This window comes from Hyperolius riggenbachi, chromosome 7, assembly GCF_040937935.1.
Source record: "Hyperolius riggenbachi isolate aHypRig1 chromosome 7, aHypRig1.pri, whole genome shotgun sequence".
Taxonomy (NCBI): Eukaryota; Metazoa; Chordata; class Amphibia; order Anura; family Hyperoliidae; genus Hyperolius; species Hyperolius riggenbachi.
Window position 1 is genome coordinate 222,230,162 of NC_090652.1, and position 62,840 is coordinate 222,293,001.

At 46.0% G+C, this 62,840-nt stretch overlaps 1 long non-coding RNA gene across 1 annotated transcript; it reads left to right on the forward strand.

Moving 5' to 3' along the window:
- Positions 1-22,065: 22,065 nt before the first annotated feature.
- Positions 22,066-41,934, forward strand: LOC137525774 (uncharacterized). Its single transcript, XR_011023008.1, has 4 exons — positions 22,066-22,382; positions 26,142-26,235; positions 39,727-39,950; positions 41,855-41,934. It is a non-coding gene; the product is annotated as an uncharacterized lncRNA (long non-coding RNA).
- Positions 41,935-62,840: the final 20,906 nt, after the last annotated feature.

A 62,840-nucleotide genomic window follows, 5' to 3' on the forward strand; every position in this document is an offset into this window, starting at 1 on the left:
CAAGTGGTTAAGCTTGCAGAAAGCAAGATAATGCTCAAAAAAATGTTGATAGTACATTTTTACCTACTTTTTGGTACTTTTTTAGTTAAAAAAGTGCTGTAAAGTTATTTAAAATCGAAGATGTAAAATTTTCTCCTAGGAGAAAATGCAGGTGAAAAAGAGAATTGCATATGCATATGGCTCCAGAAGAGAGACAACATAGAAAAAGAGAAAACAACTTACAGGCATTATCACAAACAATGACAGATATAAAATACTACACATGAAATGCACACAATGTCACCTGTAAAAAAAGGTAGTTCACATTGCATGTTTATATTATACTGGAAAAGGAAATGAAGGAGGGACAAAGAATGGGAGAAAGTTTAAAGGAGAAGAAACAAATACATGTTTTAACAATTCACATGCCCAACTCTTTTACAACATGAAAAATACTTGTTGAACACATCTGCCACATAAATGATATGTCAAACACAGCAAACAAATGCACACTTCAAAACAGCACCTGCCTTTTAAATGAGTCCACAGACAGTATAAAAATATATATTTACACATGTAAAATATTACACATTGCATGTGTACAATGTTATCTGTGAAAAAAAGATGGTTCATATTTGTATATTTATTACTCTGGAAAAGAGAGTAACAGATAGACAAAATGTGCAAGACAGTTGAATGGAGAAGGAACAATTACATGTTTTAACAACTCACATGCTTAACCACTTCCCGACCGCCATATATACAATTGGCGGCCGGGAAGTGTACCCCGCAAGGACCGCCGCATTGACATCCAGCATGGGTATGTGTAAAAATACACTCCAAAACACATTATATTACTTCTCTTGAGTACGGCGGTACCACATGTGTGGCACTTTTTTACACCCCAAGTGCACTAAGGAGCCCAAAGTCCAATGAGTACCTTTAGGCCTCGTTCAGACTATACGCGCTGCCGTGCGCATTTTGGCAGCGCGTATAGTGTGCGACACGCAAGAACGGTAGAAGGGCATAGACAGCCCTTCTACCGTTCCCATCATATGCGCTGCGTGGCAGCGCGATTGCGCTATCGCGTGCTGCACGCATTTTTGGGAATCGCAGCGCAGATCCCATTCATTGTAATGAATGGGATCTGCAGCGCAGCGCATAGGAGCGCAGATGGCGTGCGATCGGACGCGTTGCGTTCCAATCGCACAGCCATCTGCGCTAAATGATGTGAACGAGGCCTAAGGATTTCACAGGTCATTTTGCGACATTTGGTTTCAAGACTACGCCTCACGGTTTAGGGCCCCTAAAATGCCAGGGCAGTATAGGAACCCCACAAATGACCCCATTCTAGAAAGAAGACACCCAAAGGTATTCCGTTAGGAGTATGGTGAGTTCATAGAAGATTTTATTTTTTGTCACAAGTTAGCGGAAAATGACACTTTGTGAAAAAAAACAATTAAAATCAATTTCCGCTAACTTGTGACAAAAAAATAAAAACTTCTATGAACTCACCATACTCCTAACAGAATACCTTGGGGTGTCTTTTTTCTAAAATGGGGTCATTAGTGGGGTTCCTATACTGCCCTGGCATTTTAGGGGCCCTAAACCGTGAGGAGTAGTCTTGAAACAAAAATGACCTGTGAAATCCTAAAGGTACTCATTGGACTTTAGGCCCCTTAGCGCAGTTAGGGTGCAAAAAAGGGCCACACATGTGGTATTGCCGTACTCAGGAGAAGTAGTATAATGTGTTTTGGGGTGTATTTTTACACATACCCATGCTGAGTGGGAGAAATATCTCTGTAAATGGACAATTGTGTGTAACAAAAAAAAATCAAACAGTTGTCATTTACAGAGATATTTCTCCCACCCAGCATGGGTATGTGTAAAAATACACCCCAAAACACATTATACTACTTCTCCTGAGTACGGAAATACCACATGTGTGGCACTTTTTTGCAGCCTAACTGCGCTAAGGGGCCAAAAGTCCAATGAGCACCTTTAGGCTTTACAGGGGTGCTTACAATTTAGCACCCCCCAAAATGTCAGGACAGTAAACACACCCCACAAATGACCCCATTTTGGAAAGTAGACACTTCAAGGTATTCAGAGAGGGGCATGGTGAGTCCGTGGCAGATTTCATTTTTTTTTGTCGCAAGTTAGAAGAAATGGAAACTTTTTTTTTTTGTCACAGAGTGTCATTTTCCGCTTACTTGTGACAAAAAATAATATCTTCTATGAACTCACTATGCCTCTTAGTGAATACTTTGGGATGTCTTCTTTCCAAAATGGGGTCATTTGGGGGGTATTTATACTATCCTGGAATTCTAGCCCCTCATGAAACATGTCAGGTGGTCAGAAAAGTCAGAGATGCTGGAAAATGGGAAAATTCACTTTTTGCACCATAGTTTATAAACGCTATAACTTTTACCAAAACCAATAAATATAGGCTGAATGTTTTTTGTTTTTTTATCAAAAACATGTGTGTCCACATTTTTCATGCTGCATGTATACATAAATTTTACTTTATTTGAAAAATGTCAGCACAGAAAATTAAAAAAATCATTTTTTTGACAAAATTCATGTCTTTTTTGATGAATATAATAAAAAGTAAAAATCGCAGCAGCAATCAAATAGCACCAAAAGAAAGCTTTATTAGTGAAAAGAAAAGGAGCCAAAATTCATTTAGGTGGTAGGTTGTATGAGCGAGCAATAAACCGTGAAAGCTGCAGTGGTCTGAATGGAAAAAAGTGCATGGTCCTTAAGGGGGGTAAAGCCCACGGTCCTCAAGTGGTTAAAGGACTTACGAGGTGAAAAACGTAAAAAAAAAGTTAAATACCTATTGCTATTTAGCATCCTTAGGGGACGCCATCCGCGCCACCCGCTTCATTCTGCCGTGTCTTATGTGTAACTCCCAGACTCCCGTCTGGTCCCGACCCCATCCCCTGGGTAGTCCTCAGCTTACCCAATTAATATGGCCACCAGGTCCTGCTGCGCCTGCGCTGTTCTCATAGCCGCAAGTGCGGCTGCGCAGCTCTGAGTCCTCCTCCAGCTCTGACCTCGTCCCCGGCGGTCTTGCATGCTTTACGTACATAAGACTGCCGGGAACGAGGTCAAAACTTGAGGAGGACTCAAAGCTGCGCAGCCGCACTTGCGGCTATGAGAACAGCGCAGTTGTGGCAGGATCTGGTGGCAATATTAATTGGGGAAGCTGAGGACTACCCAGGGGATTGGGTTGGGACCCCACTGGAGACTGGGAGTTACACATAAGACACGGCAGAATGAAATGGGGGGGGGGGCAGATAGTGTCCCCTAAGGATGAGAAATAGCAGTGGGTATTTAACTTTTTTTACGTTTTTCGCTTCGTAAGTCCTTTAACTATTCTTCAACATGAAAAATATTTGTTGAGCCCCATCTGTAAAGGCTCAAACACACTATCAGCGCTTTTCTGAACACTTTTTGGCCTCCATACTTTTCTGAGAGCTTTTTAAAAAAACGCTCATATTGACTTACATTAAAATTGCGGTTAAATTTTACTGCGACCGCAATTTTACCATGAGTCCTAAGAGAACAGAAGAGAAACAACATAGCAAAGAAAAATCCATCTTACATGTATAAACACATATAATTACACTTATAAACTATTACACAGTGCATGCATACAATGTTATATGTAAATAAAGATGGTTCATATAGCAAAGATACCATACTAGAAAAAAGAATGAAAGGGAGATAAAGAGTGGAAGAAAGTTGATAGGAGGAGGAACAAATAAATGTTTTAACTGTTCACATGCCCAACTCTACTTTGACATAAAAAATACTGGTTGAACCCCATCTGAAAGAGAATAAAAGAGAGACAACACAGACATGGACAATCCATCTTATATATATACATATACAATGTCAGATATAAAATACTACATCCAGTGGCAGACGACAGACGTAGGCCTGTGCTGTCTGTGCAACCTCACAGGGGCTCCATGTCATGTAGGGCCCATTCAGCTCCATCAGTCAGGCCCAGATCATCCTCTAGGTTTGTGTATGTTGGCAGATTGTGTGCTTCTCAGGGGACAGTGAGTGACATGACTATGTACTCTGTAATGTGCTGCAGAAGATGTCAGTGCTATATAAATAAATAAATTATATTATGAAAGGACATTAGACCTTGAGTATCGTAGTGGTTAGAATGTGAGCTGCTCTGAGGACAGTAAGTGACATGACTATGCACTCTGTAATGTGCTGCAGAAGATGTCAGTGCTATATAAGTACATAATTATATAATGGAAGGACATTAGACCTTGAGTACGGTAGAAGTTAGAGTGTGAGCTGCTCTGAGGACAGTGAGTGACATGACCATGCACTCTGTAATGTGCTGCAGAAGATGTCAGTGCTATATAAATATATAATTACAGTATGGAAGGACATTAGACCTTGAGTATGGTAGAGGTTAGAGTGTGAGCTGCTCTGAGGACAGTGAGAGTGACATGACTATGCACTCTGTAATGTGCTGCAGAAGATGTCAGTGCTATATAAATAAATAAATTATATTATGGAAGGACATTAGACCTTGAGTATGGTAGTGGTTAGAGTGTAACCTCCTCTGAGGACAGTCAGTAACATGACTATGTACTCTGTAAAGTGCAGAAGAAGATGTCAGTGCTATTTACTGTAAATACATAATAATAATAATAATAATAATAAGATGGTAGGACATTAGACTACTCTGTAAAAGGACTGTGGAAGATAACAGTGCTAAATAATAATAAAAGGTTTTTGCCCATTTATATTTTTACAAGTTTTGATCTATGACCCTGCTGCATGGGGAGCAGTGATAATTGCTTGTGGCCTAGTCAAGTACAAGATATAATGAATAGGTGGAAAATATGTGGGACATAATACAGTGCTTAAAGATTGTAACTAAGTGTCAATAACATAAAAGTATGTGAACCTCTCTGAATCGACCCATGATCTGTTATGACCACGCCTGCGCACACGGGGCCCCCTACATTTATTGTCCACAGGGGCCCACTGTTGGCTTTGTCCGTCACTGACTAAACATGACAATCCTACAATGGGATCTGAAGAAAAAAGGATAAGGCTACTGCGGATGGATGGGGAGAGAGAGGTGCTTATTAACAGCCTGTAAGGGACCAGTCGGCTTTTTAAGTCACTAGTGTAATGTAAACTATATGGTAGAGATCTCACTGTTGCGATTGCCGAGGGATTTGTTGTAAATGCAAAGCCGATACAAGCAGCATTTTTTTATACGATTTTACAGCTATCATGATTGCAATGTATTTAAAACGTGAATCACAATTGCAAAAATGTACAGTAAAACATATACGATAATCGCCAAAAACGCCAGCGTTTTGCTATCCCCAATGTGAAGGGGGCTTAAGGTAGAGTGTAAGGCTAATGAGGATTCTGGGGGTAGATAGGGAGAAAAGTCAGGGTGGTTTCTATGCTTCAAGCCGGAAGGAGGAAGTGCACGGTAGTGAGTCTTGCATTGCGTCCAATAAGATGCGTGCAAGCCGTCTGGAACGCAGGAAAGCCAACGGACTTATGGTTAACTAACCCCCTCTCTCCCAGCCGCATAGCTGAGGCATTCAAGCCTCATGTAAATCATGAATTTGAGTCCTTAGAGACTCGTGAGCCCATGCCTGGTGAGAGGTATATGGAGGCTGCCATATGTATTTCCTTATAAGCAATACCAGTCGCCTGGTTATCCTGATGATCCTCTGCCTCTAATTCATTTAGCCAAAGACTATGAACAAGCATGCAGCAGATCAGGTGTTTCTGACATTATTGTCAGATCTGACAAGATTAGCTGCATGCTTGTTTCTGGTGTGATTCAGACACCGCAGCCATATAGATCAGCAGGGCTGCCAGGCAACTGGCATTGTTTAAAAGGAAATAAATATGGCAGCCTCCACTTACCTCTCACTACAGTTGTCCTTTAAGTTACCTGGGGCTTGTACCAGTTTCCTGCAGCTGCCCTGTGCCCGTGCTGGGACAGGCCGATGCTCCGGTCCCCCACAGCACCCTCCTTTCGTTCCAATGCACTGTTCTAGTCCACAGGCCTCCTAATCGTGCTCCCATGGACGAGAGCGCTCTGCACATGTGCAATACGAAAAACTATGTAATGCACATGCAGAATGCTCCCGTCGTGGGGAGCATTATCGCGGACATGCCACGGCCGCGAATGTGCAGTGGCCCGTCGACTCTGCAGTCCACTGGCCAGAAGAGGATTTCCCTATACCTTCCATTGAGGCAAATCACCCCAAAAATGGTACAGGCATTGCTTTGGTGAGTAGATCGAAATCGAACTGCACATATGTGTACACTCTCATAAGGAATCATTGCACAAGCGCTTTTAGGGCGATTTTAGTGTGAACAAGCCTTGAAAGCGGTATTGTCACCATAAAAATCCAATTTCAACAGCAACTGGCCTGAGTGTATTAAGTAATAAAGATGCTAATCCTGCATTCAAAACTTGCAAAACTTTTTCTGCTGTTATGGTTTGGAGTTATCACATACTTAAGGAGCACTGGCCCTAGTGCCAAACAGTGCCAAAGAGTTGAATGCTGGGAGTTCTTTTTATCTATAATATATTCCTCCTCTTCCATTTATTTCCCTGCCTAGCTGCTTATCAGAAACACCCTCTGATTACTTGTATTTACAAGCAAGGCTGAGGTGACTCAGTGATTGGATGTGTAAATAAAAAAAGACAGTGCAGTTGTTAGTATACACCTCAGTGGGAGTGTCTGAAGACTCTAGGAAGAGGGCAGCTAATGAATACACAATAAGCAAGAGAAGGGAGGGGCAGAAATAGGAGTCAGGTAGGATATGATGTCAGCATTAGCTTGGCAAGATGGCCACTGCCTAGAATAGGATTTTCTGCTTTTCCTTTATAAAATTCACAGGAATCATTACGTGGATAGCACAATACATCTGTTATGTAAGTAGAAATAGTATTTATCTACTTCCCACTGCAGTCACCTGCACCCTTGACACCCTAAAACAATGCCCCTGTCCCCTGCAGCGGCTAAGTTTCATCACCGAGCCACTGCGCCTGCATGGCCCTAGACACACGCATTCTCGCTCACGTCGCCAACCCTGATTTCTCTTACTGTGCATGCGCAGGACAGCAATTTAAGAGAGAGCGAAGGATGCGCACAGCCAGGGCCGGGCAGGTGCAGTAGCTTGGCGACTGGCCTGTCACCGAAAACGAAACTTAGCTGCAGCAGGGGACTGGAGCATTGCTCCAGCATGGTGAGGGCACAGGGCGGCTGCAGGGGGCTGGCAGAAGCCCCAGGTAAGTGAAACTATTTTGAGATAAGATCCCCTTCAAAGCGGAACTGAAAGCTGAAAAAAAAATCACTTTAACCACTTAAGGACCGAGGTGATAGAGATCTACGCCCTGTTTTGATGGGCTCCTGGCTGGCAGGGCGTAGATCTCTATCACCGGCGCCGCCGCTCCCCGCCGCGATCGCGCGCACCGAACCGGCTGCACTTAGCTGTCTTATGACAGCTAAGGCTTCCGGGTATCGGCAGGAGCCGTCACTGATTGGCTCCCTGCCGTGTGATCGCTGTGAGCCAATCACAGCGATCACCCTCCGAAAGGCAACATAGTTGCCGTTCCGCCTTCCTCTCCGCCTCCCTCTCCCTGTCACTGTGGATCTTGTGTGACAGGGAGAGACGCACAGCCTGCAGCCGTGACAGGCTGTGCGATTTTAGTGTAAAAAAATCCAGATCTGCCCCCCATGTATCCCTTGATCCCCTCCCAACCACCTATATATAGATATATATAGATCTCTCCCTCTCTCTCTCTCTATATATATATATATATATATATATATATATATATATATATATATATATATATATATATATATATATATATATATATATATATATATATATATATATATATATATATATATATATATATAGATCTATATATATAGATCTATATATATATATATATATAGATCTATATATATATATATATATATATATATATATCTATATATATATATATATATATATATAGATCTATATATATATATATATATATATATATAGATCTATATATATATATATATAGATCTATATATATATATATATAGATCTATATATATATATATATAGATCTATATATATATATATAGATCTATATATATATATAGATCTATATATATATATATATAGATCTATATATATATATATATATATAGATCTATATATATATAGATCTATATAGATCTATATATATATATATATATATATATATAGATCTATATATATTTTACTGGATTGTGATTTTAACCACTTGCCGACCTGCCCTACCTAGGGGCGGCGGCAAAGTGGAGCCCGCAACGACCGCAATACGCCGATCGGCGGCGGCTCGTTGCGGACTAGCTGGCCGGGGATCGCACGCTGGATGTGCCCACCCGCGACGTCAACCCTCCAGCCAATTAGCAGCGGCGGCGGGTTGTTAACCCCCGATCTGCCGCATGTAAAGCGGATAATACGCTTTGTAATGTATACAAAGCGTATTATACAGGCTGCCTCCTGCCCTGGTGGTCCCAGTGATTGAGGGACCACCAGGGCAGGTTGCAGCCCTCCTAGTAAGTACCCAAGCACACTGATCCTGCCCCCTGATCACCCACTGCACCCATCAGACCCCCCCTGCCCACCCCTCAGACACCTGTTTGCACCCAATCACCCCCCTAATCACCCATTAATCACTCCCTGTCACTATCTCAACACTATTTTTTAGATTAGGTCCTAAACTGCCCCCTGGGGGCTCCTGAACACCCCCCCCCCCACACCCTCAGATCCTCCCTAGACCCTCCCCCCTGTGTACTGTATACATCTATTCTTCCCTATAATCACCCACTGATCACCTGTCAATCACCCATCAATCACCCCCTGTCACCACCTGTCACTGCCACCCATCAGATCAGACCCTAACCTGCCTTTTGTGGGCACCTGATCACCCACCCACACCCTCAGATTGCGTGCAGACCCACCCTCAAATCACCTCCGAAAGTGCATTGTTTACATCTGTTCTCCCCTCTAATCATCCACTGATCACCCATCAATCACCCCGTCACCAACTGTCACTGCTACCCATCAGATCAGACACTAATCTGCCCCTTGCGGGCACCCAATCACCCGCCCACACCCTCAATTAGCCCCCCAGACCCCCTCTGATCAACTCGCCAGTGCATTGCTTGCATATATTCTCCTCTGTAATCACCTACTGATCACCTATCAACCACCCCGTCACCCCCTGTCACTGCTACCCATCAGATCAGGCCCAACCCTCACCCGCCCCACCGCAGTGACAGAAATTTTTTTTCTGATCACTGCTGGTACGACTTAATTGCCATGTCCAGGTCACGATTTGAGAACATTCCTGCACTTCAGTGCCAATACAACCTGTCATCTAAGAAGCCACCCTGCTTATGACCGGTTCCACAAAATTCGGCCCCTCATAGACCACCTGTCATCAAAATTTGCAGATGCTTATACCCCTGAACAGTCATTTTGACTCATTAGGTTTCCAGACTACTCCTCGTGGTTTTGGGCCCCTAAAATGCCAGGGCAGTATAGGAACCCCACAAGTGACCCCATTTTAGAAAGAAGACACACCAAGGTATTCCGTTAGGTGTATGACGAGTTCATAGAAGATTTTATTTTTTGTCAAAAGTTAGCGGAAATTGATTTGTATTTTTTTTTTTCACAAAGTGTCATTTTCCACTAACTTGTGACAAAATATAAAATCTTCTATGAACTCACCATACACCTAACGGAATACCTTGGGGTGTCTTCTTTCTAAAATGGGGTCACTTGTGGGGTTTCTATACTGCCCTGGCATTTTAGGGGCCCTAAACCGTAAGGAGTAGTCTAGAAACCAAATGCCTCAAAATGACCTGTGAATAGGACGTTGGGCCCCTTAGCGCACCTAGGCTGCAAAAAACTGTCACACATGTGATATCGCCGTACTCAGGAGAAGTAGTATAATGTGTTTTGGGGTGTATTTTTACACATACCCATGCTGGGTGGGAGAAATATCTCTGTAAAGGGACAATTGTGTGTAAAAAAAATCAAAACATTTTAATTTACAGAGATATTTCTCCCACCCAGCATGGGTATGTGTAAAAATACACCCCAAAACACATTATACTACTTCTCCTGAGTACGGCGATACCACATGTGTGACACTTTTTTGCAACCTAGGTGCGCTAAGAGGCCCAACGTCCTATGAGTACCTTTAGAATTTCACAGGTCATTTTGAGGCATTTGGTTTCTAGACTACTCCTCACGGTTTAGGGCCCCTAAAATGCCAGGGCATTATAGGAACCCCACAAGTGACCCCATTTTAGAAAGAAGACACCCCAAGGTATTCAATTAGGTGTATGGGGAATTCATAGAAGATTCTATTTTTGGTCACAAGTTAGTGGAAAATGACACTTTGTGAAAAAAACAATAAAAAATCAATTTCCGCTAACTTGTGAAAAAAAAATGAAATCTTCTATGAACTCCCCATACTACTAACGGAATACCTTGGGGTGTCTTCTTTCTAAAATGGGGTCACTTGTAGGGTTCCTATACTGTCCTGGCATTTTAGGGGCCCTAAACCGTGAGGAGTAGTCTAGAAAATAAATGCCTTAAAATGACCTGTGAAAATCCTAAAGGTACTCATAGGACTTTGGGCCCCTTAGCGCAGTTAGGGTGCAAAAAAGTGTCACACATGTGGTATCGCCGTACTCAGGAGAAGTAGTATAATGTGTTTTGGGGTGTATTTTTACACATACCCATGCTGGGTGGGAGAAATATCTCTGTAAATGGACAATTGTGTGTAAAAAAATCAAAAGAAATCTCATTTACAGAGATATTTCTCCCACCCATCATAGGTATGTGTAAAAATACACCCCAAAACACATTATACTATTTCTCCTGAGTAAGGCGATACCACATGTGTGACATTTCTTTTGCAGCCTAGGTGCGCTAAGGGGCCCAAAGTCCTATGAGCACCTTTAGGCTTTACAGGGGTGCTTACAATTTAGCACCCCCCAAAATGCCAGGACAGTAAACACACCCCACAAATGACCCCATTTCGGAAACTAGACACTTCAAGGTATTCAGAGAGGGGCATGGTGAGTCCGTGGCAGATTTCATTTTTTTTTGTCACCAGTTAGCAGAAATGGAAACTTTTTTCAATTTATTTTTTTTGTCACAAAGTGTCATTTTCCGCTAACTTGTGACAAAAGATAAAATCTTCTATGAACTCACCATGCCTCTTAGTATATACTTTGGGGTGTCTTCTTTCCAAAATGGGGTCATTTGGGGGGTGTTTATACTATCCTGGAATTCTAGCACCTCATGAAACCTGACAGGTGCTCAGAAATGAGAGAGATGCTTCAAAATGGGAAAATTCAATTTTTGCACCATAGTTTGTAAACGCTATAACTTTTACCCAAACCAATAAATATACACTGAATGGGTTTTTTTTAATCAAAAACATGTTTGTCCACATTTTTCGCGCTGCATGTATACAGAAATTTTACTTTATTTGAAAAATGTCAGCACAGAAAGTTAAAAAAACATTTTTTTGCCAAAATTCATGTCTTTTTTGATGAATATAATAAAAAGTAAAAATCGCTGCAGCAATCAAATAGCACCAAAAGAAAGCTGTATTAGTGACAAGAAAAGGAGGTAAAATTCATTTAGATGGTAGCTTGTATGACTGAGCAATAAACCATTAAAGCTGCAGTGGTCTGAATGGAAAAAAGGCTCTGGTCCTTAAGGGGTGAAAAGACTGCGGTCCTTAAGTGGTTAAAGAACAAGCGACACCCACGCTAACCTAGAAATAAAAAATACATACAGTACAGACCAAAAGTTTGGACACACCTTCTCATTCAAAGAGTTTTCTTTATTTCCATGACTATGAACATTGTAGATTCACACTGAAGGCATCCAAATTATGAATTAACACATGTGGAGGTATAGTACATAAGCAAAAAGTGTGAAACAACTGAAAAAAATATGTCATATTCTAGGTTCTTCACAGTAGCCACCTTTTGCTTTGATTACTGCTTTGCACACTCTTGGCATTCTCTTGATGAGCTTCAAGAGGTAGTCACCTGAAATCAGGGCCGGATTTACAGCTCAGGAGCCTATAGGCACAGAAGTTCTAGCGCCCTAAGCTCCGCCCCTCTGCTAAGGCCACACACCCCAAGTCACACCTCTTTTCTTAGGAAATAAAACCTATGCAAGATAATGCAGATATTACCTTAGACAAGCAGAGCACCAAGACAAGACCAGCACCAAACATATCCCCATATTACCTACCATTGTCATGTCTATGTAGTGTAGGTATCATTGTCTAGAGTCAATTTAGGGATAGCCAATTCACTTTTCTGTATGTATTTGGCATGTAGGAGGAAACCCACGTAGACACAGGGAGAACATACAAACTCCATGCAGATAGTGCTCTGGCTGGGATTCGAACCGGGGACCCAGCACTGAAAGGCGAAAGTTCTAGAGGGTGGCGCATGAAAGACTGGCCAAGCTGCCTGTCTTGAACATGGATATACAGGCAAATGCTGGCTGGCCTGTCCTCCTCATGTGCCTCTTGCTCTATCCCTGCTGTGTCCTCTGCGGCTTTACTGAAGCCTGTGTCACCTGCATTTATGTATGAAAATGTTACCCATACAGCAGCAAATACAGGCAACACATGCTTTAATAAAACTGGGCACACATAGCAGGGACTGATCAAGAGGTGCACAAGGACTGGTTAGCACCTATCTGTAAACCTGCACATGTGACAGGTAAAAGGCCAGGCTTTCGTGCGCCACCCTGTATATAGCTAGCTCTTGGCCTAGAGAATACAGAGTACACTCACAAAGAAAGGCACTTGTAAAAAGAAAAAAAAAAAAGGTGTGCGGGATGAACCCAATGGTACGGTGGCCTAGAGATTAATGTAATGTCTCGATCAGGGCAATGACCAGTAAAAACGTCGCTGATAAAATAGCGAGCAGTGGGGTTGCCAGCTATAAAAAGTGTGGCTACAAATGGTAAACCTGGCACCCGTTATATTGGGCGACGGCTGGTGCCATTTTTATCAGTCCTAACCGTGGCAATTTACATTAATCTGTACGGCACCCTTTTTACCAGATCTGACACCCCCCCCCCCTCCACAAAGCATAACTCCAGTGCCCCTCCCAAAACAACCCCTGCAAAAACCATTCCATACCCCCACCACCACCACATAAAGCATGTTTAAAAAAACACGCTGCAGATGCAACACACACACACACTTCAGATTAAATACACACAGTACACACACACACACTGCAGATGCAAAAAACACACACACACTGCAGATGCTAAACACACACACACTGCAGATGCTAAACACACACACACTGCAGATGCTAAACACACACACACACACTGCAGATGCTAAACACACACACACACACTGCAGATGCTAAACACACACACACACACTGCAGATGCTAAACACACACACACACACACTGCAGATGCTAAACACACACACACACTGCAGATGCTAAACACACACACACACTGCAGATGCTAAACACACACACACACACTGCAGATGCTAAACACACACACACACTGCAGATGCTAAACACACACACACACACTGCAGATGCTAAACACACACACACACACACTGCAGATGCTAAACACACACACACACACACTGCAGATGCTAAACACACACACACACACACTGCAGATGCTAAACACACACACACACACACTGCAGATGCTAAACACACACACACACACTGCAGATGCTAAACACACACACACACACACACTGCAGATGCTAAACACACACACACACACTGCAGATGCTAAACACACACACACACACTGCAGATGCTAAACACACACACACACACTGCAGATGCTAAACACACACACACTGCAGATGCTAAACACACACACACTGCAGATGCTAAACACACACACACACTGCAGATGCTAAACACACACACACTGCAGATGCAATTCACACACACACTGCAGATGCAATTCACACACACACTGCAGATGCAATTCACACACACACACACACCAGATGCAATACACACACACACACACACACACTGCAGATGCTAAACACACACACACTGCAGATGCTAAACACACACACACTGCAGATGCAATTCACACACACACACACACACACACACCAGATGCAATTCACACACACACACACACACACCAGATGCAATACACACACACACACACACACACACACACACACACACACACACACACACACACACACACACACACACTGCAGATGCAATTCACACACACACACTGCAGATGCAATTCACACACACACTGCAGATGCAATTCACACACACACTGCAGATGCAATTCACACACTGCAGATGCAATTCACACACACACACACCAGATGCAATTCACACACACACACACACACACACACACACACACACACACACACACACACCAGATGCAATACACACACACACACACTGCAGATGCAAAACACACACTACAGAGGCAAAACACACACAGAGTACACACCCACACAGTTACACACACATGATGCAGATGCAATGTATACACACAGAGTATACAGCCACACAGTTACACACACAGGCTGCAGATGCAATGCATACACACAGTACACACCCACACAGTTACACACACAGGCTGCAGATGCAATGTATACACACACACACAGAGTACACACCCACACAGTTACACACACAGGCTGCAGATGCAATGCATACACACAGTACACACCCACACAGTTACACACACAGGCTGCAGATGCAATGCATACACACAGAGTACACACCCACACAGTTACACACACAGGCTGCAGATGCAATGCATACACACAGAGTACACACCCACACAGTTACACACACAGGCTGCAGATGCAATGCATACACAATACACATACACACAGTTACACACACACAGGCTGCAGATGCAATGCATACACAATACACATACACACAGTTACACACACAGGCTGCAGATGCAATGCATACACAGTACACACCCACACAGTTACACACACAGGCTGCAGATGCAATGCATACACACAGAGTACACACCCACACAGTTACACACACAGGCTGCAGATGCAATGCATACACACAGAGTACACACCCACACAGTTACACACACAGGCTGCAGATGCAATGCATACACACAGAGTACACACCCACACAGTTACACACACAGGCTGCAGATGCAATGCATACACACAGAGTACACACCCACACAGTTACACACACAGGCTGCAGATGCAATGCATACACACAGAGTACACACCCGCACAGTTACACACACAGGCTGCAGATGCAATGCATACACACAGAGTACACACCCGCACAGTTACACATACAGGCTGCAGATGCAATGCATACACACAGAGTACACACCCGCACAGTTACACACACAGGCTGCAGATGCAATGCATACACACAGAGTACACACCCGCACAGTTACACACACAGGCTGCAGATGCAATGCATACACACAGAGTACACACCCACACAGTTACACACACAGGCTGCAGATGCAATGCATACACACAGAGTACACACCCACACAGTTACACACACAGGCTGCAGATGCAATGCATACACACAGAGTACACACCCACACAGTTACACACACAGGCTGCAGATGCAATGCATACACAATACACACACACACAGTTACACACACACAGGCTGCAGATGCAATGCATACACAATATACATACACACAGTTACACACACAGGCTGCAGATGCAATGCATACACAATACACATACACAGTTACACACACAGGCTGCAGATGCAATGCATACACAGTACACACCCACACAGTTACACACACAGGCTGCAGATGCAATGCATACACACAGAGTACACACCCACACAGTTACACACACAGGCTGCAGATGCAATGCATACACACAGAGTACACACCCACACAGTTACACACACAGGCTGCAGATGCAATGCATACACACAGAGTACACACCCACACAGTTACACACACAGGCTGCAGATGCAATGCATACACACAGAGTACACACCCGCACAGTTACACACACAGGCTGCAGATGCAATGCATACACACAGAGTACACACCCGCACAGTTACACACACAGGCTGCAGATGCAATGCATACACACAGAGTACACACCCGCACAGTTACACACACAGGCTGCAGATGCAATGCATACACACAGAGTACACACCCGCACAGTTACACACACAGGCTGCAGATGCAATGCATACACACAGAGTACACACCCGCACAGTTACACACACAGGCTGCAGATGCAATGCATACACACAGAGTACACACCCGCACAGTTACACACACAGGCTGCAGATGCAATGCATACACACAGAGTACACACCCGCACAGTTACACACACAGGCTGCAGATGCAATGCATACACACAGAGTACACACCCGCACAGTTACACACACAGGCTGCAGATGCAATGCATACACACAGAGTACACACCCGCACAGTTACACACACAGGCTGCAGATGCAATGCATACACACAGAGTACACACCCGCACAGTTACACACACAGGCTGCAGATGCAATGCATACACACAGAGTACACACCCGCACAGTTACACACACAGGCTGCAGATGCAATGCATACACAATACACATACACACAGTTACACACACACAGGCTGCAGATGCAATGCATACACAATATACATACACACAGTTACACACACAGGCTGCAGATGCAATGCATACACAATACACATACACAGTTACACACACAGGCTGCAGATGCAATGCATACACAATATACATACACACAGTTACACACACAGGCTGCAGATGCAATGCATACACAATACACATACACAGTTACACACACAGGCTGCAGATGCAATGCATACACACAGAGTACACACCCACACAGTTACACACACAGGCTGCAGATGCAATGCATACACACAGAGTACACACCCACACAGTTACACACACAGGCTGCAGATGCAATGCATACACACAGAGTACACACCCACACAGTTACACACACAGGCTGCAGATGCAATGCATACACACAGAGTACACACCCACACAGTTACACACACAGGCTGCAGATGCAATGCATACACACAGAGTACACACCCACACAGTTACACACACATGGCTGCAGATGCAATGCATACACACAGAGTACACACCCACACAGTTACACACACAGGCTGCAGATGCAATGCAAACAGAGTACAGACCCACACAGGCTGCAGATGCAATGTATCACACACACACACACACACACACACACACACACACACACACACACACTCTGTGTGTACTCTGTGTGTATGCATTGCATCTGCAGCCTGTGTGTGTAACTGTGCGGGTGTGTACTCTGTGTGTATGCATTGCATCTGCAGCCTGTGTGTGTAACTGTGCGGGTGTGTACTCTGTGTGTATGCATTGCATCTGCAGCCTGTGTGTGTAACTGTGCGGGTGTGTACTCTGTGTGTATGCATTGCATCTGCAGCCTGTGTGTGTAACTGTGCGGGTGTGTACTCTGTGTGTATGCATTGCATCTGCAGCCTGTGTGTGTAACTGTGCGGGTGTGTACTCTGTGTGTATGCATTGCATCTGCAGCCTGTGTGTGTAACTGTGCGGGTGTGTACTCTGTGTGTATGCATTGCATCTGCAGCCTGTGTGTGTAACTGTGCGGGTGTGTACTCTGTGTGTATGTGTGCATCTGCACACACACACACACACACACACACACACACACACACACACACACACACACACACACACACACACACTAAGGGGGAAATAAGTTACCACAGCCTGTGTTGTTACATGTAGGATTATATCACTCTCTCAGGTGGGGACCTGTACCACAAGTCTCTGCACATTTGTTTTTTTAATCACAATGCTTGCTTGCATGGAGCAAGCGAGTTTGCAAGAGGAAAGCACCACAACATAAAAAGACCTAGAGAAGAGAGATACACGGTGGGACCCCTTAGAGAGCTAAACAGAGCCTGGAATGTCACACCCGCACGACGTAAAGTTATAAATTACTATCTCCCAGCTGCACAGGTCATTACATTCCCCCGGAAGCACAGGGGTTACTGATGTGATACAGACTCACTCCTCCGATCACATTTGTAGCTGCCACTGCCTGCCAGTGGCTGGGCAGAAGAACTGAGCTGTCTCAACTAACCTCACAGCGCTCTCTTCAGCTTCAGCTCTCTGGCGTGGACGGGGTTGTGGGGGCGGGCCTTGCTTATTTTTCATTGGTTGAAGGGAGGCGCTGGCAATAAAAAAAAGTTATTCATTGGAGAGAGGGACAGACGAGGGAGGTGTCTGATGCTTCCTCTGCTGCGGCCACCCAGGGACAAGTCTGCCTGTAATCGCTATGAGCAGACGGAGCGCAGGCTACTAAGAACTGTCACGGACAGAGCAAACTGTGACTGGCAATCCTGACCTGTGGGGGGCGCCTCTCCCGCATAACGGCGCCTGTAGGCACGTGCCTAGAGTGCCTTATGGGAAATCCGGCCCTGCCTGAAATGGTATTCCAACAGTCTTAAAGGAGTTCCCAGAGATGCTTAGCACTTGTTGGCCCTTTTGCCTTCACTCTGCAGTCCAGCTCACCCCAAACCATCTCGATTGGGTTCAGGTCTGGTGACTGTGGGGGCCAGGTCATTTGGCGCAGCATCGAATCACTCTCCTTCCTGGTCAAATAGCCCTTACACATCCTGGAGGTGTGTGTGGGGTCATTGTCCTGTTGAAAAATATATGATGGTTCAACTAAACGCAAACCGGATGGAATAGCATCTTGCTGCAAGATGCTGTGGTAGCCATGCTAGTTCAGTATGCCATCAGTTTTAAATAAATCCCCAACATTGTCACCAGCAAAGCACCCCCACACCATCACACCACCTCCCCCATGCTTCACGGTGGGAACCAGGCATGTAGAGACCATCCGTCCACCTTTTCTGCGTCGCACAAACACACGGTGGTTGGAACCATAAATCTCAAATTTGGACTCATTAGACCAAACCACAGATTTCCACTGGCCTAATGTCCATTCCTTGTGTTCTTTAGCCCAAACAAGTCTCTTCTGCTTGTTGCCTGTCCTTAGCAGTGGTTTCCTAGCAGATATTCTACCACGAAGGCCTGATTCACGCAGTCTCCTCTTAACAGTTGTTCTTGAGATGTGTCTGCTGCTAGAACTCTGTGTGGCATTGCCCTGGTCTCTAATCTGAGCTGCTGTTAACCTGTGATTTCTAAGGCTGGTGACTCGGATAAACGTATCCTCCGCAGCAGAGGTGACTCTTGGTCTTCCTTTCCTGGGGCGGTCAGCCAGTTTCTTGGTAGCGTTTGATGGTCTTTGAGACTGCACTTGGGGACACTTTCAAAGTTTTCCCAATTTTTCGTACTGACTGACCTTAATTTCTTAAAGTAATGATGGCCACTCGTTTTTCTTTACTTAGCTGCTTTTTCTTGCCACAATACAAATTCTAAGGGCCCGTTCACATTTGTAATGGCAAAATTTGCGGTAGTGAGTTTCCCGCGATTAACGCAGAAAAATCACTCGACACTGCGGCAGATTTGGAGCAATCGCGATCAGCGCTAATCTCGATCACTAATCGCGGAACGCTCGTCGCCGTCAAACAGCTGCATGCAGCGCTAACCACAACCGCGGCAGTGAGAACACTGCCACTCGCTACATTGTGTAGCATTTTTGCAAAACCGCTAGCGGTTTGCCGTGAGCGGGAGCCCCGCGATTCCCACTCAGGTGAGAACGGGCCCTAACAGTCTATTCAGTAGGACTATCAGCTGTGTATCCACCTGACTTCTCCACAACGCAACTGATGGTCCCAATCCCATTTATAAGGCAAGAAATCCCACTTATTAAACCTGACGGGCCACACCTGTGAAGTGAAAACCATTTCAGGTGACTAACTCTTGAAGCTCATCAAGAGAATGCCAAGAGTGTGCAAAGCAGTAATCAAAGCAAAAGGTGGCTACTTTGAAGAACCTAGAATATGACATATTTTGGTTATGTACTACACTTCCACATGTGTTAATTCATAGTTTGGATGTCTTCAGTGTGAATCTACAATGTTCATAGTCATGAAAATAAAGAAAACTCTTTGAATGAGAAGGTTTGTCCAAACTTTTGGTCTGTACTGTATGTGTTTTTTTTTTCTAGGTTAGCATGGGTGTCGCTTGTTCTTTAAAGTGATTTTGGTACTTATCCGTTAGCCGGGCGCATCCGGCAGGTGGCGCTGTTGTAGCGAATTTCATTCATGCTTAGTTAACGTAGTGCTGTGTGAATGGAAGCGCCGCAGGTGGCGCTAATTGCATTGATACGGCACATAACAATAACAGTGTTAATGGGAACTAATATGTATTTCAAGTGGCCGGAACTGTTACTTAATGCAATTAAAATGAAGGCGGCAGCAATTTAACAGATGAAGCCGCCGCCTTCGTCTGTTCTTCGTCTTCTTCTCCCACTTTGCCCTCCTCTGGCTTCTATACAATGCTGGCAGCCTGCGGGGACATGCGTCTCCCCCCAGAGTCGTTCGTCGCGGAAGGGAATCCTGTTTGTTTTCTTGCGACGAACGACTCTGGGGGGACACGCCAGCTGCCAGCATTGTATAGAAGCCAGAGGAGGGCAAAGGGGGAGAAGAAGACGAAGAACAGACGAAGGCGGCGGCTTCATCTGTTACATTGCCGCCGCCTTCATTTTAATTGCATTAAGTAACAGTTCCGGCCACTTGAAATACATATTAGTTCCCATTAACACCGTTATTGTTATGTGCCGTATCAATGTAATTAGCGCCACCTGCGGCGCTTCCATTCACACAGCACTACGTTAACTAAGCATGAATGAAATTCGCTACAACAGCGCCACCTGCCGGATGCGCCCGGCTAACGGATAAGTACCGTGATTTTTTTTCCAGCTTTCAGTTCCGCTTTGAAGGGGATCTTATCTCAAAATAGTGTCACTTACCTGGGGCTTCTACCAGCCCCCTGCAGCCGCCCTGTGCTCTCAACATGCTGGAGCAATGCTCCAGTCCCCTGCTGCAGCTAAGTTTCGTTTTCGGTGACAGGCCAGTTGCCAAGCTACTGCACCTGCCCGGCCCTGGCTGCGCGCATCCTTCGCTCTCGCTTAAATTGCTGTCCTGTGCATGCACAGTAAGAGAAATCAAGGTTGGCGACGTGAGCGAGAATGCGTGTGTCTAGGGCCGTGCAGGCGCAGTGGCTCGGTGATGAAACTTAGCCGCTGCAGGGGACAGGAGCATTGTTTTAGGATGTCAAGAGTGCAGGTGACTGCAGTGGGCTGGTATAAGTCCCAGGTTACTGAAAATCCTTCTTCCTTTTTTTTTCTCCTTCATTTGAGTTAAAGGGCAACCAAAGCGAGAGGGATATGGAGGCTGACATATTTGTTTCCTTTTAAAAATGCACATTGCCTGGCTTCTCTCTGATCCTCTGCCTCTAATACTTTTAGCCATAGACCCTGAACAAGCATGCAGCAGATCAGGTGTTTCTGACATTATTGTCAGATCTGGCAAGATTAGCTGCATGCTTCTTTCTGGTGTGATTCAGACACTTCAGCAGCCAAATAGATCAGCAGGGCTGCCAGGCAATGTGTATTGTTTAAAATGAAATAAATATGGCAGCCTGCATATTCTTCTCACTTCAGTTCCCATTTAAGGTTCCCTTTAACTAACTTCTCCAGGTTCGCAAGCCTGCTGCACACACGCATAATTACTGAGAAGGCGGAGCTTAACGACCCTTGGGGAGGGGTTTATCTCGGCCAAAAGGGGGTCCTGGAATGCTTTTCAATTTGGAGGTGGGGCTTGGCAGCAGCACAGAGGGGAACATTTTGGGCAATGTCCAGCTGCTCAGGATAGTCTGGCCCTGGAAAAGACCCTGATAACGTATTATTGCTACCAAAAGGAATTTACATCCGTGTTTTTTTTTTTTTTTTTAAGTAATTCATCAGCCCAGGATGAGCGTCAAAACTTCATTAACTGATTTCTGCTCTTAGAAATCTATTTCTATGGCATCTATATTACATTCACGGTGTAATTTCTATTACCGGCCGCTAGGGGGAGCTCCGGGATCTAGCCGTCCTCACCATCAGGACAGCCGCGCTCTATGACTGCTTGTTCCTGGAGTTGCTGCCGGAGAATGTCGGCTCTGAGAGCTCTTGGCTATCGGGGATACGGAGAGAGAGGTCGCACGTCTGTCTCCGCCGCTGTCGCCGCTGTGTCTGCGAGCCGAGGAGGATGCGTGCCAGGATGACGTCATAGCAGCTATTGTGACGTAGGTGTGCAGGTGGGCCTCACGTGTACCGCTGAGGATGGCACCTGCAGTGACATCACCACTGCCCATCTATCTGCTATTGCTGTGACATGCTAGTGGATGGGGGCTGTATATACTGCTGCATGCCATGCTAGTGGATGGGAGCTGTATATACTGCTGTATGCCATGCTAGTGGATGGGGGCTGTATATACTGCTGTATGCCATGCTAGTGGATGGGGGCTGTATATACTGCTGCATGCCATGCTAGTGGATGGGGGCTGTATATACTGCTGCATGCCATGCTAGTGGATGGGGGCTGTATATACTGCTGCATGCCATGCTAGTGGATGGGGGCTGTATATACTGCTGCATGCCATGCTAGTGGATGGGGGCTGTATATACTGCTGTATGCCATGCTAGTGGATGGGGGCTGTATATACTGCTGTATGCCATGCTAGTGGATGGGGGCTGTATATAGTGCTGTATGCCATGCTAGTGGATGGGGGCTGTATATACTGCTGTATGCCATGTTAGTGGATGGGGGCTGTATATACTGCTGTATGCCATGCTAGTGGATAGGGGCTGTATATACTGCTGTATGCCATGCTAGTGGATGAGGGCTGTATATACTGCTGTATGCCATGCTAGTGGATGAGGGCTGTATATACTGCTGTATGCCATGCTAGTGGATGGGGGCTGTATATACTGCTGTATGCCATGCTAGTGGATGGGGGCTGTATATACTGCTGTATGCCATGCTAGTGGATGGGGGCTGTATATACTGCTGTATGCCATGCTAGTGGATGGGGGCTGTATATACTGCTGTATGCCATGCTAGTGGATGGGGGCTGTATATAGTGCTGTATGCCATGCTAGTGGATGGGGGCTGTATATACTGCTGTATGCCATGCTAGTGGATGGGGGCTGTATATAGTGCTGTATGCCATGCTAGTGGATGGGGGCTGTATATAGTGCTGTATGCCATGCTAGTGGATGGGGGCTGTATATACTGTCGTATGCCATGCTAGTGGATGGGGGCTGTATATAGTGCTGTATGCCATGCTAGTGGATGGGGGCTGTATATACTGCTGTATGCCATGCTAGTGGATGGGGGCTGTATATACTGCTGTATGCCATGCTAGTGGATGGGGGCTGTATATACTGCTGTATGCCATGCTAGTGGATGGGGGCTGTATATACTGCTGTATGCCATGCTAGTGGATGGGGGCTGTATATACTGCTGTATGCCATGCTAGTGGATGGGGGCTGTATATACTGCTGTATGCCATGCTAGTGGATGGGGGCTGTATATACTGCTGTATGCCATGCTAGTGGATGGGGGCTGTATATACTGCTGTATGCCATGCTAGTGGATGGGGGCTGTATATACTGCTGTATGCCATGCTAGTGGATGGGGGCTGTATATACTGCTGTATGCCATGCTAGTGGATGGGGGCTGTATATACTGCTGTATGCCATGCTAGTGGATGGGGGCTGTATATACTGCTGTATGCCATGCTAGTGGATGGGGGCTGTATATACTGCTGTACGTGCAGCATTCAGTTATGTATTTAGTGGCGTGCACATGCCTATTCACACTACAATTTTGATTGGCCAATTTTTATTACACTGCCATGTGGTATGTGACTCTGAGCTTAATTGCATAATCATTTAGCATTCAAAGTCTGTGGGCCCTCATGTTACGTGGGGATGGTTAAAGTGGCTTGTGATTTGCCAGTCAATTTTGAATGTGTGTGTATGCACCCTTACAGTGGCCACTAACTGTCCAATTTGTAGCGAAAAATCAATCGAGCGATCAGAAATTCTGATTGGGTTGATCAGAAACTCTGATCAGGTTGGTTGTAAATAATCTCTATTGATAGGCACAAACGATTATAAAAGGCGTCCGATTGGATTTTTGTCAAATCAAAATTTGGCTTTTCTTGTTGGTTGTGATAGGAAGCAAAGATTGGTTTGTTGATGGTGTAGTGAACGATTTTTCTTCCGATCAGAATTTTCTGATTGCTCTAACGATTTATCACTAGAAATTGGATCGTTAGTGGTCATCTTTCGTTACTTTTCCCCTCCCTCTACTTTATTGTGATATACACAGGGCCCAACTGTTTAGAGTACTCTGGCCCACCCCTTAGGGCCCGTTTCCACTATCGCGAATCCATATGCGTTGTCCGCATGAGGATTCGCATACCCAATACAAGTGGATGGACCTGTTTCCACTTGTCAGTTTTCCTGAATGTGTTTGTGTGCGGGGAAAATCTGCACAGCAGAGCCATCAGAATTAGCTCCCCGCACACCGCTATGCGAATCGCATACAATGTATTTAATAGGGAAATCGCATGCGGTTTTGGAATGCGGTTTTTCCCGCGATTTCACATAGGAAATTTACACAGGCAGTGACATGGGTAAAATTGCATACATACTACCCTATGCAAAATCGCAGGAAAAAACGCATGCAAAATTGCACCCGCATGCGATTTCATCCTCGGTGACTTTCCGGCTATTCCGCACCGCACAAGTGGAAAGGGGCCCTTAGAATGTGGCTGCTTCTCCCTTCTCTATTGCTGCCTAGTAGGCAGCTCCACACCCATTTCTAGGCATTACCGCCCCCTTTTCGGAAGCATTGATTATCATTAGAGTAAAGCTGCTGCAGCCATCATCTTGTTAGCCAAAGCAAGGCATTGAAACACTGGTCTGCCCCTCAGTATGTCACTGCTGCTGCCCTCTTGAATGCTGCTAGTGCTGTAATTATGTCCCTGTGTCTGCACACTGGCCCCAATGTCCAAGCCCTTTGCCCTTCAGCTTACTTCCTTGGTATGTCCTAGAAAATTGTTAGCGTCTCCTTAACCATATTGCGTCATCACCCTAGCGCCACGTTACTCGTGCAATAGAACTTGCTGTGTCTGAAACAGCTGATAATCATGCGCATTTGCCGTATAATGTTGCGCTGCCATGCCAGCAAACCACATTGGAAGCTGCATAAAGCACTGCACCATTCCTTGTTTGGAGTGCAGCAATCTATGTACAGAGTGCTCTATTGCTTGCTGTGGCACTGAAGTAAAGGTGCAGTCCGTACAGAGAATGGGGCAGCGCGTACGCAGAAAGGTGCAGTCCATCCGCAGAATTCTGCACTCCGTACAGAGAATGGTGCAGTCATTTAGACGGCTTCTAGTGTGGTTTCCAGGCAGGGCAGCGCAAAATTTAGGGCAAATGCTCATGTCCCCGAAATCAGCTGATAATCGGCTGTTTCATAGACTGAAAGTTCTTTTGCGAATGTGCATGAGCAACATGGAGCCAGCGTGATGTCACAATATGTTATCAAAAAAACAGGGTGACAGTGCCAATCATTTTCTTTTGTTTCCGTTGTTGATCATGGGAGCTGCCGGATCGATCGAGGCACGTGGCAACTGTAAGGTGGTTGAGCGCACCAGTTGTTATACTCACTGTGATGCAATATGGTTATGTTATGACATTTAGGAGAAGCCAACTATCTAGGGCATACCGACACACCAGCAGCCTGAGTCGGCAAAGCTTCTGCAGCCCCCACCTCATCCACTGCAACTTAGGGTGCATACACACATGCAATTTTGCAATTTTAACACCTCCATGTAGTAGGAGGGTCAACAGATTGTGGATTGTATGAACAGGTTGTGCAGGTAAGCTCTTATGCTACACGGAAGTAGTAAAATTGGCCAATCAAAATTGCATGTGTGTGCCAGGCTTTAGCATGGACATTAACTGCTTTTTGAGCTCACCTCCACCTATCATTTGCCCAGGTCTGGATGAAGAAAGAAGAGCCTGTGGTGACCAGTCCCAGCGCAGTGGTGACCTTCGACACCTTGACCATGGCGCTTGGTGAGGGATCGCTTGGTAAGTATAGTGCACTGCTTTCTGCCCACTGCCGCTACTCATTGGATGTTTGTTTGTTTTTGTTTCTTTTCAGGCACTGTGGGCCTGATTTGCAAAACTTGGCGATCATTGTTATTGGGAGAACAAATCCTCTGTACTCATTTTATTCATATTGTAAATATTGCTGCAAATGCTCGGGCCTCCATCTTTGCTGCATTGATGGGATTGTGACCTAAATTCCCTATGCAGAGGGAAGTCTATACATCCTGCAGAGGTTTCTCATGTCCTACTCCAGCTCTCCTCCGTTGCCCAGGACTCTCTTGAAGTCCAGGTCTGCGCTCCCCTCTGAGCAGTAGCACCTTGTTTAGGGGACCCAGCAGAAAACCTCATAGGGAAATTCTGCTAACGTGATTGGGTGGATGGCACCCATCACGCGGCTCGATTGATAAGGAGGAAACGAACCGTCTATGCCCAGCGTTAGTGTACAAGAGTATAAATGCCACTTGGTCACAGCATCTGCTGCTGTTTGCTTTCTACCTCACTCCAGGAATGCAAAGTACTCAGCTGTATAACATCATGACACAAGGCTTGATGATATATGAGCCAAACTTCCAGGGCCCGTTTCCACTATTGCGGTGCGGAAATGCCGGAAAATCACAGCTGACGAAATCGCATGCGTGTGCGATTCCGCATGCGTATTTTGCCGCAATTCCGCATAGGTTAGGGTACATGCGATTTTAACCATGTCACTGTCTGTGTAAATAAACATTGCTTCCTATGCGGAATCGCGGGGAAAAATGCATGCCAAAAACGCATTCGATTCCTCCCTACGTCCTCCAGGACGGCCCTCCTGAGACTGTGTAAGTCTCCCCTCCCAAATCGGAAACACCTGACAAGAATCAAAAGCAATTAGTATAAATTCCACCCCCTCACAACCTCCTCCAGTTTTTTGTTTGTTTCCCAGACTTTCCACGGAAGCACCTATGGAGTTGTTCCTGGTGGTAGGGGAGCCTGATGGCACCTACTTGGATTGACCAGGCTTAGGAAGAAGTTTTTCTGGAGGGAGAGCGGTTTGGGTCTGTGCTGGGCGCGACCTGACGTGTGGAGTGAAGGCAGCCATACCTGGATCCACTAGTGGGGTGGTAGAAGCCGGAGGGTTTGTGCCATTTCCCACCGCTCTGCGCCTCGCTAAAGCGGCTGGGTGGACGCAGAATTCCTCGTCCGCATCTGGGATGCGAGGGCTGGAGGCGGAAGTGACGCGTATTGCGTCAGGCGGAAGTTTGGCCGCGTGAGTTGAAGAGGGGCGGTCTTCGGCGGCGCCTGTCGGCATTTCACTTCCGTCTTCCCGGAGGCTGTCACGCGGAAGGCAAGCTCCATCATCCGCGTTGTACACGCAGCAGTCCACCCAGCACGCGTACACACTGCACGGAGGCAGTGGATCTCTGCAGGGGCCATGCAGCAGCCATCAGAGCCCGCTCCAGAGACACAGCAAACACCTTCGGCTGTCACTGGGGAGACAGCACAGCAGCCGGTAAGGTGTTAGAGCTATATTAACTTGTTGTAAAGTTTATATGCATACTCAGTAGCTAAGGATCCCTGGTGGGTTGTTCCTTTCTATTTATTTTCAGAAACCACAGAAGTATCCTGGCAAGACCAATAAGTGTACTAAATGTGGTGGCAGGCTACCTGAGGGGTCTTCTAAGACTTTGTGTCCAGAATGTTACAATAAATCAAAGTCTCATGCACCTAGGCCCGAGAGCACTACTGTTGCTTTATTAGATTTAATGAAATCTATGAAACAGGAGCTAGCAACTACCTTTTCAGCGTTTAGAGCAGCTCTACCTCCTTGTCCACTGCAGATGGTCCCCTTGCCGCATTCATCTCCAGCCTTGCCACCGGTGCCCATGGCTCAGCCGGCTCAGCCTGTAGTAATTACTTCTCAGGCTCAGATTCCGCAGACGGGTACTTCTCCCATTGACCAGCCGGCACCTTCTCCGGTATTGCCGGGTATCCCCCAGGGGGAATGGGGGGCTTCTCATGGGGGGGATGAATCCTCACCTTTATCCCCGGGGGATGTCTCTGAGGAATCTGATGAGGGTGAACTACCGGAGTCAGATGCTTCAGAGAATCAGGGGGAGGCGAGGGTACCAAGATACCTGTTCAACGCAGAGGATACTTCAGAACTGCTGAAAGCAGTTTATGATTCTGAGCAGATTGAAGAGCCTAGATCAGCTTCTACTCCTCAGGATGATATTTATAGAGGTTTAGAGGATCGGGGAGGCCGAGTGTTCCCTGTCCACAGGGCTATCAAGAGTGTTATTGCCGCCCAGTGGAAAGATCCGGAGGGGAGGCTGTTTGTCCCAAGATCGTTCAAACGCCGATTCCCTTTCAATATAGAGGAGCATGATGCATTGTTCAAATGCCCTAGATTGGACGCTCCTCTCTCTCAATGCTCTAAGGATACAGATCTGTCCTTTGAGGATATGGGGGCCTTAAAAGATCCTATGGATAGAAAGGCAGAAGCCCTTCTCAAGAGAGCATGGGATTCAACATCCTTTTCTTTTAAACCAGCCATTTCCTCAGTTTGTGTAGCCCGCAATCTTGATAAGTGGATTCGGGGGCTTCAGAGTCGTCTAGAGGAGGGTACTCCTCATGCAAGGATCTTAGAAAGCTTACCTGTAATAATTAAGTCCATTGCTTTCTTGGCAGATGCGGCTACTGAGTCTCTCAGGGCCGCTGCTAAGACGGCGGCACTGATCAATTCGGCTCGGCGAGCCGTTTGGCTAAATACATGGGAAGGAGATGTTACTTCCAAGCAGAAGCTTTGTGGGATGTCATTCCAGGGTAACCTTTTGTTTGGAAAGGATTTAGACTCGGTATTGGAGAGATCATCCAATAAATCCAGGAAGTTTCCTGAAAAGAAAAAGAAAGGGAAACAGCCCTTTCAGAATAAAAAGCCCTTTTTCAGGCAGGAGCAGCAGGGTAGAGGGCAGAAACAGAATAAGAGGTGGTCCTACAATGCAGGCAGAGGTAGACCTTTCCTCTTCAATAGATCTCAGCCAGCCTCTGCTGCTGCGAAGCCCTCTAAATGACGGGCAGATTCCGGTGGGAGGAAGACTTCGCTACTTTGCGCCAGCTTGGCGAGAAGTGACGAAGAACGAATTTATCCTGAACTTAATCCAACAGGGATACAAGATAGAGTTCAGATCTCCTCCTCCCTCCCGCTTTACGGTCACATCATTCCCCAGAGATCAGATCAAGGCGGGGGCTTTAATGGACTCGGTTTCCTCGCTTCTTCAGAAGAAAGTTATTTGTCCGGTTCCAGTGTCGGAACAGGGAAGGGGCTTTTACTCAAGAGTGTTTCTGATTCAGAAGCACTCGGGAGGGTTTCGAATGATCTTGAATTTGAAACCTTTGAACCCTTACATTGTGGAGAAGAAGTTCAGGATGGAGAGCATTGCCTCCGTTCGCAACCTCATGTCTCCGGGGGCTTTTCTAGCATCGGTGGATCTGGAGGATGCTTACCTCCACATTCCAATCCACCCTCTTTTTCAGAAGTATTTAAGGTTTGCAGTTCAGGCAGGGGAGTCGATATGCCATTTTCAATATCAGGCTCTGCCGTTCGGAATCTCGTCGGCCCCGAGAATCTTTACGAAGGTTGTGGCGGAGGTAATATCTTTTCTGCATCTCCACAATGTAAGGGTTCTCCCCTACTTAGACGACTTTCTGTTTATGGCCGAGACTCGAGAAGCCTTGCAAGGTGTGCTAGGTTTTTCTCTTCAACTTTTGAACAGATTAGGATGGATCGTGAGCTCGGAGAAGTCTCACTTGATCCCGGTTCAGAGTCTGATTTTTTTAGGTCTCAGGTGGGACACGACGATCAGACGTGTCTTCCTGCCAGACCAGAAGATAGACAGATTAGTGTCAGAGGTGCAGGGGATCAGAGAGGATCCTCTGGTATCCCTGCGGAAGTTGGTATCATGCTTGGGGCTGATGTCTTCAGCCATTCCGGCGGTAGAGTGGGCACAGGCCCATTCTCGGAGTCTCCAGAATTGGGTATTGGCGACTTGGGACAGAGATCACCGTTCTCTGGATACGAGAGTATTAGTACCGGAGGAAGTGGTGGTAGCCCTTCACTGGTGGTGTCAGCGATCCAACCTGAATCAGGGCCGCAAGTGGGTTCAGGAAATTCCGTTAAGATTATACACGGACGCCAGTGCCTGGGGCTGGGGGGCCCACTGCCTGGGCCACCAGGTCCAGGGGACATGGGACCAGCAGATCTCTCGGAGATCTTCGAATTACAGGGAGCTCAGGGCGATTCTGCTGGCCTTACAGGCCCTTCTCCCGATAATCTCAAACTCAGAGGTACTGGTATTCTCGGACAATTTCGTCTCAGTTTGTTATGTCAGGAAGCAGGGGGGCACGAGGGTACCAGACCTCCAGCATCTGACATCTCTCATCATGGCATGGTCAGAGGCCAATCTGAAATCCCTGTCAGCAGTCCACATTCGGGGAGTTCACAACAGATGAGCAGACTCTCTAAGCAGACAGCTAGTAGAGGAGTCGGAGTGGGAACTCAATCCAGAAACTTTTCTGGAGATTACAAAACGCTGGGGGGTTCCAGTTCTCGATTTGTTCGCAAATCCAGAGAACGCAAAGGTGGAGGATTTTTGTACCCTGGATCCTTCTGCTTCAATGAGCAGATTGGACGCCCTGTCGATTCCTTGGCCAGAGGGGTTGCTCTACGCATTCCCTCCATTCAAGTTAATACCGAGGGTCCTCAGGAAAATTCAAACAGAAGAAGCAGAGGTGATACTAATAGCCCCTTGGTGGCCAAGGAGGGCTTGGTTCCCGCTACTGCAGTCCCTAGTGTTTCAGGGACCTTGGCATCTTCAGAACAGAGCGGATCTGCTAGTACAGGGCGGCAATCTCCATCCGAATCCAGAATTTTTGAATCTAACTGCTTGGATCCTGAGGAGCAGATGTTGACAGTGCAGGGGTTTTCTAAGGAGGTGGTTAAGACATTAGCCTGTAGAAAGCCAGCCACTAGGAAAAAATATAATAAAGTTTGGTACACATTCTCGGCCTGGAAACAGAAGAATGTATCCAGGTCAGACAACATTTCTTCTGTTCTAGAATTTTTACAGCAGGGAGTAAAGTTAGGCTTGACCGTCAGTACTCTTAGAGCTCAGGTGTCAGCTCTTTCTGATTTTTTGTCTAAACGGCTATCTGCCGACGTTTATGTTAAAAATTTTCTGAGGTCAGTTGAACGGTCACAGCCAGTTCCCCAGAAGCTTGTTCCTCCTTGGGACCTGTCGTTGGTATTGGATTTCCTAACATCAGACAAATTTGAACCTTTGGATTCGGTCCCTTTGAAGTTTCTTACACTCAGTTGTTTTTTTAGTGGCCATTACCTCAGCTCGCAGGATAGGGGATATACAGGCTTTATCAATAAAGGACCCTTACATGATAATTCATGCTGATAAGATTGTTTTCAGACTAGATCCCTCTTATTTACCCAAGGTATCCACATCCTTTCATAGAACCCAGGATATTGTACTGCCTTCCTTTTTGACTAGTCCACAGAATGATAAGGAAAGGAGGTTGAGCACTCTGGACGTCAGGAGAGCGGTTCTGACTTATTTAGAAAGAACCAGAGAGTGGAGAGTTTCCACTAATCTTTTTATAGCTTTTGGGGGTACTAAGAGGGGGTCTCATGTATCCAAAATGACAGTGTCTAGGTGGATTAGACAGCTAATATCCCTTGCCTATTCAGAGGCGCAGTTACAGGTGCCTGACCACATTACAGCACACTCTACCAGATCCCTTTCAGCATCTTGGGCGGAGAGGTCGGGAGCTTCTCTAGAGCAGATATGTCGAGCCGCGACATGGTCCAGCCACTCGACCTTCATCAAGCATTATAGAGTGGAGCTCCTTTCTAGTCAGGACCAAGCTTTTGGACGCAAGGTTCTTCAGGCCGTTATCCCACCCTAAGGTAAATTTCTCGCTAGATCTCAGGAGGGCCGTCCTGGAGGACGTAGGGAGGAAGTGCCGGCTGCTTACCTGGTAGCAGTGTTCCGGCGAGTCCTCCAGGACGGCCGTCTAGGTTCCCGGCCCTATTATATATATATTATTTAAGTATGATAGTGGTTCGTGGATTCTTTTCTCTTCTTTAAACTGGAGGAGGTTGTGAGGGGGTGGAATTTATACTAATTGCTTTTGATTCTTGTCAGGTGTTTCCGATTTGGGAGGGGAGACTTACACAGTCTCAGGAGGGCCGTCCTGGAGGACTCGCCGGAACACTGCTACCAGGTAAGCAGCCGGCACTTTCCCTATTAAATGCATTGCATGCGATTCGCATAGCGGGGTGCGAATTCTGACGGATCTGCCGTGCAGATTTTCGTGGCACACAAAAACGCTCAGCAATACGGAAAAGTGGAAACAGGCCCATCCACTTGTATTGGCTATGCGAATCCGCATGCGGACAATGTTTGCAGATTTACTCATGACCTCAGAAGTAATCTGTTTCTCCCGCGTTTGCCTCTGTATTGTTGCGCCCCATCCAACGCGGTGACACTTGCGGGAGTCACTTTATCCTGTGCCCAGTTTGCGGCTCCACAGCATTCTTGGCGAGTGTGTATGTATGCTACTCAAGCCAGGGATGACACACCGCCTCAGTGCCCCTGTGTGGTCTCCGTCCTGCAGTTTTAAGGCCTCGCTGCACAATTCAACACACAAGTGATTTTCTCTAACCCCCTCCCCCTTCCTTTTTCCCCAGAGCTCTCTGTTGGTGGGGTCTGATCGCTCCCACAGTGTTTGTTTTTCTTATTGTATTTATTTTGTAATTTCCCTCCTCCCCCGCCAGCCAATCACTGTGATCGCCGATCACCTCTGATCCCCTGGAGGGGACAGCAGTGTCACACAGCTGTCCCCAGTACAGAGCTGCTGTAGATTGCAGCGCTGTACAAGGTAATTAGATGGCGCCATCTAACAGTCTCCAAGCTGCGATCGTCACTGGGAGACTGAAGGCGGAGCGCCACCTACTAAGCAGGAGATGTGTACACGATCTCCTGCAATGCGAGACCCAAGGACCTTATGCCAATCGGCGTTAGGCGGTCCTGGGGCTGCCACCACGCCACGCGGCACACGCACACACATACATACACACCCACACACACACCCACCTACACACCTGTGGAGTCGGAGTCATTTTGGGTGCCTGGAGTCGGGAAAAAATACTCCGACTCCTAATGAATTTAAACTGTAATTAAAATAGAAAATATGATTATTTTCTATTTCTCAGATAATAGTCATCATAAATAATTTATACATACAGTGATAGCTGTGAATAATCCACAAAAATGAAATAAACCAATCAAAATTAGTTACTTGTGCTGCTTCAATAAAGCAGTCCCCGTATTTTTAAAGTCAGATATACACATCTTATTGTGACTGTATATATGATGTGTACACAGGAATCTTTTATATATACGAAATAACATCTATGTTGTAAGTATAAAGCCTGATGTGTAGCCGTGTCACTAATAGAGATGGTCAATGAGATGGAAATAATTCTGTGTTGATCCTGATTTATGCAAATGTACTCTTTGCTCATGAAATTAAATAATTTGATATGTTGTTAAAATTTGGTTTGGTGACTACGAATTAAATGGTACCTGAGAAGGATGAAAAGAAGTTTTATACGTACCTGGGGCTTCTTTCCGCTTCCTTCAGGCTAATCAGTCCCTCGCTGTCCACCTCCACCACCTGAATCTTCTGCTATGAGTCCTGGTAATTCAGCCAGTCAGGGCAGTCCAGCCGCATGCCGCTTCCACAGCCAGGAGCATTCTGTACCTGCACAGGTGTAGTATGCTCGCGGCGGAGACAGGCTGGCTCAAGTACCTGGACTCATAGCAGAAGATCCAGGTGGCGGAGGAGGACAGCGAGGGACTGATTAGCCTGAAGGGGGCTGGAGGAAGCCCCAGGTACAGTGGGTTGCAAAAGTATTCGGCCCCCTTGAGGTTTTCCACATTTTGTCACATTACTGCCACAAACATGCATCAATTTTATAGGAATTCCACGTCAAAGACCAATGCGAAGTGGTGTACACGTGAGAAGTGGAACGAAAATCATACATGATTCCAAACATTTTTTTACAAATAAATAACTGCAAAGTGGGGGTGTGCATAATTATTCGCCCCCCTGAGTCAATACTTTGTAGAACCACCTTTTGCTGCAATTACAGCTGCCAGTCTTTTAGGATTATGTCTCTCTCAGCTTTGCACATCCAGAGACTGAAATCCTTGCCCATTCTTCTTAGCAAAACAGCTCCAACTCAGTCAGATTAGATGGACAGCGTTTGTGAACACCAGTTTTCAGATCTTGCCACAGATTCTCGATTGGATTTAGATCTGGACTTTGACTGGGCCATTCTAACGCATAGATATGTTTTGTTTTAAACCATTCCATTGTTGCCCTGGCTTTATGTTTAGGGTCATTGCCCTGCTGGAAGGTGAACCTCCACCACAGTCTCATGTCTTTTGCAGTCTCCAAGAGGTTTTCTTCCAAGTTTGCCCTGTATTTGGCTCCATCCATCTTCCCATCAACTCTGCCCAGCTTCTCTGTCCCTGCTGAAGAGATGCTCGGGGGGAGCATGATGCTGCCACCACCATATTTGACAGTGGGGATGGTGTGTTCAGAATGATGCTCAGTGTTAGTTTTCCGCCACACATAGCGTTTTGCATTTTGGCCAAAAAGTTCCATTTTGGTCTCATCTGACCAGAGCACCTTCTTCTACATGGTTGCTGTGTCCCCCACATGGCTTGTGGCAAACTGCAAACGGGACTTCTTATGCTTTCTGTTAACAATGCCTTTCTTCTTCCCACTCTTCCATAAAGGCCAACTTTGTACAGTGCATGACTAATAGTTGTCCTATGGACAGAGTCGACCACCTGAGCTGTAGATCTCTGCAGCTCGTGCAGAGTCACCATGGGACTCTTGACTGCATTTCTGATCAGCGCTCTCCTTGTTCGGCCTGTGAGTTTAGGTGGATGGCTTTGTCTTGGTAGGTTTACAGTTGTGCCATACTCCTTCCATTTCTGAATGATCGCTTGAACAGTGCTCTGTGGGATGTTCAAGGCTTTGGAAATCTTTTTGTAGCCTAAGCCTGCTTTAAATTTCTCAATAACTTGAACCCTGACCTGTCTTGTGCGTTCTTTGGACTTCACTGTGTTGTTGCTCCCAATATTCTCTTAGACAACCTCTGAGGCCCTCACAGAGCAGCTGTATTTGTACTGACATTAGATTACACACACACAGGTGCACTCTATTTAGTCATTAGCACTCATCAGGAAATGTCTATAGGCAACTGACTGCACTCAGATCAAAGGGGGCCGAATAATTATGCACACACCACTTTGCAGTTATTTATTTGTAAAAAATGTTTGGAATCATGTATAATTTTCGTTCCACTTCTCATGTGTACACCACTTTGTGTTGGTCTTTCATGTGGAATTCCAATAAAATGGATTCATGTTTGTGGCAGTAATATGACAAAATGTGGAAAACTTCAAGGGGGCCGAATACTTTTGCAACCCACTGTATGTATAAAACTTTAATTTCATCTGTCTCAGGTTTATTTTGTTACACAGTAGTACTATACTCTACATATGCACTCTCCACATAGCTGCAGGGAATCCACTGAGAATGTTGTGCACATTGAACACAGAGGTGTTATCTATCACCCATAAACGAGGTTCACATTGTGCATGAAGCATGTGTAATAGAGGAAGAATCTCCTTATTCCCCTGCAGAGTTTCTGCACATCACTCTTACATGTACCCACAGTTACATTGCCTAGGGCCTGATAGATGTTCTTTGTTCCGGCCTGTACCTTTTACAAGTACTCTTACCAAGGACTAGTTTTAGTCTATGACTAAAGGGAATAAATATGGCAGTCTCCATATCCTTCTCACTTCAGTTGTCTTATTTTAAAATTCCTAAGCGTTGGCAGTTAAGAGATGAATTTCATGTTCCATACTTTCAATCAATAAGATTGTAATATGCAAATTAGAGGAGTCGGAGTCGAGGAGTCGGTGGATTTTTGTACCGACTCCACAGCCCTGCATAGCAGGCACAACGGCCTGGTGCACACCAAAAACCGCTAGCAGATCTGCAAAATGCTAGCAGATTTTGAAACGCTTTTTCTTCTTTTTCTGTAGCATTTCAGCTAGCATTTTGCGGTTTTGTGAAGCGTTTTTGGTGTAGTAGATTTCATGTATTGTTACAGTAAAGCTGTTACTGAACAGCTACTGTAACAGAAAACGCCTGGCAAACTGCTCTGAAGTGCCGTTTTTCAGAGCGGTTTGCGTTTTTCCTATACTTAACATTGAGGCAGAAACGCATCCGCAATCCAAAATCTGCAGCAGCCCGGGAGTATGCGTTTCTGCAAAACGCCTCCCGCTCTGGTGTGCACCAGCCCATTGAAATACATTACCCTAGCGGATCCGCACCTGCAAGCGGATCGCAAACCGCAGCAGAACCGCTCTGGTGTGCACTAGGCCTACATCCTTTTTTTTTTTTTTTTTCCCTGTTCCGGTATGACCTAAGCAGCCATTGTTTGTTTACTATGCATATCACTGTTTAACATCTTCTACAGAGGCATAGTGTTTGCATATGTAACATATATGACGCTGAAGCCTTGTGCTTGTATGCACTTGTATTTCCATTGTGCATTTTGCAGTGATTTTCAGGCCTCACAACCAGGCATTTTGATATCTGAAAACACTATAGATATGTTTGTGGAATGGGTGAGTTTGGACACTGTTTCATGCCCATAACTAGGTTCACAGTGGGACGCTGCATTCCCTGTATAACAAGAACACAATGCAATGGAAGGAAAAAGCACAGCACATTATGTGTGCATTGCGTCACATACAGCGAAGCACACAATCAATGGAAAGTATGCTTCACTGTACCTGGTAACACGCGCACTTAGCGGTAATGCATGCATTACTAATTGCAACCCATTATAACGCATTATACTTGTAACACTTCCGCTGCACTGTGCACTGTGAGCATCCCATAGATGGTGCATTGCAGTGCGGTAAGCAGACCATACTGGTCCTCTCTGTTATTAGTTCTCCTTCATTTTAATATTTAAAACGAAGTAATCTATCCATTTACATGATATATAACATATAGGGCTTGATTCACTAAACCGTGCTAACTCAGCCCGGCCATGCTATGCGTTAGCACGGTTTAGTGAATCAAGCCCATAGAGTATATTAAACATATTTTCAGTAGAAAAATACCTATACTTAGATCTGTATATGAGTCCTAAAAGAGGAAGAAAGGGGGACAGACGGATTTAGTTCCCGAAGAGGGACTGTCCATCAGGGCCGGTTCTCTCATGAAGCAAGGTGAAACAATTGCATGAGGCGCAGAGATTGCAGAGGCAGCATTTTTGTACTGTGTGTACCTTCCTGAGGAGGAATGGAGTGGCTGAGGGTGACCAGTTTGTATGTCACAGACTCCTAGCCAACCAGTGTGCTATTGTGTTGAGCTGCAGCATGTCATGTGAGAACATTATATGAAGCGGAGTAAATTGTCTGGCGCTGTGCGATCATTCCAAATCTGGGTGGAGGCACATCCTCACAAGTTTGCCTCGGGCAGCAAAAAGTCTAGAACCGGCCCGGTGTCCCTCCTGAAAAAGGGACCGTTGGGAGGTATGACATAATCAGCCTACTACATGTTATGAATGTGCATGAGGGGTGCTTTCACTGCCTGTGATATTTGGGTTTGAGTGAAGTGCTTCTACCAGGGGTTCAATTAAAAGGTCAAAGATGTGGGGGAAAGTTGGCGCTAAATACTAAATAAATCTCACTTGGTTAAAGATGATCAATTGGGATTATTTAGTATTTAAAAGTGTACAGAAAAAGGGTAGTAATAGGTAAGCCAGACATCAAAGTTTTTATATCACACCAAGTTCAGGCCCAGATTTACCTCACAGAAGCCTTATAGGCACAGATGTCCTGGCACCTTAGACTGCTCCTCATGTACCTCAAACCCCTGCAAGTGTGCTGGCTGGCCCACCTGTCACTTCTCCCTTACTTCCCTTGCCCATCATACTTAGCTACAGGTGCCCCTTGGAATTAGGTAGCCATAAGTACCCTAAATATTAAGTAGCTAGAGATGCCCCCAAGCATTAGGTAGCTAAAGGAACCTCAGAATTAAGTAGATAGAGGTGCCCCTGACCAAACGGAGCTCATCAGAGGAATGCCGAGAATAGGGTGAGTAAGCTCATTTATACTTATCAGGATTCTGCATAGGGAAGGAGGGAGGCACTCATGGAGGGGAGTGGGCCACCTTTCCATCGATAGATACTTGTAGGCACGTGCCTACAGTGTCTTATGGTAAATCTGGCTCTGACCAAGACAATACAAAACAAGGCATATACAGACCGACATTAACCATCTTGCAGACCTCGGTACTTAAAGGAAACCTGTACTGACTAAAATTATTTAAAATAAACACATGAGGTAACTTCAAATGAACATTACATAGTTACCTTGCCATCAGTACCTCTCAGAAGCTCACCATTTACTTCTGACAATGATCCCTTCCAGTTCTGACAACATTTTGTCAGAACTGAAATATATCAGTTGCTGTCAGTTATAGTTGAGAGGACAACTGATGTGTCCATGTTTCCCCATGGCTCAAGTGGGCGATGTTACAGTTTAACTGTGTGCTGACCAGAAAGCTGTTATGGAGTAATAGCCATTTTCAAAATGGAGGACAGAGAATTTCATTGATCACAGTGGACAAACAGGATGCAGGAAAGGAGAAAGAGATTGATAAGTAGACTACACGGGAGGTAAGTATGACTTGAGCATGTTTATTTTGACTTTTAATTTTCAGTTCAGGTTTTCTTTAAAGCATAAGGTATACGGCCTTAGCCCCCAGATTCGGCCAGGCCTCTTAGAGACACTGAAGCGGAAAAAAATTATGATATAATGAATTGGTTGTGTCGTATGGATAATTACTAAGCAAAGAAAATATTCTCATATTTGTATTTTCAGTTATATAGTGTTTTTATAACATTGCATCATTCTCTAATATTTGCAGTTAATACACTACTCAGCATTCTAAATGATTTTACAGAGCAGCCCAGCAAACTTTTGACCTGCCCTCTGGCAGAGAAAAAGAAAATAGAGTGGCTGACACTTAAGATAACATTCAGAAGAGGAGCTCTCTGCGACTTTGAAAGTCATGGAGCTCAGTGGCTTTTTTGTATAGATAACTGAAGTTTCTTAACTCTTTCTGTACTGGAAATGATATTAGACTCATATCTTTGTTCCTAATGTTTTATTTCTTAGCTGTACTACACATACAAATCATTATAAAAAAAAATCCGCTTCAGTGTCTCTTTAAGTGTATAGCTATACAGTTACGTCAGATAAACTGATTGAAAGTCCTTACATAGTGCACTTACCTGGGTTTGTTGTCCACTAGGGATATCGCGGCCCTAAACTGCCTTCTGACTCACACCAGCAGTGGACGTGGCTGAAATAGGTGACTTTGGAATGGCATGTGACATTGGTGGGGAGCGTGGCTACGAGATCGTATTCCCAAAGCCCTTGTCGGAGAGGGTCCGTTTGAGACAACCGTAGGGTTGAGGAAGAAACAAGAAGCCTCTGCACCATCCATGGACCATCCAGAGGCTTTCCTCTGCCTAGGTATGTTATATATTTATATCTCTCCTGGGCTACACTTTAAGCAAGGAAAAAATAGGCCGGGTTTCCTTTACATAATATTAGTCTTTGGGCCATAAAAGTATAGTTAAGACTTCCAATCTCTTAACTGGTCCTTTGGAGTCCTGCTGTGGGAGATCTTCTCACTAGGATATATGCCCTGCCCATGCAAAACCAACGAGAAGTGCTGGAATTTGTAACGAGTGGTGGATGTGCATCCCCCCCAAAAGATTACCCAGGACCAGTGTAAGTGTTTTGCGAGTTGAGGTCCTGTAAGAGCCTGACTGATGTGATCCTAAATGGTGTAACACAGTGCTCCTACTTTTGTTTTGTTAGTGACCTGAATGGAACCCAACAATGTCAAAACTGTCTGGAAGAGGTTCAGTGCTTCATTGTTATCAGCAGACCAGCACGAGGAAATAGACTGTAAAAGGGGCAATAGCTGTTTCTAAATACTGTCCTGAACTCTTGGTGTCTTTTTTTTTTTTTTTTTTTTTTTAAAGAGAACCCGAGGTTTGGTTCTAAGAACACTAATTGCACACAGAGGCTTGGTCTGCATATACTGCCCAGCCTCTGTTATACTGATTCCCCCACAGGCGCTCCTGCGCTCTGCTTGCCCCCCATAAATCATACGCCGAGCGGTTGACACGCAGCATGTCCCAGCCGGCTGTTTACCAATGCATCTGTCACTCTCGCCGCTCCCCTGCTTCCTCCATAGCTTTGGAGGGAAGGGACCGGCGCTATGGAGGAGGCGAGGGAGCGGCGAGAGCGACAGATGCAAAGGTAAACAGCCGGCTGCGTGTCGAAAGCTCGGCGTATGATTTATGGGCGGCAAGCAGAGCACAGAGGGGGCCCAGGGGGGAGCAGTATAGCAACTGAGGCTGGGCAGTATATGCAGACCCAGCCTCTGCGTGCAATTAGCGTTCTTAGAACCCAACTCGGGTTCTCTTTAATAAACCTGAAGTCACATAAAAAAACGCAAATTTGATACTTCAGTAGGGAGAAGGCTGTAGATGGTACTAAGGTTTTCCTGATCTTCCAAAGGCCCTCTGCTCCAGCCTTTCGCCTGTTCTTTCCTCCATGTACGTAGGTGCCTGTAGGCGTGTACATAGGCACAGGCTCACAGTACTTCCGGCGCCTATACAGTATCACGGATCCACTTATGCACAGCTTTTATCTTTGTGCATACGCAGGTTTGTGCTGCTGCACAGGCATGGCCGTCCATGTGCCCACATAATGTGGCCCCGCTCGTACACTGAGGGGAGTGTGGCCATGCAGAGTAAGAGGTAGCTGGCAGCAAAGGGGTCATAAACATCAGGATCCAGGCGCTTCCCCCTACTGAGGTAAGTATGAGACTTTTTTTTTAAGCTTTAGGTTTACTTTACATAAAAAATATTTGTATGTTCTCCTCTGTAGCATGATTAGCTACTTACCTTTACTTTGTCTCTGTCAGATCCCATTCCTCAGATATTGCCACTTCCTGTTTGTGTCCTCTAAAGGTGCCCATTAACGGTACAATATTTTCATTAGATGTGATCATTCAATTTGCTGGGATCGTAAGTAATCGGAAGGTAATTATTGATTGTTCCCATAAACTGGTTTATTAGGGAGCTTTCTTTCTTCAGATACGTTTGTAAAAATCAAACATTCAGATCGACAAAATTCTGTATACCAATTAATCATAGAATTGTCTTATGTTGATTTTCACCACATACTGGGTGGTTTTCTGTACAATTCCATCTTAAAAATCTGATCACATCCGAGAAAATATATTGTAGGGTTAATGGGCACCTTTAGGTAGGAAGTTGGACTATCTCAGGAATCTCTTTAGAGCAAGTAGCAGTGGCTAACTGACCTTCTTCTTTCTGCACTCTGTCTTTTACATATAGAATAATGACGCAGTGTTGACAGCACACACCTGATCACTGACCAAACTTCTCTACCATACTGGAGCGGATCATCTACTGCACACAGGTAGGATCTGTGACATTATTTGCTTTAATCAGGGAAACCGTGCAAAGAGCAAATGTAAAGGACAAGTACCCAACAAAGTTTACCTTCCCCTGTGGATGTAAGATTTAAAGTATACCTGAGCCGAATCTCGGGTACAAAATCACATACTTACCTAAGAAGAGGGAAGCCTCTGGATCCTAATCCTTCCCTCTGGGGGCCGAGCACAGACCCTCCTAAGTTCTCTGGCAAGGGCGTGTCAGTAATCTGATCAGGGCTGCGCTCTTCTTGAGGTATAAGTGTGGCCACGCCTGTCTAATAAGCCAAAGCCGCTCATGCACAAGCAGCTCCATGTTTCTGTGCAGGTGTGGCCTTGCTTATGCTAGAAGAGTCCCGGCCCCCATCAGCTTAGGATGCAGAGGCTTCCCTCTCCTTAGGCAAGTATTTCATTTGTTTTTTTTATACATTTTGGCCTTGAATTCTCTTCATTCTTTTATGTAAGATCTCAGGCGAACATTGGGGTACAGACATCCTGCACTCATTAGACTTTTAAAATATTAATTATAAAAACCTATAGGCCACACAAATAGGAAATACCTAACAGGTCTCCTAATTATCACTCCTTTTATCTGTACATAGATTTACGTTTTTAAAGAAGTCATCAGGGGATATTTAACCACTTGAGGACTGCAGTGCTAAAGCCCCTAGTGACCAGGCCATTTTTAGTAAAATAGGCCACTGCAGCTTTAAGGCTAAGCTGCAGGGCCGCGCAACACAGCACACAAGTGACCCCCCCTCCCTTTTTCTCCCCACCAACAAAGCTCTCTGTTGGTGGGGTCTGATCACTCCCCCATGTTTTTTTTTTTTTTTTTTTTAATAAATATTATGGTTGGCTTTTAAAAAAAAAAAAAACCAAAAAAACACACCCTGTTCCTTTAAATTCGCAGTGCTGCACCATGTAAATAGATGGTGATCACGCCGTCTAACAGTCTCCCGAGCGGCAATAGCCGCTCGGAGACTAAAGGCGGGGTGGAGCTCCGCCCCCCAAGCAGGAGATGCACGGGCAACATGCGCGCGATCTGCAAAACAGAGCCCCAGGACTTTACACCAATCGGCGTTAGGTGGTCCTGGGGCTACCGCCGCGGCCACGCCCACCGGCGTGACACGGTCGGCAGAAGGTTAAGAAAATGAGTGCTACTTACCGGGGGCTTCCTCCAGCTCCAAGCTCCCAGGACGTCCCTCGCCGCAGCTCTGCCTTCAGCAGTTTACCGCAGGTCCGTCCCGGTCCCCGGCGATGACGTCAGAGCGACCTCCAGGTCGCTCTGTACTGCGCCTGCGCGAGCGGCGCTGTCAATCACCGCCACGTGAGCCGGAGCGGACTGCGCAGGCGCAGTAGTACGGCTGAAGGCAGAGCTGCGGCGAAGGGACATCCTGGGAGCTTGGAGCTGGAGGAAGCCCCCGGTAAGTAGCACTCATTTTATTAAATATCCTCTGATGACTCCTTTAAGAACATTTGACACAGGTTTGCTTTTAAAGGTGCATTCACATGTACATACTGTTTCTTGCAGGGAATGGGACTTGATCTCTCAGGCGACCGTTCAGGGATGAGTGCTGTACAGACAGATGGATAGACCACAGTTAAGTGATGCATTCTGTTGCTATGAAAGAGTCAGCAAGGAGTAGCAATGATTGGCACAAGATGTAAGCGCTGGCAACCAACGGGGGCAACAGATTGGGTAACTGTGCCTCCAGATCAATCAGCCATACAGAAGAGCGGTAGGTAGAGATAAAGTATCCGGGCACCAGTCACAGCAAAAGTGATGCTAAACAATCTTTAATCCATCCCCATCAAACTGACATACAGTGAATTGTGCAGGTCTCTGAAGAAGCAGGTTGTCCTGCGAAACGGCTGTAAGGCCTGCACAATTCACTGTATGTCAGTTTGATGGGGATGGATTAAAGATTGTTTAGCATCACTTTTGCTGTGACTGGTGCCCGGATACTTTATCTCTACCTACCGCTCTGCTATGAAAGAGGAGGCGGGAGAATAATAGCATGGAGCAGGACAGAGTGGTAAGCAGAACAATGCAGTCGACTGAGACCATCTGGCACTATAGATCTCTCAGGGATGCATTGGGGCCACCAGACATACTGGTAAATTAGAGCAGTATTACTGTCTATGGAAGGCAGTAATGCGCTGCTATTTATAAAAGTACAGATAAATGTTTTTTTCTTCAGCCCTGTTTTACTTTTAAAGTTGAAGTTCACCATCTACTGCCAATGGGATGTGAGGGGACAGACCCCACCGAGAAGACACCTGCACTAATGCACCCTGAATTCATTGAAGTGAATGGAGAAGGGGGTTTAGTTAAATCACTCCTCTGAACATGCTGCTTATGATAAGCAATTTATTAATGGGATGAACTATATTATATATTTATAAATAGGTTGCTTGTTATGAAAAACATACTTTTCATTTCAATTGGCAACCAGCTATGATATTCTAAAACTGCTAATAAGCTTAAAGGGAACCTGAAGTGAGAGGTCTATGGAGGCTGCCATATTTATTTCCCTTTAAACAATACTAGTTGCCTGGCATCCTGCTGATTTCTATAATTGCAGCAACGTCTGAAACAACCATGCAACTAATCTTGTCAGATTTTTTTTTCAGAAACCTCAGAGCTGCATGATTGTTAAGGGTCTATGACTAAGGCTGCTTTCACAGTGGGACGTTACAGGTGCACGTTAGTACATAGCAAGGAAATGAGCAGCGCTACTTAAAAACAATTAGTGCCTACCTGCAAAAGAGTGCAAGCCCCACTTGTGGGGTCGAATACACACCGAGCATACACATGACCTGTCTACCACTAGAGGAGGATGTTGGTTTCCATTAACAGCCTGCATGCAACCTATTAAGTACTCGTCCCTCCCACTGCGAAGGAAGTCAATCCTCCATGGGAAGGGCCTAACACTAACTAAATCCTAACCCAGGCTATGCATATACATAGGTTAGGATTTAGTTAGTGTTAGGCCCTTCCCATGGAGGATTGACTTCCTTCGCAGTGGGAGGGACGAGTACTTAATAGGTTGCATGCAGGCTGTTAATGGAAACCAACATCCTCCTCTAGTGGTAGACAGGTGATGTGTATGCTCGGTGTGTATTCGACCCCACAAGTGGGGCTTGCACTCTATTGCAGGTAGGCACTAATCTGTTTTTAAGTAGCGCTGCTCATTTCCTTGCTATGTACTAATGTAATTTGTTTTTGGTCAGCTGCTCCCACTTAACAGCCATGCTTTTGGTGTATATGCAGAGCTTCTGTTTGGGTTCAAGGTGCGTTTGTAGTTCCTGGGGGGGCTCAGCGCATCTCTGATGGAGGCCATTCGGAGGCGGCCTGGTGTTGCGCTGATCCACCTTGTGCGTAAGGTGCACGTTTGTGCAGCCTGTAACGCTCCCCCAACGCACAGCAAAGTAACACAAGTGGGCTGTTCACAGTGCCCACGTTGCGTTACATGTAACGCTGCACGCTGTAGTGAAAGTGCAGCATGCTGTGCGTTAGACTGTTTGCACATGCTCAGTGGGGGCGGAGAGGAGGCGGGGAGATGCCGCTACAGTAGCCGCGCACATGGCTACTTAATATGCACTGCACTGGCGGCCGCTGATTGGCCGTCGGGACCACGTGATGCGGAGTGTCTCGCTCCGCATCACGTGGTCCCGCCAGCCAATTAGCGCCACTCTGGGAGACCTTATGCGGATAGAGCTGCCTAACGCGGCTCACTCTAACGTCCTCTCCCGCACCACCATGCGTTGCGTTAGGGACACGCTATGTGACCAGAACGTCCCCTAAAACGCAACGTCTTAGTGTGTAAGTAGCCTACAAGTATTCTAGACAGAGGATCAGCAGGTCAGCCAGGCAATGTGCATTATTTACAAGCCTCTATATCCCTCTCACTTCAGGTTCCCTTTTAATTTCACTACTTAGAAAACAAGTTCAATTAGAAAGACTAGTTTTAACAATCTTTCAGGCCGGTTTCAGACTGCCAGCTGGCATTATAGCTGCGCTGTGTTGCAATGATCGCACCGCAATGGTAAAAATAGCCTTTGGAGATTACAGTGACAATGCGTGTTAATCTCCCTTCTAGGTGCAAGCCAAGCAGGCAGTGAGACTCTCTAGCGCGCACTTCCTGTGCCCGAAACTGGAACTGCGCTGAAGTGTATTGAAGAAATACACTTCCACGCATTTGCGTCTCAACACAAACGCAGAACATTTATTAAAAAAAGCTACATTGCCATAGACTTCAGTGAATAGAAGAAAAGGGCTTTGCACATCCCCTGATAAAACTTCACTTTTATTCTAATTGTAACCAGTTAAAAGGCATACTTTACATATTCCATGCAGTTTAGAGAGAGGTACAAGGCTGGTGGGGACGTCGACAGCTGTTTCGTGCCGTCACATACTGTGGCGCATCATCAGGACAACCACCCCATAATCACCCTTTAAATACACTCTTACCCCATTAAAGGTGGAGTAGTTGCAGTGCACTGGCCAAAAACCGCGCTGCCCGTGCTCGGAACGCACGCCGGGTTTCCCCAAAGGCAATAATTCCACAGACTTCCGCTTCGTGGAGCGCAAAACCGGAAGACGCATCTGCGTCATATCCAGGACGCGCACTGGGGCAAACTACGCATGGTGCATGCGTCCGAAAGGACGCATCCGCGTCATATCCAGAGCGCATATCTGAAACTCTGGGGCAAATTGTACATAGCGCATGCGTCCAAAGGGACGCATTAACTGATATTGGTTAAATAAGCAACCCAGAACAGACACCAGAGAGCGATCTGGCTGCATTTAGAATGCGAGACATGGCCTATTTTGATGTGCAAATGCCGCTGCCATCTAGTGGCCACATATATTATGACCACAAAGGAGATTAATGAATGGAAGCGACATGTTCCATAACAACTGTTCCACCGTGACCCCCATTGTCAGCATAAAATATAAACTGACTACACACTTCATAAAATGTCTTCCCAGATCCATCAATGGGGAGGGGGGGGGGGGAGAGAAAAAATGTAGCTGCAATTATAACAAAACTCACTATTCAAAATGTACAAATTACATACTCACCACCCCACAAGGACGGACTGTCCGACCGAGGTCCATCCTACATCTATAGGAGAGAGAAAGTCTACATTTAAAGGATACCCGAACTGACATGTGACATGATGAGATAGACATGTGTATCTACAGTGCCTAGCACACAAATAACTATGCTGTGTTCCTTTTTTTCTTTCTCTGCCTGAAAGAGTTAAATATCAGGTATGTAAGTGGCTGACTCAGTCTTGACTCAGACAGGAAGGGACTACAGTGCGACCCTCACTGATAAGAAATTCCAACTAATAACACTACCGTAGCAGAAAAATGGCTTCTGAGAGCAAGAAAGAGATACAAAGGGATAAAATCTTATCACTGAGGGTCACACTGTAGTCACTTCCTTTCTGAGTCAGGACTGAGTCAGCCACTTCCATACCTGATATTTAACTCTTTTAGGCAGAGAAAGAAAAAAAAGGAACACAGCATAGTTATTAGTAACTTGGCACTGTACATACATATGCCTATCTCATCATGTCAAATGTCAGTTTGGGTATCCTTTAAAGGAGAAAATACTATACAAAAGAGGTACTATTAAAAAATTATTAAGATATAAACACCCTGTTCAGATAAATACTGCTAAATTGTTCTTTTCGTTTAACCCTAAAGGTCCCACCGCATCAAAATATGATATCCAAAAGCTTTCCCTTTGTAGCTTGCGATGCCAATCCCCACCTCTCCTATCTCGTCTAACCTGCTCCAGGCCCAAAAACCTCAATTTAGTCACATCACTGTTGTGGGCTGCTCGAATGTGTTCAATTACCCTGGGACACCCTAACCCGCTATGGACTGACCGGCAGTGGGTCTGGTAACGATCTTTAAGCATGTTTGTGGTCTCGCCAACATAAATACGCTGGCAAGGACACAACAATGCATAGACCAGACCTCTAGTTCTACAATTTATGAACTGTTTGATCCTGCACGTCCGCCCAAAGCGAGTAAAGGTACTACCCAGTGGCAGAAAATTACAACACGAGCACCTCTGACATTTAAAATTGCCCTTTGGGCGATTGGAACCTAGCCAGGATTGAGACTGTGGACTAATAAACTCACTATGGGTTAATTTATCTTTCAAGTTGGAAACTCGCTTGTACGAGACACAGGGGCAGGATGTACTCTTTGAACTTAGTGTCTTATCTTGTTGAATGATCCACCAGTTCTTTTGTATTGCCTGTTTTATTTGGTGAAACATTGGCGAGTAAGAAAAATGCATAGAAAACCTCTCCTGAACACAATTTCGATTCCCTTCTTTCTTATGCTGCAACAGAGAGGCCCTATCCTTCGCAGCTGCCCGAGAAAATGCTTGCTGAATTATATATGGCTTATATCCTCTATCCAGTAATTTGATCTTCAAATCCTCAGACTGTTCCAGGAAGGTCTCCCACGTGCTGGCATTCCTCCGCAACCGGAGGAATTGCCCATAGGGGACCCCCCTGATCGTGGAAGATGGATGGTAGCTAGTGGCACTTAAAAGTGCATTAACTGCCATTTGTTTCCTGTAAGTTTTAGTCACTAACACCCCCTCCTGAACCTGAACATCCAAATCTAAAAATTGTAGCTGTCGATCTCCCCAAGTATAGGTAAAGGCCATTTTACAATCTGTCAGGGGTGGAGCTGAGTGATGCAGTATATTCATTGCTGAATAAAGGTCTTCGTTTTTGCCCTACGGTGGAGTTTGATTTTGTGAAATTTGAGCAGGAATTGTTTTTGAATACTAGGAAGCTGGCATTACACAGATTTTTTGCAAATAAAGAGAAACCTCTAGATCAAATGCAGGAATCTGGTTTGAGAACTATTCCCCTTCTGGTTGGAACTGCAGAAGATCATTGGGATAAGGAAACTTTGTGAGATCTTTGTGAACTTTCATAGGCCTACACTCCAAACATGGTGGCTATCCAGCATAGACTCCCCTACAATATTGGTAATAAATCCACATTTAAGTCCCCATCGACTCCAGGAGGTTCAGTGGAACTTTTTTACTCGAAAGTTTTGGAGGACTGCAGATCCCTTATCTACTGTGAGAGATCGCGGAAAAGCCGCCGCGAGTACTACTGAGCAGGCGGCTGAGAAGAATAAATGATTCTGATTCCGCGTCCAGTGCGGCGGTTTGCACGCGGAAGCGTGTGTCTGCCGGCAGAGCGGAAAGCGGAAAAGCCGCCGCATGCAACAGTCAGGCGGCTGATTTCGCGTCCAGCGTGGCGGTTTGCACGCAGCAGCGTGCAGCTGGTGTGGCTGAGCCTGTTCACACAGGCTTAGGGCTACGCGTGCGCCAGAAGTCAGGACCTTTATGCCAGCAGGAGATGTCAGCTGATCAGGATGATCAGCTGATTCCTGCTGGACTCCTGATTGGTTAAGTGGTTCGGGCGGGGCGGCAGAGTCCTGCAACTATATATACAGCTTGCTTGTCAGTTGCTGGTTGTCTGCCGTTGCGATCACTACATGGAAGCACTCAGACCTTTAGTCAGATCCTACAGTGTGTTAGAACCAGGTGGACCTGGGAATTCACACTTTTTTTTTTTTTTTTTCAAATTATTTTTTATTGTGTTAAAGAACATATAAACAATAACACAAACACAGAAAATAAAAATTGTAGATCATGACAGCATCAAAGATGTAAGAATATACAGTCCTCCAGTACAGTTCATTCGTACATAATTACTTGAATGTTTGCAGCAAGGGGAATACAGGTGAATATTCACAACAGTAGGAGGGGGGGGGGGGGGGGGGGAACACAGCAGAATCACCAAAGACAAGCATTGAGATACATAAAACTTAGGGTAATATTATAACATATCTATAACTTGAGGAGTGATATCCAGGTTAGCAGAAACTGATTCCTCAGAGTCAAGCCAAGGCTTCCAAATCTTAGAGAATTTAGAGACGGCACCACGTCTCTCCCAGGTAAGTTTGTATAGAGGAAGGGCTTGATTAATTAAGCGGATCCAAGTTTGGAGAGAGGGTTCCAAATTGCTTTTCCACTCTATAGCAATAGTTTTTTTCCCATAAAAAAGGAGATACCTCATTAGGAGCGTCTTGTGTTTATTTAGAGGAAGATCCCACAATACACCCAAGATGCATACCTTATAAGATAAAATACAGGGGAGACTCAATTTTTCTTGCATGAAAGAGAGGGTTTTGGACCAAAAGGCCTGAATAGACGGGCAGTCCCAGCACATATGCTTAAAAGAACCAGGGGTGTGGCCACACCGCCAGCAGGCGTTGGAAATGTTAGGTGAAAATTTACTCAATCTGATAGGAGTGAAGTATATCTGGTGAAACCATCTCAGTTGAATCAGCTTATCTCTAGAGGGAATAACCGTTTTGACATAATTTTCTTCAAAATCGGCCCAATCATCAGAGGAGATCGCCTCTCCCCAATCTGCCCACTTATCCCTAGCTTTATTTATTCTGTGAGAGTATTTAGATTCAGTAAGATTGGAGTAGTATCTAGAAATAAGTTTAGAGGGATCATTAAACAGGAGCCATTTTTCAACAGTACCTGGGGAAAGACATTGTAACGATTGTGGAACTTTCTCCGTGATCAGCGCACAACGCGTGCGCTGACACGGCGGAAATCCTCCACAAGCGTATATTTGCAGGCACCCAGCAAAACGTGCTACGCACCTGTAGAGGGAAATTCCTGTCGGCAGATGGCGCTGGGGAGTGCAGAGGAACCAATCCTCTGTACCTCCAAGTGCCAGACAGGAATTGTACGAAGCGCAGAACGCAATCACAAGAGAGGCGATTGCGAATGAGATTGAGCAAAGGGATAGGTTGTATGTGTGTGCGCGCCAATCCAGTCGCCACCCCGCGACCGCGCACACACAACAGCAGATACGAAATAGGAACGCGATCGCGAGAGGTGCGATCGCCAGACGTGACACAAGGCAGAACAGAATAGAATACGAGGGTAGCAAAGGCACAGCAAATACAATAAGGAGATACGGAAAATAACAACCGCTAGCTAACCGCGAACACCGCACTCATTCGCAACAGTGCACGCGGTTATGCGCGATCTCCACGTGATAAGCACAATAGATACAAGCACGCCTAACTAACCATAAACAGACAAACATAAAACAGAGGACGCGAGCGCTTGCTTAACGGTTACCTCACCGAGCCTGCAGCAAGCGTAGCGGACAAGACAGACACACGAAAAACAGGAACTAGGCAGAAAGGATCCACCGCTCTTCCGCCAGAGCAAGTGTGATCCAAGCAGGAACACAGATCAGAAAGATCCACAGCCGCTAACGCTAGCGGCTAGTGCGATCTAAACAAGACAGATCAGATGAGGTAGCTGGTAGCAACCGCTGCTCCAGCTTACACTCCAGGAACTAGATCAGAAGGATCCACAGCCGCTACCGCTAGAGGCCAGTGCGATCCAAACAAGACAGAACAGAAGGATCCCCAGCGCTAGCAAAAAGTAGCTAGCGCGATCCCAGGAGACAGAACAGAAGGATCCCCAGCGCTAGCAAAAAGTAGCTAGCGCGATCCCAGAAGACAGAACAGAAGAGATAGCTGGTAGCAACCGCTGCACCAGCTATACTCCAAGAACAGAGATCAGAACCATTTCCTGTCAACCACCATAGGGACAGGACAATGGCAAACAGGCAAGACAAGACAGAACAGGCAATACAGATAATACAACCTGACTGGGCTAGCAGGGGAGCCTAAAGCAACCCCCAGGAATTAACTATACTAGATAGCAATGGCTGACACTCCAGCAGTGTCCATCAGGAACAGAGCATGGAAGGGAAATGTCCAGCAAAGCATTCTGGGAAACATAAAGCTCTTATAGTGCCAGTCATCAAAGAAGGCAGGTAGGGGATTTGCATAACGAATGTATGCAAATTCCCCAGCAAGAGAACAGACCAGAAACTTGCAATGGAAAGACAGGTCTCTGTTCCAGAGACCTGCAGCCCACAGACTAGAGGAATGGACAAACAGCTGTCTGCCTGTGCAGCCAGCTGAGCGGATCATCACAGACATACTTCGGAGCTGCCAAATTGACACAGAGCAGCATGGCGAATCTGAAAATACCGAAAGCGAGCACAACGTGGAAGATTAAACTCTAAGGCCAGATGGGACCACGTTTTGAGGCTATTATTATGAAAAAGCTGATTGACAAATTTAATGCCTTTAGAGACCCAAAAGCTAATATCTTGCATAACTGAGAATTCAGTGAGATTAGAGTTACACCAAAGTGGAGAACTAGGAGAGAGAACCTGTTTGTTATCTCCAGCAATCTGTTGGGCCTTGTGAAATGTCTTAAGGGAGAAGGATAAAATATCTGCGCCCTCCCCAGAGAGGGGACTACCCCGATAAATAAGGTTGCAGAGGGCTTCATATGAAGAGGCACAATCAGCTTCAGCATCTAGAGCGGAGTCATTTCTTATACTATGTACCCATCTAAAGATGTAGGAAAGTTGTGCGGCCAGGAAATACATTTGAAAATGTGGTAGAGCCAATCCACCTTTACTTACTGGTGGCTGGATAGTGTACTGGTTAAGGGCTCTGCCTTTGACATGGGAGACCAGGGTTCAAATCCTGGCTAGGTCAAGTATCTATTCAGTAAGGAGTTCAAGGCAAGACTCCCTAACACTGCAGGGTGGCCTCTTGAGCGCGTCCCAGTGGCTGCAGCTCTTGAGCGCTTTGAGTCCGACAGGAGAAAAGCGCTATACAAATGTTCAGATTATTATTATTATTATTACTGGAAGACGCAGAGTATCTAAAGCCAGTCTAGGAGACTTCCCAGCCCAGAGAAAGGATTGAACCAATGAGTTTATTTTGGTAAAATATGACATAGGGATCCAGCATGGAGCCATCAGAAGGATATATAGGATTTTAGGCGCAATGATCATTTTTATAAGATTGACTCTACCCAACAGATCCAAAGGTAGGTTGTTCCATCTCCTAAGTTTCTCATCGATATTAGAAATAATAGGGGAGAGATTATTACTAATATAAGAATTGTTGTGACTCGCAATCGTTATCCCCAGATATTTGAAGGAGGAACAAATTTGAAGGGGAAGGTCTGGGGGTAAATTATTGATAGATTCTTCGTCCACAGGAAAAAGGAGAGACTTTGACCAGTTAACCCTCAAGCCCGACAGATCACCAAATAGTTTGTAAACCTCTAAGACCCTAGATAGAGCGACACGGACTGTCAAGGTATAAAAGCACATTGTCAGCGTACAGGGAAATCTTTTCATGTACCCTTCTAATTATCCAGCCAGTGATATGAGGGTCACCCCGAATAAATGCAGCTAGGGGTTCCATAGCTAGGGCGAACAGTAAAGGGGAAAGTGGGCACCCTTGACGTGTGCCTCTGCTGATTAAGAAGGGATCAGAGATTTGACCATTTACTTTCAGTCTAGCGGTGGGTGAATTATAAAGGATATTAATCCATTTCCTAAAGCCTGGGCCAAATCCAAAGGCCTCTAGGACAAACTGAAGATACCGCCAAGATAACGTATCGAAAGCCTTATTAGTATCCAAGGCTAAAAGTATTCTTTTCCCAGCATTCTTATGAGGAAATTGGAGGTTCACAAATAGTCTACGTAAGTTTAATTTGGTGGAGCGTGAGGGAATGAACCCGGTTTGATCCGGGGCAATTAGTTTTTCAATAACCACTTTAAGGCGGTCCGCAAGGACTTTGGCCAGTATCTTCACATCTGTATTTAAAAGAGAGATGGGACGATAAGAGTCACACATCTCAGGATTCTTCCCAGGCTTCAGAAGAAGGGCTATATGGGCTTCCCTCATAGATTCAGGGAGTGTACCCGCTTTATAGGCGTCATTAAACATATGTAGAAGGGCTTGAGAGGTAACTGATCCGCTCTTAATATACCATTCAGATGGTATACCATCAGGACCCGGGGATTTATTAGCTTTAAGGGTTTTAATTGTGGCCACAACCTCTGAGATAGTGATAGGCGCATCCAGGGATGCACAATCTTCTACATTGAGAGTAGGTAATTTACATTCCTGCAGAAAGACAGATACGGAGGACAGGTCACATCCTGGGTCAGCTTTATAGAGGTTACTATAGAATAGGCGAAATGCTTCCAAAATCTCTGAAGAGGAAGATAGCACCTCACCAGAGGAGGAGATAATTCGTGGTATAGCAATAGGAGAACATTGGGCCCTAACCATGGATGCTAATAATTTACTTGACTTATTACCGAATTCAAAAAACGTTTGAGAGAATATAAAATTTCGTCTCTTTGCCCTATTCAGTAATCTAATTTCATGCTCACGGCGGGCTTTGGCCCACACCGAATAGTTTTCTTTGATGGGATTTGACTGAAATTGAGTTTGAGCAGTTAGCATTATTGATTCAGTGCGGGCAATATATGCATCGTCATTTTTAAGGGTGATACCTTTAATATGAGAGAAATGGCCACGCAGGGTTGCCTTAGATGCGTCCCACACAATACCCAAAGTAGAGGTACCCGGGTTAAGATGCCAATATTCTTTCATTTGTGAGGTACAGTAATTAAGCACCACCTCGTCACACAACCAGAGCTGACCCATCCTCCAGGAACCTGCGTTTCTCAAGGAGTCTCCCACCAGAGTGCACTGAAGAGGCGCATGGTCAGAGATTCCATGAGGAAGGTATTTGATGGATTTAAATTTAGTAAGCATATCATGAGAGCCTAATACTAAATCAATGCGGGACATAGTACCATGAGAGTCTGAGAAGCAGGAGAATGCCACCTTTTTGTAATTACGCCACCTCCAGATATCAGAAAGGCCATGTCTTTGCATCCACTCCACGAAGGCTAAATGCCCCCTATGGTCCCCCGGCGATGATCTGTCTAAAATTGGGTCCGTAATATTGTTGAAATCCCCACAAATTGTGACAGGACAGGATGATAGATCATAAATAATAGACATCACCTTGTCTAGTACAGAAATGTGGAATGGGGGAGGTACATACACGGACGCCACTATAAAGGATCGGCCTTCAAGAGAAAAATGCAGGATTACATATCTACCCAGCAGATCCGTGCGAACGGAGTTGATTTTAATGGGAGCGTTTTTTGACACAAGGATAGCTGTACCCAGGCACGTGCACAGGGGGGTGCTCTGGGTGCCCAGGCACCCCCCTTTTTAAAATCTTCAAAAAAGGCCCCTCTCGAGTGCAAAATAAGATCCGCCCCCAACCGTGATAAGCCCCGCCCACCCGCGGGAAGCTCCTCCCCCGCCTTGGACACTTTCAAGTGAAGAGGCCCAGACAGAATTCCTAGTGTGGCATACTGACCTCTCCCTCCACCTAGGACCCATACTGACCTCTACCTCCACCTAGTACCCAGTGACCTCTCCCTCCCCTAGCACTCACAGTGACCTCTCCCTCCACCTAGGACCCATACTGACCTCTACCTCCCCCAGCACCCATAGTGACATCTCCCTTCACCTAGCACCCACAGTGACCTCTCCCTCCACCTAGCACCCACAGTGACCCCTCCCTCCCCCAGCACCCACAGTTACCTCTCCCTCCACCTAGCACCCACAGTGACCCCTCCCTCCCCCAGCACCCACAGTGACCTCTCCCTCCACCTAGCACCCACAGTGACCTCTCCCTCCCCAGCTCTAGCAGTGATCCTGTCTACCCCAGCACCCACACTGACCTATCCCTCCCCCAGCACCCACAGTGATTTTTACCTCCCCCAGTTGCTACCCTCCTGTCCCCTGCAGCACCCACAGGGACCTCCCATCCCAAAAGCAGCACCTACAGTGACCTCTCCCATTGCCAGCGCCCACAGTGGCTTCTCCCAACACCCAGCATCCACTCCCTCCTCCAGTAACCACACTGACTTCTCCCAGCACCCACAGTGACCTCCCCTTCCTCCAGCACCCATACTGATCTCTTCCTTCCACAGCACCCATAATGGCCTACCCTTCACCCAGCACCCACACTGACCTCTACCTCCCTTGCAGCAACTATGCCATTCATAGCAGCACCCATAGTGACCTCCCACCCCCTGCACCCATACTGACCTCTACCTCCCGAGACCCACAGCGATCTCCCCCAAAAGAACCACAGCGACCTCCCTTTCCTCCAGCACCCATACTGACCTCTACCTTCCACAGCACCCACAGTTACTACTCCCCACAGTGAACTACCCTTCCCCCATCAACCACACTGACCTCTACCTCCCCTAGCAGCAACTATGCTATTCATAGCAGTACCCACAGTGATCTCCCACCCCCTGCACCCACAGTAATCCCACCAATATTCAGCACCCACATTACACTCAACTAGTAACCCCCACTATAGCAAGCACCCAGTACTTGCACCAAGCACCCAGTACTTGCACCAAGCACTCTGCATCCAATACTCACATCCGGCATCAATATGGCACTTAGAACTTGCATCAAACAGCCACATGACACCCAGTACCTGCACCCTTTCACCCTATAGCTGGCACCCAGTACTCACACCCACATGGCACAGTACTTGCACCCAGCCCCAACATGGCACTCACTACTCACACCTGCACACCGCCTTCACATGGCACCCGCTATCTGCACTCACATAACTAGTACAAGCACCTAAAGTACCTGCACTCAGAACCCACATGACACACAACGCCCACCCATAGCTAGCACCCAGTGCAGGCATGGCACCAAGTATTCGCACCTCTGTGTTACCCAGTACCTGCACCCAACACCTACATGTTTTTTTTTCTGCAGCAGTTCCAGTTGCACTAAGCCTCCACTTGGTGCCCAGCACCCACACCAAACACTCACATATGACATCCAGTACTTGCACCCAGAACTCGCAAGGGACTGAGTACCTGCAATCAACACCTACATGATGGTTGATACACACCCATACAGCCAGAATCCACATGACGCCCTTTGCCAGCACCCAGAACCCACATGGCACCCAGCATCTGCCTTTAGCACCCACATGACAACAAATACCCCACTAGCCAGCATCCATCACCCATATGTCACCATGTACTCACTCCCAGTACCCACTTGGCACTCAGTATTTGCACCTAAGACCCACATACCCCCATAATCAACACCCACATGGCACAGTACTCACACGTCACCAAGTTCCAAAGCCATTATAGTACCCATCCTTGGTCTGAACCCATATGAGACGCAGTACTCTCCCATGGCACACATCCAGACCACACATGGCACTCCCTACTCACATGGATCCCTGTACCAATTAGCAATCACATGGCACCCACTATTGTTTATCACCATCTGCTACTCATTCAGCACCAAATACTGCATAGCACCCACTGCAAATAAACACCCAATACAAACTGGACCTTGGTACCCAAAGCAGCTTGACACAGACTTTACTTTGGCATCTCAGCACCCACTGCAACTTAGCACACAGTGAACCTTTGCGTCTTACCATCTACAGCATCTAGGCACCCGCTGCACCTTGGCACTTACTGCAGTTTTGCATCTACTAATGCTTAGCAACCACTGCATATTGGTAACCACTTATTTGCCTGAAAAGAGGATTGGGTGCTGATCAAGAGGGACAGGGGTCCCAGTAATGAAAGGTGAGTCTGTGCCTCCACTGTGGGCTCCACTGTGCCCACTCTAACCCACTAACAGTGGGCACCTATCACTGCTGATTTGAGGGTGGTAGCACCAAAAGTGTTGGTTGGAAGGAGACACAAAGTCTGCCTGATACTGCTATAAAGGTGTGTGTGTGTGTGTGTGTGTGTGGGGGGGGGGGGTGTATGTGTGGGGAGGCATTGCCAGGCCCCTTTTTTTAAATTTGAGCACCCCCCACTTAAAGACCCTCTGCACGGCCCTGGCTGTACCTCTGGAATAAGAGGAATATTGGGAGGCAAAGACATGGCCTATCCAAGGCTTTTTAAGTGTATTCAATCGGGAGCCTGTAAGGTGTGTTTCTTGCAAACATATTATTTTTGCGTTGGACTTTTTCAAAAAGTCAAAGACCAGTCTCCTTTTAATGGGATGGTTCATCCCCCGTACATTCCAAGAAATAAAATCAAAGTCGCCCATTATGAAACATCGTGGTAATGCAGGACATTAAGCGAAGTATATGTAAATGCACGTACAAACTGTCAGAAGGCAATAGTGCTGTCATGAACACAGAAACTATAAGAAAAACAAAACCCAGAAAAAAATCCCCGCCCTTATCCCACCCCGCAAGTTGCCCTAAACTACAACCCGCTTTTGTCCCTAACTTAAACAGCTTACTGGAACGTGAAACCAGAGGTAAACTCCAAAACCCCAAATAGCAATTATTCTTAAACTCGTATTAAAGTTATACATATATACATATTACAGAGCAAAGAACCTCATACTCAGAAAATATTTCCTATAAAACAGGCACAGAACAGGTGCGTATAAAACGAAAAGAATTAATTTGCACAACAGTTAAAGGAAAGCATGGATAAACAGCAGGACCTTAAATAACTTCAAGGCATATTGCGGAAGACTAGGTGGAAGCAATTTTGCTCAGGGGCAATGTTGAGCTGGCATAAAAGACAGAGGTTCTACTTAGAGTCTAGCTCCAGAAGTATAAGGCCAGATAGGTAAACAGTGACATAGGGTACAAAGTAGAGAGTTGCTGCTCTCAAACAGTTTTTAGCATTACTGTCTGCCTAATTTCCATACGGAGGAGAGAGGAATGGGCATCAACAGTAAAATAAAGAGCCCAGAGGGAGCTGAAATAACGTAATCGTTGAAAGCACAGAAAAGTTACGGTGAATACATAGTTCCAGTATATAGCACACCATTTACACCACAACCTATTATCGAAGAGAGCTCTAACGGGGTCTATTGTTGCGGGGAGACCTAGCCGCCATGTTAGATCCTATAGATTCCAACCAGGATGCAGCTTCACGTGGGTTCGCAAAAAACAGCACTTCATCTTCATATATGACACGCAGCTTAGAAGGAAAGAGCATGCTGTACTTAATTTGTTTGTCACGTAGGCGTTTTTTTATATCAGAGAAGGCTATACGCTGCTTTTGAACATCCACAGAAAAGTCCTGGTAGATGTGGATTGTGGAATCATTAAAGGTTAACGGAGCTGCATGAATCCTAGCAGCTCTCAAGATAGAAGTTTTATCACGAAAGTTCAAAAGTTTAGCCATTAACGGTCGAGGCGGCAGGCCTGGCTTAAGTGCACCACCAGGAATTCTGTGCGCTCTTTCAACAGAAAAAGTACGTGAGGGAGAGAAGTCAGGGAGGGAGTCAGTCAGCCACTTCTCAATAAACATTTCAGCCTCTGAGCCCTCAGCCTTTTCAGGAAATCCAACAAATCTGAGATTGTTTCTTCTCGAACGATTTTCGAGATCTGATAACTTAGATGTGTGACCATCAGATATCTTACGGTAATAGTTAAGGTCAGAGCGCATAGGCCTAATATCATCCTCCAGGTCACTTATACGTTTCTCACTTTCCACAGACCTCTCTTTCATTTTCTGCATATCTCCCTTAACATACGAAAGTTCTATCTGGATAGTGTCCAGTTTCCCGGTGATTGAGGTTTTCAGATCATTAATAGCTGTCAGAAGTTGTAATCTGGATGGCTCATCCTCCCCCATGTCATTAACCTTCGCCATGCTTGTCTGCCTGGAGGAGCTCGTATTACTATCAGGAGGCTGGGGGCGCTCTCTCTGTTCCCTTGGGGGATCGTGGATAAGCTCAGGGCTGTCAGGGGAATCCTCACTCACCGACTCCAAAGGCAGTGTATCATCCAAGGAGGTCTGGAGCAGGGCGGGCTGTTGCACAGTAGCTGTGTCCGAGAGGCCAGCGCCATCTTGACCTCCATTGTGCGCGTATTGTGCCAGCCGCGCTGAGACTGAAGAAAGCTTGCTTTCGTTCTTTTTACCAGACATCATGAAGCCAGGCAACAAAGGAATGTCTGAGGAGGTAAATCACCGTGAAGGAGGGGGAATACGAGTGCAGGATAACAGCAGGATAAGCAGGGTTAAGCGGAGCTCAGGTGCTGCACGTCCTCTTCACTCCATGGTCAGGCCATGCCCTCTGGGAATTCACACTTAGCCAGTTTTCTTGTACTGTTAATCTGTGTTATTATTCAGACTAGTTCCAGGGTGCTGAGACCAAGGACCTCGCACTCAGATTAGGCATTGTTTGATATCTGTTATGACTTATTGCTTTTCTGACTACTCCTCTGTCTTCTGATTCGGTACCTCGCATATCTGATATACCGTTGCCAGACCCTGCTTGCCTTGGATACCGAATCAGCCTTCTGTCTTTGTACTTTATCTGTCATCTCTGTTGCTGAACCTTTGCCTGTCTGACTATTCTCCCTTCAGTGGAACGTCTCCCACTGGAGGGTTATCTCTGAGGCTTGCCTCTCCGAGACGCCTGCCCCAAGCAGACGATTACTGCTAGGGGTCGAGATTCCTCACTCTGCCTGGTTAGAGGATCTCACGCACGGGGTTCCCATTCAGAGGTAACCACACCTCTGAGGAATTGCCGTGTGGTGGATATTTCCACACTTCTGTGAAATATACTACTGTCTTTATTGTGTTCTTTTGCTGTGCCCAGAGGTTTTATATGTATGTATGTATGTATGTATGTATGTGTATATATGTGTGTATATATATATATATATATAATATATATTTATCGGTGATACTGCAGATCATCAATAATCGGGTATATATCTGCATTCTTGGTGATACTGCAGATCGCCAATAATCAGATTCTCTCTGCATGCTGATACCGATCGTAACATCTACCCTAAGGATGTTCCTAACATGTCTTTTCAGGAAAAGGAAGCTCTTAGGTGGCTACAGTCCCGGACTGATCTAACTATTAAAGATGCAGATAAGGGGGGAGGGGTCGTAGTGCTTTCAACGGAACAGTACCAAAAGGAATGTTTGAGACAACTTGGGGATAGATCTACTTATACCAAATTGGTGACTGACCCTACAACACAATATGTAGGGAAATTGAGGAGTTTGCTCCTAAAAGGAGTATCTGATGGTGCTCTAGATAGGACAACAGCAAATAGACTGCTTCCTCAACATCCTTGCAGCCCGGTGTGGTATTGTATCCTTAAAATACATAAATCTCAGGAAAACCCACCGGGCCGCCCTATTGTTTCAGCTATAGGATGCCTAACAGAGTCATTGTCCCAATTTTTGGATTTTCAATTAACCACCCTGGCGTTCTGATAAGATCGCCAGGGAGGCTGCGGGAGGGGTTTTTTTTTTAATAAAAAAAAAACTATTTCATGCAGCCAACTGAAAGTTGGCTGCATGAAAGCCCACTAGAGGGCGCTCCGGAGGCGTTCTTCCGATCGCCTCCGGCGCCCAGAATAAACAAGGAAGGCCGCAATGAGCGGCCTTCCTTGTTTTGCTTAGATCGTCGCCATAGCGACGAGCGGAGTGACGTCATGGACGTCAGCCGACGTCCTGACGTCAGCCGCCTCCGATCCAGCCCTTAGCGCTGGCCGGAACTTTTTGTTCCGGCTACGCTGGGCTCAGGCGGCTGGGGGGACCCTCAGTGTTCTCCCCAGGCTCTTTTAGCCGGGTGCTCCACCCGGCTAGATTTGGTGACCACCCGGCTGTCATCGGCTCACCTCCTGTGCTGTAAGCAGAGTTGCCCTGCATTTTCATCTCAACCCACCCGGCTACTTTTTCATGCCACCCGGCTACTATTTCATGCCACCCGGCTGGAAAAAAATTCTGGGGAGAACACTGACCCTCTTTCGCCGCTGCTCGCGGTGGATCGCCGCAGAGCGGCGGCGATCAGGCAGCACACGCGGCTGGCAAAGTGACGGCTGCGTGTGCTGCTCTTTATTTGAAGAAAATCGGCCAAGCAGGGCCTGAGCGGCAGCCTCCGGCGATGATGGACGAGCTGAGCTCGTCCATACCGCCAGGCTGGTTAAGACCCCTCTTAAGATCACTGCCGTCATATGTAGGGGACACTACAGAAGTTTTGAACATTCTGGGTAGCTTTGAATGGCAGCCCCAATACCATCTGGCATCAGTTGATGTAGTCTCCCTGTATATTCGGATTTGCCATACGGATGGTTTGGAGGCTATTAGATCATTTATACCTGAACTAATGGAAGGGGATGCTTAGCAGTGGTTTGTCCTGGCGGGTCTGGAGTTTGTCCTCAGCAGGAACTCTTTCCTCTTTGACCGCCAGTGGTACCATCAGGAGGTCGGCACAGCAATGGGGAGCCCTGTGGCCCCCACCTATGCCGGCCTCTTTATGGGAGGCTGATTACATCTATTCATCGAGGAATGGGTTCCTGGAGCGGATTAAACTCTGGACCCGCTATATAGATGATATTTTGATAGTGTGGGAGGGGCAACAAGCAGAATTTGAGGAATTCATGGAATATCTGAATTCCAACAATGTTAATATGGCCTTTACCTATACTTGGGGAGATCGACAGCTACAATTTTTAGATTTGGATGTTCAGGTGGGGGTGTTAGTGACTAAAATTAGCAGGAAACAAACGGCAGTTAATGCACTTTTAAGTGCCACTAGCTACCACCCATCTTCCACGATCAGGGGGGTCCCCTATGGGCAATTCCTCCGGTTGCGGAGGAATGCCAGCACGTGGGAGACCTTCCTGGAACAGTCTGAGGATTTGAAGATCAAATTACTGGATAGAGGATATAAGCCATATATAATTCAGCAAGCATTTTCTCGGGCAGCTGCTAAGGATAGGGCCTCTCTGTTGCAGCATAAGAAAGAAGGGAATCGAAATTGTGTCACCAGATAAAACAGGCAATACAAAAGAACTGGTGGATCATTCAACAAGATAAGA